The following is a 72,089-nucleotide window of genomic DNA, read 5'->3' as shown; positions in this document are numbered from 1 at the left end:
ACCGAAGAGGAGTCCCACCGAAGAGGAGACCCACCGAAGAGGAGTCCCACCGAAGAAGAGTCCCACCGAAGAGGAGTCCCACCGAAGAGGAGTCCCACCGAAGAGGAGACCCACCGAAGAGGAGACCGAAGAGAAGTCCCACCGAAGAGGAGACCCACCGAAGAGGAGTCCCACCGAAGAGGAGTCCCACCGAAGAGGAGACCCACCGAAGAGGAGACCCACCGAAGAGGAGACCGAAGAGGAGTCCCACCGAAGAGGAGTCCCACCGAAGAGGAGTCCCACCAAAGAGGAGTCCCACCGAAGAGGAGACCCACCGAAGAGGAGTCTCACCGAAGAGGAGTCCCACCGAAGAGGAGACCGAAGAGGAGTCCCACCGAAGAGGAGTCCCACCGAAGAGGAGACCCACCGAAGAGCAGACCCACCGAAGAGGAGTCCCACCGAAGAGGAGACCCACCGAAGAGGAGACCCACCAAAGAGGAGTCCCACCGAAGAGGAGTCCCACCGAAGAGGAGACCGAAGAGGAGTCCCACCGAAGAGGAGTCCCACCGAAGAGGAGACCCACCAAAGAGGAGTCCCACCGAAGAGGAGTCCCACCGAAGAGGAGACCCACCGAAGAGGAGTCCCACCGAAGAGGAGTCCCACCGAAGAGGAGACCAAAGAGGAGTCCCACTGAAGAGGAGTCCCACCGAAGAGGAGACCGAGGAGGAGTCCCACCGAAGAGGAGTCCCACCGAAGAGGAGACCCACCGAAGAGGAGTCCCACCGAAGAGGAGACCCACCGAAGAGGAGTCCCACCGAAGAGGAGACCCACCGAAGAGGAGTCCCACCGAAGAGGAGACCCACCGAAGAGGAGTCCCACCGAAGAGGAGACCCACCGAAGAGGAGACCCACCGAAGAGGAGTCCCACCGAAGAGGAGTCCCACCGAAGAGGAGACCCACCGAAGAGGAGTCCCACCGAAGAGGAGACCCACCGAAGAGGAGTCCCACCGAAGAGGAGACCCACCGAAGAGGAGTCCCACCGAAGAGGAGTCCCACCGAAGAGGAGACCCACCGAAGAGGAGTCCCACCGAAGAAGAGTCCCACCGAAGAGGAGTCCCACCGAAGAGGAGTCCCACCGAAGAGGAGACCCACCGAAGAGGAGACCGAAGAGAAGTCCCACCGAAGAGGAGACCCACCGAAGAGGAGTCCCACCGAAGAGGAGTCCCACCGAAGAGGAGACCCACCGAAGAGGAGACCCACCAAAGAGGAGTCCCACCGAAGAGGAGACCGAAGAGGAGTCCCACCGAAGAGGAGTCCCACCGAAGAGGAGTCCCACCAAAGAGGAGTCCCACCGAAGAGGAGACCCACCGAAGAGGAGTCTCACCGAAGAGGAGTCCCACCGAAGAGGAGACCGAAGAGGAGTCCCACCGAAGAGGAGTCCCACCGAAGAGGAGACCCACCGAAGAGCAGACCCACCGAAGAGGAGTCCCACCGAAGAGGAGACCCACCGAAGAGGAGACCCACCAAAGAGGAGTCCCACCGAAGAGGAGTCCCACCGAAGAGGAGACCGAAGAGGAGTCCCACCGAAGAGGAGTCCCACCGAAGAGGAGACCCACCAAAGAGGAGTCCCACCGAAGAGGAGTCCCACCGAAGAGGAGACCCACCGAAGAGGAGTCCCACCGAAGAGGAGTCCCACCGAAGAGGAGACCGAAGAGGAGTCCCACTGAAGAGGAGTCCCACCGAAGAGGAGACCGAGGAGGAGTCCCACCGAAGAGGAGTCCCACCGAAGAGGAGACCCACCGAAGAGGAGTCCCACCGAAGAGGAGACCCACCGAAGAGGAGTCCCACCGAAGAGGAGACCCACCGAAGAGGAGTCCCACCGAAGAGGAGTCCCACCGAAGAGGAGACCCACCGAAGAGGAGTCCCACCGAAGAGGAGTCCCACCAAAGAGGAGACCCACCGAAGAGGAGACTGAAGAGGAGACCCACCGAAGAGGAGTCCCACCGAAGAGGAGTCCGACCGAAGAGGAGTCCCACCGAAGAGGAGTCCCACCGAAGAGGAGACCCACCGAAGAGGAGACCGAAGAGGAGGCCCACCGAAGAGGAGACCGAAGAGGAGTCCCACCGAAGAGGAGTCCCACCGAAGAGGAGACCCACCGAAGAGGAGACCCACCGAAGAGGAGTCCCACCAAAGAGGAGTCCCACCGAAGAGGAGACCCACCAAAGAGGAGACCGAAGAGGAGTCCCACAGAAGAGGAGACCCACCGAAGAGGAGTCCCACCGAAGAGGAGACCCACCGAAGAGGAGTCCCACCGAAGAGGAGTCCCACCGAAGAGGAGACCCACCGAAGAGGAGTCCCACCGAAGAGGAGTCCCACCGAAGAGGAGACCCACCGAAGAGGAGTCCCACCGAAGAAGAGTCCCACCGAAGAGGAGTCCCACCGAAGAGGAGTCCCACCGAAGAGGAGACCCACCGAAGAGGAGACCGAAGAGAAGTCCCACCGAAGAGGAGACCCACCGAAGAGGAGTCCCACCGAAGAGGAGACCCACCGAAGAGGAGACCCACCAAAGAGGAGTCCCACCGAAGAGGAGACCGAAGAGGAGTCCCACCGAAGAGGAGTCCCACCGAAGAGGAGACCCACCAAAGAGGAGTCCCACCGAAGCGGAGACCCACCGAAGAGGAGTCCCACCGAAGAGGAGTCCCACCGAAGAGGAGACCGAAGAGGAGTCCCACCGAAGAGGAGTCCCACCGAAGAGGAGACCCACCGAAGAGGAGACCCACCGAAGAGGAGTCCCACCGAAGAGGAGACCCACCGAAGAGGAGACCCACCAAAGAGGAGTCCCACCGAAGAGGAGTCCCACCGAAGAGGAGACCGAAGAGGAGTCCCACCGAAGAGGAGTCCCACCGAAGAGGAGTCCCACCAAAGAGGAGTCCCACCGAAGAGGAGTCCCACCGAAGAGGAGACCCACCGAAGAGGAGTCCCACCGAAGAGGAGTCCCACCGAAGAGGAGACCGAAGAGGAGTCCCACCGAAGAGGAGTCCCACCGAAGAGGAGACCGTGGAGGAGTCCCACCGAAGAGGAGTCCCACCGAAGAGGAGACCCACCGAAGAGGAGACCCACCGAAGAGGAGTCCCACCGAAGAGGAGACCCACCGAAGAGGAGACCCACCGAAGAGGAGTCCCACCGAAGAGGAGACCCACCGAAGAGGAGTCCCACCGAAGAGGAGTCCCACCGAAGAGGAGACCCACCGAAGAGGAGTCCCACCGAAGAGGAGTCCCACCGAAGAGGAGACCCACCGAAGAGGAGACTGAAGAGGAGACCCACCGAAGAGGAGTCCCACCGAAGAGGAGTCCGACCGAAGAGGAGTCCCACCGAAGAGGAGTCCCACCGAAGAGGAGACCCACCGAAGAGGAGACCGAAGAGGAGGCCCACCGAAGAGGAGACCGAAGAGGAGTCCCACCGAAGAGGAGTCCCACCGAAGAGGAGACCCACCGAAGAGGAGTCCCACCGAAGAGGAGTCCCACCGAAGAGGAGTCCCACAGAAGAGGAGACCCACCGAAGAGGAGTCCCACCAAAGAGGAGACCCACCGAAGAGGAGTTCCACCGAAGAGGAGTCCCACCGAAGAGGAGACCGAAGAGGAGTCCCACCGAAGAGGAGTCCCACCGAAGAGGAGACCCACCGAAGAGGAGACCAACCAAAGAGGAGACCGAAGAGTAGTCCCACAGAAGAGGAGACCCACCGAAGAGGAGTCCCACCGAAGAGGAGACCCACCGAAGAGGAGTCCCACCGAAGAGGAGTCCCACCGAAGAGGAGTCCCACCGAAGAGGAGTCCCACCGAAGAGGAGACCCACCGAAGAGGAGACCCACCGAAGAGGAGTCCCACCGAAGAGGAGTCCCACCGAAGAGGAGACCCACCGAAGAGGAGACCCACCAAAGAGGAGTCCCACCGAAGAGGAGTCCCACCGAAGAGGAGACCGAAGAGGAGTCCCACCGAAGAGGAGTCCCACCGAAGAGGAGACCCACCAAAGACTAGTCCCACCGAAGAGGAGACCCACCGAAGAGGAGTCCCACCGAAGAGGAGTCCCACCGAAGAGGAGACCGAAGAGGAGTCCCACCGAAGAGGAGTCCCACCGAAGAGGAGACCGAAGAGGAGTCCCACCGAAGAGGAGTCCCACCGAAGAGGAGACCCACCGAAGAGGAGACCCACCGAAGAGGAGTCCCACCGAAGAGGAGACCCACCGAAGAGGAGACCCACCGAAGAGGAGTCCCACCGAAGAGGAGTCCCACCGAAGAGGAGACCCACCGAAGAGGAGTCCCACCGAAGAGGAGTCCCACCGAAGAGGAGACCCACCGAAGAGGAGACTGAAGAGGAGACCCACCGAAGAGGAGTCCCACCGAAGAGGAGACCCACCGAAGAGGAGTCCCACCGAAGAGGAGTCCCACCGAAGAGGAGACCCACCGAAGAGGAGACCCACCGAAGAGGAGACCGAAGAGGAGTCCCACCGAAGAGGAGACCCACCGAAGAGGAGACCGAAGAGGAGGCCCACCGAAGAGGAGACCGAAGAGGAGTCCCACCGAAGAGGAGTCCCACCGAAGAGGAGTCCCACCGAAGAGGAGTCCCACCGAAGAGGAGACCCACCAAAGAGGAGACCGAAGAGGAGTCCCACAGAAGAGGAGACCGAAGAGGAGTCCCACCGAAGAGGAGACCCACCGAAGAGGAGACCCACCGAAGAGGAGTCCCACCGAAGAGGAGTCCCACCGAAGAGGAGACCGAAGAGGAGTCCCACCTAAGAGGAGACCGAAGAGGAGTCCCACCGAAGAGGAGTCCCACCGAAGAGGAGTCCCACCGAAGAGGAGACCCACCGAAGAGGAGTCCCACCGAAGAGGAGTCCCACCGAAGAGGAGACCCACCGAAGAGGAGTCCCACCGAAGAGGAGACCGAAGAGGACAGAACTGCACCTTAAGATCCCTAGGGGGAAAGGGATGGCCAAAGGCCAGAAAAGACAACAATCGATCCTACAACAAAAAGGAAGAAGCAGAACCAGAACAACGTCCGCCATTACATCAACCGGTATTTGAGAGGAAAGAGGAACATCATGTGGACCATCCTGCTGGGACCTCTCTGCCGATAACATCATACGGCAATACCGGCTGGTAAGTATAAATCCACCAAAGTAATAATAGCAGGATAGTAGTTATATAGTGGTAGTATATGAGTATTAGTGTAATTTGAGTAATAATACTAGTGATAATAGTAAGAAAGTAATAAAATAACAATAGTAATAATAGTAGGTAGAATAGCAGTGTGATCCAGGGTTCTAGGACTGATCGCCTTTTCTCGGGGTCAAGAAGGAATTTTTCCGCTGTGACACAAATTGGCTGAAGGTGTCCTGAGGTTTTTGCCTTCTTTTGGATCAACACTCTAGGTATAGGGTAGTATTAGTAGCAATAGGAAAGAAGAATAATACCGTAATAAGACATCAGGTTATTATTATTAATAAATATAAACTAGTTATATCTATAGAAAGAACAAAGAGTAAATAAAAATAATTATAGACGTAGTTCAATCAATACTGTAATATTAAATAGTTATAGAAAAGTTAGAGTAGTACTTTAATAAGAAAGCAGGACATAAGACAAAATATATAAAAAACTATATTAAAAACACCTGTAGTAGTACATTTAGTACAGTAATAGTAATTACATAACTAGTAACATAATTAGGTTTGATCCGGGGTCCTAGGACTGATCGTCTTTTCTCAGGGTCAAGAAGGAAATTTTTCCCTGTGACACAAATTGGCTGAAGGTGTCCTGGGGTTTCTGCCTTCTTCTGGATCAACACTGTAGGTATAGGGCAGTATTAGTAGTGATAGGAAAGAAGAATAATACTGTAATAAGATAGCACAATGTTAATAATAACCATATCAAATAGTTAGATTTATAAAAACAAATTAAAATAACTCCAGTAGTACAATAATTAGTGTAATATATAACTTGTAATAACATTATTAGGTTTGATCCAGGGTCCTAGGACTGATCGCCTTTTCCCGGGGTCAAGAAGGAATTTTTCCCGTGACACAAATTGGCGGTAGGTGTCCTGGGGTTTTTGCCTTCTTCTGGATCAACAGCTTTAGGCATAGGGATTTTAGTAATACCATTATTAGAATCACAAGAATAATAAAAAAAATTGAATTAAATTTTTTAATTAGTTTTATAACAGTTACAATTAATTGGATTAATGCAATAATAATAAATAGTAAAAATGGTGGTAATAACAATAAAAAAAACTAGTCCCAGTTACTAAGTTAGTGTAGTGTTAGTGTAGGGACCCATCTGAAGAGGTCGCCTTGACGTTGGCAGATGGGCTCGCACAATTTGCTCAAAATGTGTGCTAAGAAAAATGTGTGCTAAGAACCTCATATTTCTATGTACAGGAGATCTAGCAGTAATTCCATTCAGGAGATAGATATCTGTGTACACACACACTTTGTTATATACTTTTGTGCAGCACACAGGGCAGGTATACAGGTACAGGGCGAGAGTGTTACAGTGATATTATAACTCGGCCTTAAGGATAAAATGCTGACAACTACAGAACCTGGAAACACATCCGAAACTAGACCTTGTAAGTAACTGGTTCCCAGCTAGTGGTGAATATGTACAGGGCAGTCCGGTACCAGGACCCGCTCTATAGGACACATTATCATCAGGCAGGTCCTGTCAGGGCTCTTACAAGATCTGCGGCAGAAGTGTGGCTGTATAACACATTCCTGCTCCTGCCTCAGCCTCCGACAGTGGAGCCAACCCTGACCCTGGCAGTTTAATCCACTGTATGACACAGTAGGGGGCTTCCACAGCATTTAGGCACTTTAGACAGGAGAGGGAGGCGCGATCATGGTGCCGATGAGTTTCTATGGCAGCCGAGATCTAACAATAGACCCCATGACGGCCATCTTACTGCTCCTATTAGACCCCGGCTGAGCAAAGGTCTATGAGGATGCCGGTGAGACTTATGTCGCCTGCTCTGCACATATTAGAAATGCCTAGGGCTGATTAGTTTTCCATTTGTAAATCTGATCCAGCAGCGCTGGGCTACCACTGACGTGATCAGGGCTATTGAGCTCCTAGATTGGGCAGAGGAGCTCAGTCTTCAGCAGGAGCTGGCCGAGGAGAGCGAAGCAACTTGCATGGGGCAGCTGCACAAGAAGTAACTCAAAAGGTGGAGATTTACCCGGAGAAGTGGTGCCCGGGCTGTGATCTGCTGTGCAGGCTGCATAGTCGATGCCTCCTAGGACCCGAACTTCTGACTCGCCCCCTGGGCCGTGGGGCACGCGGAACCGGGCAATAGGGAGACTCTGGGAGTAGTAGTGGCGGCCCGGTCCCGCGGCTCAGGGTGGTCAGACCAATGGTAGTCTGCTGCTGTACTTTAGATAATGTCCGACTACGCCACCCGTGGATTGCGGTTATTAGGAACTGCCACTGCAAGGCAGTCCGCTGGGGCTGATGTTACTCCCCACGGGAAGAGTGCGGCCCCAGGGCAGTGTAGTGGATGGTGGGAGTAATGGTAGTGAGAGTCCCAGTACCGGTAGTGCTGGAGGAGCGAAAGAGCACACAAACAACGTCCAATGTCTTTTACTCACAGTTCAGGTACTCCGGGTCACTTCTGTGCACGTAGTGACCGCCCAAGCCGTGCTGCGTCCACCAGGTGAGGGGCTCGGTCAACTCCCAGGCAGCTCAGGAATATAGCACAGGACCCCCTTCTTTCCTTTCTCTGGCCTGCCTCACCAGTGACCCACTTCTGTCCAGCTGCCGCGGACTTGTGCGGTTAAACGTGGGCCCCGTCCTCCGCTGTCCTATATGGTGCCTTCCTAGCAGGTTTGATGAGGTGTCGCACCAATAAATGATCACGACGACCGGTCTTTGGCTGAGGGTTGTTTCTCCTCCACCAACTTGGGATCCGGTACCCTTAATCTGCCTGACCCTTCACCCTGGATTCTCATGGGTTCTTAGGGTCCCTTCCACCTTCTTGTTCCTGAGCCATTCTGTTTCTCTGTCTCTCCTCCGTCTTTCCTGTTCCTTCTTCTCCTCCCTTCTCATGGAGCTGGGCTCAGGTGGCACCACAGCTCCCCTTCACTTCCTCCTCGGCCTCTCACTAGGCCCTCCTGGAGTAGAGCTCCTACAGAGCCTATACTCCCTGTCTTCTCCTCTCTGGACAGAACCTAGATCTAAGATGGTGCCCACCTTTTATACCTCCCTCTGACCATGAGCCCAGGTGACCAGCAACCAATGGGCTCCTACCTACACTCAGGAACCAACCCCTATCTGCCCCTATAGCACTGGGTGTTCCACCGCCCTCCCCACTCCAGGCAGGGACATAATCGGTCGTGCCTGCACTACTGTCTAGTGGGAGCACCGTTGAGCTGTCCCTCGGAAATGGGGTGTGTGTGCTGCATGCAGCTAACTGAGCCCTGGTCCACACTCCATCCTTACCCGGGAGTGGAATATCACACCTCTGGCAGAGGTGCAATACCCCTGTAGCGGCCGAACCCTCGGGGTGCTACACTTCACCCCTAACAGGCACAGCAGAGCTCGGACGGCTGCAAGTGAACGGAGAACGGCTGATTAGTAACTGCTGCGTCTCCTGCAGCTCAGATAAGAGCCGTACAGAGCGGGGGCTCAGTAATGATGAATACGGGAAGTGTCCGCCCCTCACATATCCTATATGCGGCCTCCAGAGGTAAAGTCTCCCCTGTAACCAGCGCCTTCTCCCACCTTCTCTGCTGGCATGCTCCATTGCTTAAAGGGGATGTCTGAAGAAAACAAGTTATCACTTATCCACAGGCTCGGTGATCACTTACTGATCGTGGGGGTCTGACCGCTGCGAACCATCGTCTGATCGGGAAGGAGTGGAAAGTCAGGATTCAACTGCAGCTCCATTCATTCTCTATGGGGCTCCAGAAAAGCCGAGCTCAGGGCTTGAATGCCACATAGGGAAGGAATGGAGCGGATCCTGGAGTAATAACATGTCCTCCTCTCCTCAGCTTTCTGTCTGTGTAAGTGGCTCAGCCCTTGTCTCCCCTTCTGCACCGGCTTCTGTACTGGTCCCTGTAGACTTTCTCCTATGAGGAAGAGGAACCCCTCTGCCCTTCTGCTCTCAGTCCTCTGCGGCTTTTCCCCATCGCTTAGTGCAGCCATTATATATAATAAGGATCATTCTTGTCCGGCTTTCATCCCGCCCAGCTGACAAGGTAATAAACATGTGAGGTGGAAGGTTCACAATTATTAGATGTGTTGTGAAAAGTCTCCACAGCAAATTCAGAGAAAACTGCAGGGTGACCGCTTGTGAAACCAGCACAAAATCCAGCGGACAGCGCCTCCCTGCCCCCCGCCGGTCTCTGTATCCTGGCATTCAGCTATTCCATTTGGTGCTTATTCAGGGAGGAAAATAAAAATGTGATGTTCTTACACAGACGCCTGAAGACGCGACGTTTGCTGCGGTGACACCCAGCTGCGCTTGGTATCACAGATCCTAGAAGTGTGCATTGATGGATTCCTCCACAAGAGGCCCTCATAAGCATTCACACACCTCCACCTTCCACCTCAGACCACCAGAGGGAGACCGTTAGGGATATATAAAGGGAAGGTGGAGCCAGGCAGCCCAGAAAGTGATTCAGAAGTTTCCTGCTCAGACACAGAAGGACTCAGTTCAGTCGAGCCAGAGCCTAGCAGTTCCTGCAGAAAGAGTTCAGTACAGTCTGTAGAGTGATTCCAGACTAGAACTCACAGAGCTCAGGATAGAGAGCTAGGAGTGTGCCGACGCTCTGAGAGCGGCGAAGAAGAGCAGTGTCCCAGCTGTAGCGTGTGTAGCCTAGTGAGGGCCCCGAGAGGGGCTGAAGGCGAGTGGAGAGTGAGTACATAGGGGGCAGAGGAGCTTAATTAGCTCACCCTGAAGCATTTACCGGACACTGGGTCCGAAGCTTACCGGGATCTCTACGTCCCAGTAAAGCATAACCGGAATCCCTGGAGAACTACAGGTCCCAGGATCGCTAGAGTGCTGATACGTAACAGAGCCAGGAGACACATAGGCCTCGCAAGCTGAGGAGCGTGTACTCCAAGAAAAGGCCCTACCACAAGGTCAGCCAGCGCAGGACAGAGACAAAGTTAGGCCTAGCTCCAGGCAGGTCAGAAACTTACTACGCAGAGGCAAGAGACAGGAGGCCCTACACCCGCTCATTGGGGAGGATCCTGATATGCACCCTTCACCCTACAGTGCTCCGGGATGTGCCTGACTTTCCATCAGTAAAAGGTACTGAAGTGACTACCGTGTCCGTCCCCGTTCTTGCTCTGACCCGGCTGGGTCTCGCCTGTCCTGCATTCCCCTTGCATACGCTGCCCTGAGGCCTAGCTCCGCCTGTGGGGAGCTATACCATCGAGCTGCCTCATCACCGGCCTCAGTGGACTGCCGCAGCGCTGGTGATTATCATCAGAAACCACAGGTGGCGTCACGAACTTTCATAAAATGAACAAACAACCACCCTTTTAAAGAGTGACCCCAGGGTACGGGCCCAGGAGCCGACCACCGCGACATCCCCAAGGCCAGGCAAAGGCCCGGGTACCGAGTCATCCCCATCCCCTGGGCTGGTCACTGCTTTTCATCATCCATGTTGGGCTGTTGTACGACGTGTGGACTACTCTGCTTGTTGGATTCTTGCATTACCACAAACACTGCCTTTATTTTGTGATTTCTGTGCCGCTTCCCATTTCTATTGGCAGCGTGATATACCAGCACGTGAGGGCTGCCACAATCATGTGTCAATAGGTTATTGATGGAGGCCGTGATACAGAGACCGTCCTGGACCAGGGAGGAGTTGGTACAGAAGCACCTAGAGAGGGGGGTACAGGGGCTTCATTTCAATTTTAAAACTTAGCTGGATTGTGTTTAGCTACAAGAATGGAAAGAAAAATAGAAAAAAAAAATTAAGATTTTATTATTTGGCAAAATCGTCCATCAGAGGTTTGGCCACTACCAAAAAGTTTTTGATGAACTTACAGTAGCAGCTGGCGAAACCCAAAAAACTTTGTAACGCCTTTAAGTCCTGAATATAATACCAATCCAGTACCGTCCGGACTTTTGCCAGATCCATGCAAAAAACAGTGAATGATAAGAAATAACCCTGAAAAGGGACCTCCTGAATGGAGAACATAAATTATTTGTCAAACCAGAGAAATTTATTATCTTTGTGTATCTGTAAGACCTGCCTGACATGTACCTGATGTGATACGAGGTGAATAAATTAGACTGTGGGGACCCCCAACGAAACCCCGACGCTCAGCCCCCCTACCGCCACCCCTTCCTTAACAATACAATAATGTAACTCTTACAACTGGATGGGTGAGGATCGGTCACAGCTTTATTAACTCTTTAACTCATTCCATTAGAAAGGCATTTTATTTCCAAAAATAATTCCGCTTGTTGCAGCATGCCCTGTGTCTCCACACCGGCAAGTTGGCCAACAACAGTAACTTTCCAACATGTCCTTTCTATTTCAGGCCAAGGAGGATCCTGCGTACTCGTATGCAGGACTCAGACCCCCACCCATCATCATTAACGCTTGCTCCACTCCTTCCTGGAGTCCTGACAGGAATATGTCCAGTCCAATATCCGTTAAATGAACACCGTCGGGCCGTATGAGGCCAGCTTTATCTCCTTCCAGTTCTCGGTGTCTTATCACTACACCACCTCTTTCCTTTAAAAATCTTGCCATCCGAATATTTATTAGCCGCCTTGTCCGTTCGATGGCTGCACTGTCTCGCGCACCTCGCCATACCGTTCTCGGCACAATCTCTGACCATATTATAGTTAGTTTACTAAAAAATGCTCTGAAGCACTCAGTGTCTAGCTTCATTATTGCCATTAGTTCTGCGCTCTTGTAATGACCGAAGTCGTTTCCCCCAGCGTGTATAACTAAGATAACCGGACCTGTTGCTTCTCTCTCTATGTTGATTACCTCCATTAGTACCTGTGGCCATCGCAGGCCTCTAATACCTCTCCAGTTGAAATATGTGTCATGAAACCCCATATTCCTCCCGCCTGGGCGGACTGTCGCCCTTTTTTCTGCCCAGTATATGTACGAGTGGCCTATCACCCACACTGTTGGCTTATCGTCACCTATAAAAGAAACAAACCACGTTAGGATAACAAGTCCTGTCTTATGTATCTCGCAAAACACGCGGATCGCCATCTGCCTATCCTCTGCACTTCCGTTTCTGACAGTCCTGCTCTAGCTGCTTCCGTGGCCGCGCCTATGCGGAATGAGTGTGTCCCGTAATCTTTGGGGTGGTTCCCTGCTGATGTTAGGCATTTATTAAATATAAATTGGAACTGGTATCTTGATAATGGCGTTCCATCAATGTGTGATAGGAAGAAATTACTTTGTGGCCTGATGGCTGCATATGTTTTTTCTATTGTTACCGGACACAGTGTACTGTTTGTGGGTTTTAGAAGCACCCAAGTGCCCTTGCCCGCTGGGTCTGTTTTGGATTTGCGTATGCGTAGGCGTATTGCATTATTGGCTATGACTACGTCCTGGTGTAATAAGCCTCCACTGGTGGTGATTTTGGATCGAGGGACTAATTCGCTTATGCGTAGCGCCCCGAAAAAGGCGATCACAAATGCAGTAGACAGTAGTGTTGCTTCAAATTGTGAGTGGCATGTTAATGGTGTTAGGGATATGATTTTTGAGAGGAGATTTAGTGACACAGGACGTCTGCACTCCTGACTTGGCTGACCTCTTTTCCACCCTTTTAAGGCTTGACTGATGATGAATCTTTTTGTCACATCTCCCCAATTCAGTAGTTGGAAATGAAATGCTACTCCGGTCCGCCACCGCTGCGCTGACGCCCCTGATATGCCCCTCATCATTAGCTGGTGGAGAAATTCTATGGTTACATCTAGTCTGGCTTGTTCACATTGGTTAACCCGTCTGCCTGCTACTAGTCGTATCCAGTCTTCCCATGCCTTACCGTATGCTTTCCATGTTGACGGGGCGACTGACGCTCTGATTAATGGCATCAGCTGTTCGCCACTAGATCCCATAGGGAGGGTGGGCAACTGGTGCCCGACGGGTGGGCGTTGGGGAGGAGCTCTCTGAAAACCTGCCAATTGAATTGTGATAAAGCGTTAGCAGCAGCGTTAGATCCCCCCTCCACATTGTGGCTAGCGCGGACCCATACATTGTGTTTTAGGCACAGGAATGCTAGCCGGCGTAGTAGGCCTAGCACTGGGAGAAACGATGATGCCATCTTATTAATGCAGTGCGCTAGGCTGGTGTTATTTGTTATGAAGCGTATATTTTTGTTCGCTAGGTACGTGCCCCATATTTCTATGGCTACCACTATTGGGAAGAGTTCCAGGAGTGTCTGTTTTTTTGTTAACCCTTGTTCAGACCAATACGGAGGCCATAAGCCTGTGCACCACTAGTTATCTAGTATCGCTGCATATCCGCCCGCCTCTGCTGCCCCGGTGAATAATTTTAGTTCAATGTTGGACTGTTCTGCTGACATAAATAACGTGTGACCATTGAATGATTGTAAGAAGGTTTTCCACACCTCTAAGTCCGCCCGAAGCTGCCTGCTGATTCTGATTCTATGACTCGGTTTTAATGCACGTTTTGTTGCAAGGGATAAACGACGAGAGAAAACCCTTCCGACTGGCATCACCCGGCTCGCGAACACGAGGAGACCTAGTAACACTTGCATCTGTTGTAGTGTTACTTTCCGTACTGTGCAAAATCCCTCGATGAGGTGTAGTGTTTTTTGTATTTTTTCTGTTGGGAGGTGGAATAACCTTGCTGTGGTGTCGATTTCGATGCCTAAGAACGATAGCTTTCTTGTGGGGCCTATGTTTTTTGTAGGGCACAATGGGACTCCAAACCGTTGAAAGATGTTTGTGAATTCGTTAAGTAATGATTGGCATTGATTTGAGTCTTTGGGTCCGACGAATAGGAAGTCATCTAGGTAATGTGTGACGGACCTATTGCCGGTTTTGTACCTCAACACCCATTCTAGGAAGGAACTGAATAGTTCGAAGTAATAACAGATATTGAACAACCCATTGGGAGGCAAGTGTCGTAGAAGTATTCATTGTCCACTTGGCATCCCAGCAGGTGGTAGCAATTTGGGTGCACCGGTAGTAGGCGAAAGGCGGATTCTATGTCGGATTTAGCGAGCAGCACTCCGGGCCCTGCATCGCGTACTAACATTACTGCTCTGTCGAAAGACGCGTAGGAGACCGAGGCGTCTTCAGACGAAATACCGTCATTTACAGACTCTCCTTTTGGGTAAGATAAATGATGGATAAGCCGGAATGAACCTGGCTCTTTTTTGGGGATTATTCCCACAGGGGAAACTCTTATGTTACTGAATGGTGGGGTTGGGAAAGGGCCCGCCACTCTGCCTAGAGCTACTTCTTTTTGTATTTTTTGCCTAAGTATTTCTGGGTGCTCTTTTGCAGATTTAAGGTTATTTGCAAAGGTGGGTGATTTATTAAGTTTGAAAGGGAGGAAAAAACTGTTTGTGAAACCAAAACGTAACTGCCCCGCTGCGTCTTTCTTAGGATATTGGTCTAGCCAGGGGCCCATCGCGTTTACGCTCACCGGGGTCCTTGGATTCTGACTGTGGGAGTTTAATTGATAATTTGCTTGCGGGATGAGAACATCTTGCCGCGGGGTGGGCTGCACCCCAGGCTGAGCATTCATGTTTGTATCTGCATAAGGCGTAGAAACGACAGCGTCCCTCATTGTACTGCCAGCAGGCCCCTGGTCTACGTACTACCACTCAATTTTGGCCTGCTGTTGCCTGTTGTCCAGTAGCCGTTGTTGGAAAGGGATGGTGTTTCTGTAACAGCATTAATCGCAACCATATGTCTGTAGCTTTTACCCCCCAGCCTAGCTGTGGTTGCAGGGCCAACCGCCTCCGGAACTCTTCATCGTAGCGCCACCATGCTGAACCGCCGTGGGCTTTGTACGAGTTATACACCGTATCCTGGTATATGAATAGTTCTGAGCAGCGTTCCGGATGCTTTTGGCCCATGATGCAACCCAGCACTGAAAACGCCTGTAACCAGTTACAAATTGTCTTCGCGACCTTTTGTCTATTTCTGTTGAATGGTCTGTCGACTATCCTTTTCTCTTTGTCTATAGTATGTTGGTCAGCGGTTACAAGTGCCCAAATGTCGATGTAGTCATTATTCCATATTTTAATTCTGGTTTCCTTGTCTATGTGTGAGCCCAATGGGCTTATCCTGCAAAAGAATGTGTCCTTGTGTACGCTGGCTAATGGTGGAGTTGTTTTAGTAGAATTATGTATAGCGCCTGGTGGCACGGATAGTTGTTCGACTATGGCCTTAAGGGCCGCTATTAAGTTGGTGTTACTATTTCCCATTTCAGTTATACTTATATTGCACGCACCCATTCCTGCGGCTGGAGGAGGGACTCCGATGTGTGGAGGGACTCTGACACCAGTCTCGCTCGGGGTGAGCGGCGTGCCTCTGCTCTTAGACCTGCGTGTGTTATGTTCTGCTACCAGAGCTAAGGAAAGAGAGGAGATCTGTCCCTACGATAGAACTCAGCTGAATCCCTACGATGTAACAGGGAACCTGATCCTGCGATCAGACCTGCTAAAGTCCTAAGCTAGTCTGTACGGAGACCTATAGATGTGGGGAAGGAAAATGGATTGGGAGGAAAATGGGACACCTCCTAACAGAAATAGTAGCAGACAGACGAACAAACAAAATATATAGAACATAGAGGTCCGTAGACCAAGCAAACTAACAGAGTTAGATACAGAGCACAGGCTAGCTAGAAAGTAGTTATACAATGAAGTCCAGCAAAGCCAGAAGGGCGGAGCAGGATTAAATAGGCCAACAAGGTCATGTGACCAGCAAAGGAAAAAAAACCTAAGAGCAAGGTTCTAACAGCGTGAAATCGTTGTATCGTGCAGACTGTAAGCTCTGGAGGGTGCCATTGTATCGTTTCTGTCCCCCGGAGGACGGGATCGTTGGGGCTCGACATCTCTGATGCAGAGGATGGTGAGCGCCACCTTGAGGACCGCGACCTGTGACCCCTCCTGTGGGATGCCGATCTCCACTTTGCTTGTGACGACCACTTCCTTCGCCGGTGACTTGTGTGCGATGGCGTAGATCTGTCGTCGGAGGAACTACAGCGAGTTCACCTAGAGTGAGTACGCCTGGAGTCTCTGTGTCCCTAAGGGTGTATGGGGGATTCTGCGCAGTTTACATGTGTCCCGCCGGGACATGTCGGTGCTATTTGTGGCCAGGGCGATGCTATAACGGAGTCAAGCACGTGCGTCGCTGCGCTATTATAGGGGTATATGGGGGAGGCGAGGATGGTCGCTGAAGTGTTTAGGCTCCGCATCGTGTCCATCAGGGGGGTATTGATACTGTGACTGGGCGCTGGATGGGCTGCGGTGATTACAGGGGCCGCAATGTCCCCAGGATGTGTAGTGTCACGTGTTCTGTTTTGGGAACTTTTTCTTTTATTTTTAATAGGAGTTTTTCTGTGGGGGATTGTTTGGGGGGGAAGCAGAGCACAGCCCCCGGCAGAGGATTCCTGTCCGGAGCTCTGCTCTGCCACAGCCCCTGCTGTGTGTTGAGGGGGCAGGGAATGGTTACTAAGTGGCCCGCAGCTTCTTCTGTGAGGCTTCGGGGTGCTGTGCCTAAAGCGCTCTGGAGGACGGGAGTGCCTGCTGGACCTCCGCCCTCCAGGGCGCTCCTCGGCAGGATGCGGGACAGGAGTGTTAACGGGGGTGGGGAACAACAGGCTGTGTGCTGTCTCCAGCGCCGGTGGCAGGCAGGAGACCTGAATCCCCTCTGTGCCCGCCACCGACATGGAAGACAGCCCGCACTCATTTATTAGTGCAGAGGAGCCCTGCGCCCACAGTAAGTGAGGCGCAGGGTCCACCGCCGCACTAGCTTCAGCTTCCTGCTCCGCCCCGCAGCATTCTGAACTGGGGGGCGTGACCTGTGGGGTCACGTGGGGCGGACACGCGCCCTGTACATGCGCATCGAGCGCTTCCTGCCCTCCAGCTCCGCCTCCCCCAACATGCCTCTCCAGCCTAGTGGAGTCACGCGCCCGCTTCCCTGCTCCGGCGCGCGACCGCAGAGAGGAACCCCCCAACCCCACGCCGGCGCGCGCCCGCCGCCCTGCTGTCGCTGCGCGCCCTTCCCCACTGGCGTGCGGCCACCGGACCGCCACGGCTGCCCGCTTCCCCGAGTCAGCGAGCGCCCGCAGCACTACCGCAGCCGCCTACCGCCCCGGGTTGAGTGGCCCGATGAACACTGTAAAGTTGTGCGGATGCGGCGATCGGGTGAGGAAGGGGATCGGGACCAAGCCGCGGAAGTAATGCAGCCCCCCGTTCCAGATGACCCGACCGCCGTGGAGGGGACCGTTGTACCGTGGGCAATTGGAGTGGGTGAGTAGGCCCAAGTGGTGAGGGGACTGGGACTGGGGAATATGATGTTCCCATAAGGGGTTGAGGGCCAGGGGCAGGGTGATCTGGGGATTTAGAGCTGGGGCCAGGGGGATGAGCGCTGAGCCCCGACATGAGAGCCTGTAACCAGCGCTCGCCCCCCTGTGCAAACCCAGCCTGGAGGGCCTCAGCAATCTGACCTGATCCTGAAATCTCCATGACGTTCGACTCCGGGACCAGCAAAGAAAGGAAGTAACGTGGGATGTCCCGGTGTTTATGTATCCATGGGACGGCTTGTAGCAGCCGTCCCTTTCGCTTCATTGGATCCTTCTGGGGGCTTCAGGATCACTGGTCAGTAAGGGGCAGCGAAGGGGAGGGGTCACATGGACAAAGAATGCTGAGCGTTGGAAACATGTTGCTATGTTGCATAAATGTTTCACTTGAACCTTGTGGATTAATGGACTTTTAAAGATGAAATAATAAAGATGGATTTTATGGAGCTGGAGTTCCTTTTCTTTTTCCTGTGATTTACACACGTGTGGCCACACGATCTCCAGGCTTCAGCACGCCGAGAGCCGCTGTGGGTGAGCTGGTGTTTTTTTTTCTATAGCATTCTTAAATAGGCTGTGCCAAGATCGCAACTTTTTGGCTATTCTGTGGGGGGGTTGACAAGCGGGACCTCCAATGATCAGAAGAACAGATGTCTCACATCCCCTTTTTTAATGGAGTGGTGCCATTGTCTACGGGACTGATGGAGATAGCTGAGCTCTGAATTCGGCCATCTCCGGCAGCCCATTACACTTTGAGTGGAGCAGCAGTGCACACGCTCATCGGCCAATCCATTGGCGTAATATGGCTCCTGCACCTGATTTCCTGTGATTGGGGTCCCAGAGATGGGTCCCCAGCTATTAGCAAGCAATCTGTTCTGTAGAAAAGCGATAAGTTGTAATCTGAGAGCAAACTCTTTCAATTTTAAAATATTGGATAGCTCTTATGGGCGTCTATAAAAAAAAAACAGTGTTAGATCTACAGGGTCGGCCATTTATATGGATACACCTAAATTAAATGGGAATGGTTGGTGATATCAACCTGAAACAACGGATACTGGAAGCCTGTGCTAGCATTTCTTCTGCGGTGTTGCTATCAGTGTGTCAAGAGTGGGAGAAGAGGGTTGCATTGACAATCCAACACAATGGGCAGCACTTTGAACACATTTTATAAGTGGTCATAAACTTGTAAAAAATTCATGAAAGAAAAAGTTATGTTAAAACCAAACACACCATTGTTTTTCTTATGAAATTCTAAATAAGTTTGATGTGTCACATGACCCTCTTCCAATTGAAAAAATAAAGTTGGATCCAAAATGGCCGCCATGGTCACCACCCATCTGGAAAAGTTTTCCCCCTCCCATATACCAATGTGCCACAAACAGGAAGATGATATCACCAACCATTCCCATTTCATTTAGGTGTATCCATATAAATGGCCCACCCTGTAAAATAATAAATTATTATTATTATTATTGCAGCTGCTGCATTTTGTATAACTCATTCAGTATCTGAACATCTGCAACAAGAGCACAGAGAAACAAATCAAGAAGAAACGTCACACTCACCGGAGTGTGGATCAGGTTCAGGAGATACTTCTTTCCCTCGTAAGTGTAAAACAGAGACGCAGTCTGGGCCTTCACCGTAATCCGGGCTCCCTCTCCACCTGCAGCTTGTCCAGAACTTGCTTATTGGAGGCGGCTTTTGGAATACACCCTGAGGGAAGGAGCGAGACCCCAGAATCCACACTGTTAGCTCGTGGTGGCAGTGTCCCCCTCCATACTAGTCTGTCAAGGTTAGCTTGTTTCTGTGTTTTATATATGTATTTTATGTGTGTAAACCCTCTTCATGTGTACAGCAGCCTGGAATGAACGCTGCTTAAAAAATAAATAATAGAGTAAGGCCTCATTCAGACCACAGTGATTTCTCTTGTAGGTAAAAAAAAAAAAAGACCGATTTTCATCAGCTTTGTTTTGCATCCGAGAAGTTCTAAACTTTGATTTGAATCAAAATCCGACAGGTCAACGTGTTTCGGTGAAAAATACGCGATCCGCAGAAATATGTGAACAGCCCTAGACTATAATAGATATGAGTTCTGTGAAAAACAAGGATCGAGCTCGTACGAGATCCAACATTTCATTCTAGAAATCTACATAAATAATTAATAACGTGCCAAATTGCTTTTTTTTGTGTATGTTTTGCGTGTACGGAGGGAAAGTTCCCAGTGCTAGTGTCTATGGTGCTCCATTAGGCTAGGGCTACCTTGTGACTGTGTGTGGTGCTACTGATTGAGCAATAGCTCCAGTTCAAAGCAATACACTAATTTTAAAAGGAAATCTGTTTGACCTCAGATGTGGGCATGCAGGCCTTTGACATGTAAATCTAAACCAATGGACACTTTTATATCTTCTACCTGTTGCTGCACTCCTAAGTAATTAGAATTTTGGTTCACATGCAAATGAGGAGTTAAGTCTCTGTCTCCTGAGATTATCTCCCACAGCAAGCATCCGTTCTCTTTAGGCTACGTTCCCATCGCTTTTGATGAGTTTTCGATGTTGCAGATTTTCTACAGCATTCCTGCACCTATTAAGTAAAATAGGTTACTTGTTTTTTTTTCTTTAAATCTGTAACATCAGAAGCTCACTGAAAGCTCGTGGTGGGAACTTAGCCTCAGTGTCAATGATAGCTCACAGTTTTTGGGGACGTCAGGCACCAAGCAAGGAAAATCAGAAAGTAAGCTATCAATCAAGATAAAGAGGCTGGTGCTGGGCAGGGAAGCAACCTTGGAAGGCTGAGGCTCGGTAAGTGCTCCGTTACACCCACAGCACTCAGAAATGCAGCAACAGATAAAAGATATAGAGGTGTCTATGGATTTAGCTTTCCAAATCCTGCATGGTCATGAATGGGAATTGGAGGGAGGGGTATATCTGATGGATTCCCTTAAATTATTAAATGGCAATTGCAGTTCACATAGTTGCATACTAGCTAATCATTAGCGCTACAAAAATTTGCACTTCAAGCACCAGTAAAAAAGATTCCTTAGAGGTATCTGGTCACTATTAGTGATGATCGAGTGTGTTCTATCAACCCCTCTGGCGAGCACGCTCGGGTGCTCGCTGAGTATTTTGGCATGCTCGGCCTTTCTTTTAATGTCGCCGTGCCTGCAAGTGTCACGGCTGTTAGACAGCGTGCTCGCCGAAGGGGTTCATAGAACACGCTCGATCATCACCAGTCACTATACATGAGTATACCATAAAAAACAACATATTATATAGTGAATAACACAGACACTATTCAATACAGCAGGGTTGAGGTGTATTTTGTGGTACAAAATTACAGTATTTTTGAATGACACCATTCACTTTACTGTGCAAGATATAGAAAAAAGGGTAATGAACTCCAAATAAAGTGAAATGGTGCAGAAGAGAAAAAAACAAAAACATTTCACTGCTTTTAAAAAATTCTAAACTTTGCAAACAAATTGTTTGGCTCATGTTTCAATTTTCTAAGACCGTTTTTAATACTTACCATTTTGGGGTACAACTTTTTGATTGCTCCATCAAATGAATAGTCATAAGTTACTTACCGGTAACGGGATTTTTCAGAGACCATGACAGCACCACGAGAGAGGGGATCCGCCCACCAAGGAGAGGAAACCTACAGGCTTAAAAGGGCGCCGCCTCTCTCCCGCCTCAGTTTGGATTGCAGAGCACTGAGAGGACCGCCAGGTTAATGAACACAGCAAACAATCACAAAGTTGCCATACCACACGACACCTATTGAGTGTGAGATTATAATTTATAAAAGGGGAGTGCTCCCACAAAGGTGAAGGGAGGGAATGTAAGGGTGCTGTCATGGTCTCCGAAAAATCCCAGTACCGGTAAGTAACTTAAGATTTTATCGGTCGACCATGACAGCACCACGAGAGAATTACAGGGATGAAGTAATCTATTGAAGGACCACAGCCTGGAACACTCTTCTCCCAAAGGTGAGGTCAGCCGATACTATATAGGTTAGATATGGGGGTGTCTATGGAATGTAGAGGGACAGGACCAGGTAGCAGCCTTACATATGTCTTCTAATCAAGACACCTGTCTTCTCAGCCCAGGAGGTCACCACAGCCCGGGTGGACTGAGCCTTCAACCCTCCTGGCACTTCCTTGCCGCTAGATGTATATGCTAGAGAAATGGCCTCCCTATTACATCTAGCTATGGTGGACTTTGTGACATTAGACCGTTTTCTAGCCCCTTGGTAGGATATAAATAAAGAGTTATCTTTAATAGCTTTTGGTAACTGAATGGTACCTAACCACACATCTCCTCACGTCTAACGTATGTAACTCCGCCTCTTTCTGGTTACTAGGATTTGGACAAAAGGAGGGTAGGAGGACTTCCTGAAGACTGAGGCAACGAGTGGCTACCTTAGGGAGAGAGAGAGTGATTTTTAGACTAGATCCTGCCTATCATCCAGAATTTGAGTAAACGGCGAGGCCATAGACAGGGCCTGGTTGTCACTAATGCTCCTGGCTGAGGTTAAAGCTATTAACAAAGCGGTCTTAAGGGAGAGGGAGTTAAGGGTTGCTGACTATTAGCTCAAACGGCGAGCTAGTCAAGGCCTTTAGAACCAAATTTAAATCCCAGGGAACCAAGCTGCTTTTAATAATAGGTCTAGATCTAAAAGCTGCCTTAATGAACCGAGAAACCCAGAAGTTACCCGCTAGATCACAGCTATATAGGGAACCCAAGGCAGAAACCTGAACTTTAAGGGTGCTGGTGGATAACCCTAGTTCAAGACCTTTTTGTAAAAACGCCAAGATTTTTCCTATTGGCGCCTTCCCCTCCCCCATCAACCCCAGGTTTTCAGCTGTGCATCAGGATGGTTACTAGACCTTGGGAAAAACGTTTCCGATTTAGCAGTGTCTTTTCAAGTTCCACACCGTCAAGTGGAGGCCAGTTGCTTGAGGAAATACGGAATCTCTGGAAGAACCCAAGGATCGGAGATGGACATGCTCCTCAGGCATGAGAACCAGGGCCTCCTGGGCCAAAAGGCTGCGATCAGCAGAACCCTGGCCTTGTCCTCCCTGATCTTTCTTATGACTATGAGAAGAAGAGCCAACCAGGGGGAGGCATACGCCAGGCTGAAATCCCAACGTATCAGGAGAGCATCCACAGCTAGGGGATTTAGGGAACACAAGATCTTTGTCTTCCGATTTAGTTTTGTGGCAAACAGATCTACCTGACCGAGGGCCCCCCACCCCCCCATCTTCGGCTATTTGGGTAAAAATTCCTTGATTTAGTTCCCATTCCCCTTGCATCAGAGGATAGCAGCTTAGGAAATCTGTTCTGGTGTTTTCTTTTTCCCTTATATGGAGGGCCATCAGGGAAAGGAGGTGACTTTCTGTAATCTGGAAGAGATGATCTGTCACTCATCAGCAATCTTGACCATGTGTCCCCCTGGTGGTTCACATATGCTATCGCAACTAGATTATCCAAGAGGATCTTTACATTCTGGCCCTGAAGGAAAGGTAAGAAATTATTCACCGCCTTGTCTACCGCCAGAAGTTCTTTTGCATTGGAGGAGAGACCCTTTTCGATATCTGACCAGGTCCCCTGGGCTCCCCACCCTCTGGGACTCGCATCTGTGGTAATTGTGCTAGTGACCCCAAGTACCCAGGGAACCCCTCGAGATTGGTGGCAGGATGAGCCTAACCTCTATAAAGATTTTACTGACCGGGGTGATAAGGACTAGAGATGAGCGGTGTTCGACTAGAACTGTTCGCCAATCTCAAATTCGAGCTGTTTTGGGCGGTGTTCGAGTCGTTCAAAGAACGCGAACGATTTGCAAAAAATTCGGCTGTTCGAGGTTATGTTCGATAACTGTTCATGCACCAAAAGCGTGTCCTGCATGTCTGGTGCTATTTAGAGCACCAATCATGCAGGGACTGTCTGCCACTCACTGTAATGCCACAGCCATGGTGGTTGTGGCATTACAGTGGTTGCCCAAATTGATGGGAACAGTGCTCACAGTGAAACATGAAAAGCCGGCAATTCAGCAGCGGCATACACCGGTACCCGACAATTTAGAACCGAAAGAATAAAGCATCACACATAGATTAGATGGAAACATGTCAGTCACATATATAAGAAGTACAGTGACAGTGTTGGTTACTGTACTTGTCATTTAGTGTTAAAGGATTTATTAAAAAAAATATTGGTGTTTTCATGCACCGTCTCTTTAAAAAAGCCAGCCGGCAATTCAGCAGCGGTACCCGACAATTTATAACAAAAAGAATAGAGCATCACACATAGATTAGATAGATAGAAACATGTCAGTCACATATATATGAAGAACAGTGACAGTGTTGATTACTGTACTTGTCATTTAGTGTCAAAATAAAGGATTTATTAAAAAAAAAATTGGCGTGGAGTTCCCCATAATTTTAGTCACTAGCGGTGGTTAAGCAGACGGCTGGGGCAGATGTTTGAAGCCTGGGAAGGGGGTAATACCCATGGAGCTTCCCAGGCTACTAATATCAGCCCCCAGCTGAATACCTAGCCTTTACTAGCTATTAAAATGGGGGACCCCCTAAAAAATGACGTGGGGTTCCCCCTATTTTAATAGCTAGCAAAGGCTAGGCAGACAGCTGGGGGCTGATATTAATAGCCCAGGAAGGGTGCCATGAATATTGGCCCCCTCCCAGGCTAGAGACAACAGCCGTCAGCCGCCCCAGAAATGGCGCATCCATAGGATGCGCCAATCCTGGCACTTAGCCTCGCTCTTCCCAATGCCCTGTAGCGGTAGCAGTGGGGTAATAGGGTTGGGGTTGATGTCAGCTTATAATGCCAGCTGACATCAAGCCCAGGTTAGTAATGGAGAGGCGTCTATAAGACACCCCCATTACTAACCCCATAGTCAAAGTTTCAAAAAGACACAAACACCCAGAATAAAGTCCTTTAATTGAAATAAACACACAATTCTTTATTGTTCTAAATGAAACCATACTTACCATCATGCCCATTCCAGCTGAAGTCAACGATCTCCTGCAATAAAAGTAAAATAATAAAGCAACATCATCCTTACCTTTCCATGGTTCCCACGACAGCTTCAGCTCTGCTACATTCACATGATAGGCTGGACCGCAGCAGAACGCTGCCATCCAGCTTGCCATGCGGCAGACACTAAGAAGCGCAGGCATGCTTGCGCTCCTCAGTGTCTGGCTGTGACGGCATCCAGATGAGCCCAGTTCATGTCCAATGAACTCAGCTCACCTCATGCACGTCACTGACAGCGTGGGAAAATTCTCCTGCGCATGCGGTGAGTGCAGGAGTATTTTCCCACGCTGTCAGTGACGTGCATGAGGTGAGCTCATGTCCAAAGAACTCAGCTCACCTCATGCACGTCACTGACAGCGTGGGAAAATTCTCAGCGCTCAGCGCTTGAGCAGGAGAATTCTCCCACGCTGGGATGGCATTGAGGTGACAGGCTGGATCACAGGTGAGTGCTGCCATCCAGCATGCCATCCTTCATAGACACTGCAGAGCGCAGGCATGCTTGCGCTCTGCAGTGTCTCTGAAGTACAGTAACCAACACTATCACTGTACTTATATATGTGACTGACATGTTTCTATCTATCTAATCTATGTGTGATGCTCTATTCTTTCTGTTATAAATTGTCGGGTACCGCTGTTGAATTGTCGGCCGGCTTTTTTAAAGAGACGGTGCATGAAAACACTAATATTTTTTTTTAATAAATCCTTTAACACTAAATGACAAGTACAGTAACCAACACTATCACTGTACTTCATATATATGTGACTGACATGTTTCTATCTATCTAATCTATGTGTGATGCTCTATTCCTTCTTGTCTAAATTGTTGGGTACCGGTGTATGCCGCTGCTGAATAGCCGGCCGGCTTTTTTTTTTTAAAAGAGAGTGTCTTCTGAGCAGTTTGTCAGCTTTTGGACACCTTTGAAGGTGTTTTCTATGTGTTTCTATGTGTTTTTGTTTGCCTGCCATTGGTTTTAACGGTGTTCGACGAACAGTTCCACGAACATCCCGGTGTTCGACGAACCGAACCCAAACACTACGGGGTTGGCTCAACACTAATAAGGACATCTTCCCTTCCAAGCGCCCCTTAAGAGAAACTACATTATGTAGCAGATCCCACTGTAAAACCCTGGAATGGTATTGTGCTCACAGAACCCACGATATCAGGGTACCCAACAGGTACATTGCACCTCCAAGGGACATGACCGAATTTGCTATGGCTTTCTTCACCGGGCCCCTCATTTATCGTATTTTAGCTTCCGGGAGGTAGCATTCTTGAGATTCGCAATCCCCAAAAACTGCTGAACTGTCGAGTAATCTGGATCGTGTGCTCGCGATTCCGGACGAAATCCGTGACACAGTGACGGCAGGGTGAGATATTGCGTGATCTCCACGGTGCCGTCTCTGAGGAATCCCTGACGCTGCGCATTAAAAAGAATATTGCACAGTGACAAGATCCTGCTGAGCCACTGAGAGTTAGAATTGACAACCGACACATGCGCAGAGTAGCAGGGACTAGCCCAGCCCCTGAAACAGGCATCACTGATGACGCTTCATTCAGGGTGGGGAAAGAGGCAGCAGCAGGGACCGCAGCCTCTGCTCCCTGATCACGTCCGTCTTCATATCCCAGGATGCACTGGGGATTTTCAAACTAAATGTTATCAAACAGGAAGTTGGTAAAAAAAAACAAAATATATACACACATACAAACACACCCCAGTTAGATAAATTTAGATTAACTTCTAATTAAAGTATATTAGAAAAGCAATTACCATATTTTTCGGACTATAAGACGCACCGGACCATAAGACGCACCTAGGTTTTAGAGGAGGAAAATAAAAAAAAAATTAAGCAAAAAATTGTTCATGATGCACTTTTAAGGGGGAGGGGGGTCTTCTGCTGACACTGGTAAAGGAGTAATACTTTGTTTGTGCTTCGGTAGCACCGAAAAGTGGGACCATGTTCTTCGGTGGCACCCAGATGCTTGTCCGTGTGCTTCGGTGGCAACTAGACACGGGACCATGTGCTTCGGTGGCACCCGGACGAGGGCCATGTGCTTCGGTGGTACTCGTATGTGAAGCCGTGTGCTTCGGTGGCACCTAGACACGGGGTTATGTGCTTCGGTGGCACCCGGACGCGGGTCTGTGTGCTTTGGTGTCACCTAGACATGGGGTTATGTGCTACGGTCGCACTCTTATGCAGGGCTGTGTGCTTCTGTGGCACCTGTTCAGGGGGTCATGTGCTTCGGTGGCATACGGACACGGGGCAGAATACTACGGTGGCACACGAATGTGGGTCTGTGTGCTTCGGTGGTAGACACAAGGCCGTGTGCTTTAGAGGCACTCGTACGTGCAGCCATGTGCTTTGGAGGTACCCGGATGCCGGTCTTTGTGCTTCGGTAGCACCCAAACACGTGGCAGTGTGCTTCGGTGGTACTCGTATGTGAAGCCGTGTGCTTCGGTGGCACCCGGACGCGGGGCAGAGTGCTTCGATGGCATACGGACGCGGGTCTGTGTGCTTCGGTGGCACCCAGACACGAGGCTGTGTGCTTCAGGGGCACTCGTACGTGGAGCTGTGTGCTTCGGTGGTACTCGGACGCCGATCTTTGTGCTTCGGTAGCACCGAGAAGTGGGGCCACGTGCTTCATGGCACCGGGATGCAGGGCCGTGTGCTTCTGTAGCACATGGATGTGGGTCTTTGTGCTTCGGTGGCACCCAGACACGAGTCTGTGTGCTTCAAGTACACCCATACAGGGAGGCCATGTGCTTCGGTGGCACCTAGACGCGGGTTTGTGTGCTTCTGTGGCACCTTAACACAGGGCCGCGTGCTTCGGTGGCACCCAGACACGGGGCATGTGGTTCGGTGGCACTCGTATGTGGGGCTGTGTGCTTCGGTGGCACCCGGAAGCGGGCCTGTGTGCTTCGGTGGCACCCGAATGTGGGTCTGTGTGCTTTGGTCGCACCTAGACTAGGGGCCATGTGCTTCGGTGGCACCCGGATGTGGGACAGAGTGCTTCGGTGGCACACGGATGCGGGTCTGTGTGCTACTGTGGCACCCAGACACCAGGCCATGTGCTTCAGGGGCACTCGTATGTGGAGTTGTGTGCTTCGGTGGTACAAGGACGCCAGTCTTTGTGTTACGATAGCACCGAGAAGCGGGGCCATGTGCTTCGGTAGCACCCGGACGCTGGTCTGTGTGCTTCGTTGGCACCCAGACACGGGTATGTGTGCTTCGGTGGCACTCGTATGTGGGGCCGTGTGCTTCGGTGGCACCTGTACAGGGAGGTCATGTGCTTCGGTGGCACCCGGACGCAGGTTTGTGTGCTTCGGTGGCACCCATTCAACGGGGCTGTGTACTTCGGTGGCACCCAGACACGAAGCCGTGTTCTTCATGAGCAATCGTACGTGGAGCCGTGTGCTTCGGAGGTACCCGGACGCCGGTCTTTGTGCTTCAGTAGCACCGAGAAGCGGGAGCCATGTGCTTCGGTGGCACCAGTATGCAGGTCCCTGTGCTTATTTGGCACATGGACGTGAGTCTGTGTGCTTCCGTGGCACCCAGACACAGGGGCATGTGCTTCAATGGCACTCTTATGTGGGGCTGTGTGCTTCAGTGGCACCCGGACGCGGGGCAGAGAGCTAAAGTGGCAGTCGTACATTGAGCTGTGTGCTTGGGAGGTACCCGGACGCCCGTCTTTGTGCTTCGGTGGCACCGAGAAGCGGGGCTATGTGCTTCGGTGGCACACGGACATGGGTCTGTGTGCTTCGGTGGCACCTAGACACGGGCCATGTGCTTCGGTGGCACCCGAACGAGGAGCCATGTGCTTCGGTGGCACACAGACGCGGATCTGTTTTCTTCGGTGGCACGTAGACGCTGGTTTGTGTGCTTCTGTGGCACCTAGACGCAGGGCCGTGTGCTTCAGGGGCACTTGTACGTGGAGCCGTGTTCTTCAGTGGTACCTTGACACCAACCTTTGTGCTTCGGTAGCACCGAGAAGCGGGGCCGTGTGATTCGGTGTCACCCGGACGCGGGTCTGTGTGTTCGGTAGCACCTAGACACGGGGCCATGTGCTTCGATGGCACCCGGATGTGGGGCAGAGTGCTTTGGTGGCACATGGACGTGGGTCTGTGTGCTTCGGTGGCACCCAGACACGAGGCTGTGTGCTTCAGGGGCACTCGTACTTGGAGCAGTGTACTTCGGAGGTAACCGGACGCGGGTCTTTGTGCTTCGGTAGCACCGAGAAGCTGGGCCATGTGCTTCGGTGGAAACCGGACGCGGGGTCATGTGCTTCAGTGGCACATGGACATTGGTCTATGTGCTTTGGTGGCACCCAGACATGGGTCTGTGTGATACGGTGGCACCTAGACACGGGGCCATGTGCTTCGGTGGCACCCGGACTGGGGTCTGTGTGCTTTGGTGGTACATGGACGCGGGTCTGTCTGCTTAGGTGGCACCCAGACATGAGGCTGTGTGCTTCTTGGTCACTCGTACATGGAGAAGTATTCTTTGGTGGCACCCGAATGCGGGTCTGTGCTTCGGTGGCACCTAGACAGGGGGCATGTGCTTCGGTGGCACCCGGACACAAGGCCATGTGCTTCGGTGGCACACGGATGCGGGTCTGTGTGCTTCGGTGGCACCCAGACACGGGGCCTTGTGCTTTGGTGGCACTCGTATGTGGGGCCGTGTGCTTCGTTGGCACCCGGATGCGGGGCAGAGTGCTACGGTGACACACGGACGTGGGTCTGTGTGCTTCGGTGGCACCCAGACACAAGGCCGTGTGCTTCAGGGGCACTCGCATGTGGAGCCGTGTGCTTCGGAAGTACCCGGATGCCGGTCTTTGTGCTTCGGTAGCACCAAGAAGCGGGGCCATGTGCTTCGGTGGAAACCGGACGTGGGGCCATGTGCTTCGGTGGCACATGGATGTTAGTCTTTGTGGTTCGTTGTCACCCAGACACGGGGCGGAGTGCTTCAGTGGCACATGGACACGTGTCTGTGTGCTTCGGTGGCACCCAGACACGAGGCCGTGTGCTACAGGGTCGCTCGTACATGAAGCTGTATTCTTTGGTGGCACCCGGATGCGGGTCTGTGTGCTTCGGTGGCACCTAGACAGGGGCCATGTGCTTCGTTGGCACCCGTACGCGGGGCAGAGTGCTTCAGTGGCACATGGACACGGGTCTGTGTGCTTTGGTGGCACCCAGACACGAGGCCATGTGCTACAGGGTCACTCGTACATGAAGCTGTATTCTTTGGTGGCACACGGATGCGGGTCTGTGTGCTTCGGTGGCACCTAGACAGGGGGCATGTGCTTCGGTGGCACCCGGACACAAGGCCATGTGCTTCGATGGCACACAGATGCGGGTCTTTGTGCATCGGTGGCACCCAGATATGAGGCCGTGTGCTTTTGTGGCACTTGTATGTGGGGCCGTGTGCTTCGGAAGTACCCGGACGCCGGTCTTTGTGCTTCGGTAGCACCAAGAAGCGGGGCCATGTGCTTCAGTGGAAACCGAACATGGGGCCATGTGGTTCGGTGGCAAATGTACGTTAGTCTGTGTGCTTCAGTGGCACCCAGACACGGGTCTGTGTGCTACGGAGGCACCTAGAGATGGGGCCATGTGCTTCGTTAGCACCCGGACGCGGGGCAGAGTGCTTTGGTGGCACATGGACGCGGGTCTGTGTGCTTTGGTGGCACCCAGACACGAGGCCGTGTACTTCAGGGGCACTCGTACGTGGAGCCGTGTACTTCGGAGGTACCCGGACACCGGTCTTTGGTAACACCGAGAAGCAGGGCCGTGTGCTTCGGTGGAAACCAGACGCGCGGTCATATGCTTTGGTGGCACATAGACGTTGGTCTGTGTGCTTCGCTGGCACGCAGACACGGGTCTGTGCGCTACAATGGCCCCTAGACATGGGGCCATGTGCTTCGGTGGCATCCAGACTGGGGTCTGTGTGCTTCGGTGGTATACACGGACATGGGTCTGTATGCTTCGGTGGCACCTAGACATGAGGCCGTGTGCTTCAGGGGCACTCGTACATGGAGCTGTATTCTTTGGTGGCACCCAGATGCGGGTCTGTGTGCTTCGGTGGCACCTAGACACAGGGCCATGTGCTTCAGTGGCACCCAGATGCAAGGCCATGTGCTTCGGTGGCAAATGGATGCGGGTCTGTGTGCTTCGTCGGCACCCAGACACGGGGCCGTGTGCTTCGGTGTCACTCCTATATGGCGCCGTGTGCTTCGGTGGCACCCGGAGGCGGGGCAGAGTGCTACGGTGGCACACGGACGCAAGTCTGCGTGCTTCGGTGGCACCCAAACACGGGGCCGTGTGCTTTGGTGATACTCGTATGTGAAGCCGTGTGCTTCAGTGGCACCCGGATGCGGGGCCGTGTGCTTAGGTGGATCCTGGACACGGGTCTGTGTGCTTCGGTGGCACCTAGACATGGGGCCATTTGCTTCGCTGGCACATGGATGTGGGTCTGTGTGCTTCGGTGGCACCAAGACACGAGGCCGTGTGCTTCAGGGGCACTCATACGTGGAGCCGAGTACTTCGGTGGTACCCGGAAGGCGGTCTTTGTGCTTCAGTAGCACCGATAAGCGCGGCCATGTGCTTCGGTGGCACACGGACGCAGGGCCATGTGCTTCTGTGGCACAAGGACGGGAGTCTGTGTGCTTCGGTGGCAACCACACACGGGTCTGTGTGTTTCGATGGCACTCGCATGTGGGGCCATGTGCTTCGGTGGCACCCGTACATGTAGGCTTCTAACGCGAGTGATGGCACTCTAACGCAGGTTTGTGTGCTTCGGCGGCACCTAGGCTCGGGACCATGTGCTTCGGGGGCACCCGGACGCTGGGTCACGTGCTTCGGTGGCACACAGAAGCGAGACTGTGTGCTTCGGTGGCATCCAGTCACGAGGGCATGTGCTTCGGTGGCACTCGTATGCTGGGCTGTGTGCTTCGATGGCACCCGTTCAGTGGGTCGTGTGCTTCGGTGGCACCCGGACGCGGGTCTGTGTGCTTCAGTGGCACACAGACACGAGGCCATGTGCTTCATGGGCACTCGTACGTGGAGCTGTGTGATTTGAAGGTACCTGGACGCCGGTCTTTGTGCTTCGGTAGCACTGAGAAGCGGGGCCATGTGCTTCGATGGAAGCCGGACGAGGGGCCATGTGCTTCGGTGGCACATGGACGTTGGTCTGTGTGCTTCGGTGGCACCCAGACACAGGTATGTGTGCTATGGTGGCACCTAGACACCGGATCATGTGCTTCGGTGGCACCCGGACGCGGGGCAGAGTGCTTCGGTGGCACACGGACATAGGTCTGAGTGCTTCGGTGGCACCCACACACGAAGCCGTGTGCTGCAGGGGCACTCGTACGTGGAGCCATGTGTTGCGGAGGTACCCGGACGCCGGCCTTTGTGCCCCGGTAGCACCGAGAAGTGTGGCCATGTGCTTCGGTGGAAACCAGACGAGGGGCAATGTGCTTCGGTGGCACCCAGACACGGGTCTGTGTGCTACGGTGGCACCTAGACACCAGGCCATGTGCTTCGTTGGCACTCATGTGGGGCCGTGTGCTTCGGTGGCACCTGGACGCTGGGCAGAGTGTTATGGTGGCACACGGACGCGGGTCTGTGCTTTGGTGGCACCCAGACATGAGGAGGTATGCGGACGCCGTTCTTTGTGCTTCGGTAGCACTGAGATGCGGGGTCATGTGCTTCGGTGGCACCGACACACCGGGCCGTGTGCTTTTGTGGCACTCGTATGTGGGGCCGTGTGCTTCGGAAGTACCCGGACGCCGGTCTTTGTGCTTCGGTAGCACCAAGAAGCGGGGCCATGTGCTTCGGTGGAAATCGGACGTGGGGCCATGTGCTTCGGTGGCACATGTACGTTAGTTTGTGTGCTTCGGTAGCACCCAGACATGAGTCTGTCTGCTATGGAGGCACCTAGAGACGGGGCCATGTGCTTCGTTGGCACCCGTTTGCGGGGCAGAGTGCTTTGGTGGCACATGGACGCGGGTCTGTGTGATTTGGTGGCACCCAGATGCGGGGCCATGTGCTTCGCTGGCACCCAGACATGGGGCGTGTGTTTCGGTGGCACTCGTATGCGGGGCCGTGTGCTTTGGCGGCACCCGGACGAGGGGCCATGTGATTCGGTGGCACCCGGACGTTGGGCCATGTGCTTCGGTGGCACCCGGACTCGTGTCTGTGTGCTTCGGTGGCACCCGTATGTGGGCTGTATGCTTTGTCGGCATCCGGACGTGGGGCCCTGTGCTTCGGTGGCACCCGGACGCGGGTCTGTGTGCTTCAGTGGCACCTAGACACGGGCCATGTGCTTCGGTGGCACCCAGACACGGGGCAGAGTGCTTTGGTGGCACACGGACGTGGGTTTGTGTGTTTCGGTGGCATGCAGACACAAGGCCTTGTGCTTCAGGGGCACTCATATGCGGAGCCGTGTGCTTTGGTGGTACTCAGACGCCGGTCTGTGTTCTTCGGTAGCACCGAGAAGCGTGACCTTGTGCTACGGTGGCACCCGGATGCAGGTTTGTGTGCCTCAGTGGCACCCTTTCAACGGGGCCCTGTACTTCGGTGGCACCCAGACACGAGGCCGTGTTCTTTATGGGCACTTGTACGTGGAGTCTTGTGCTTTGGAGGTACCCGGACGCCGGTCTTTGTGCTTCGGTAGCACTGAGAAGCGGGGCCATGTGCTTCGATGGAAGCCGGACGAGGGGCCATGTGCTTCGGTGGCACATGGACGTTGGTCTGTGTGCTTTAGTGGCACCCAGACACAGGTATGTGTGCTATGGTGGCACCTAGACACCGGATCATGTGCTTCGGTGGCACCCGGACGCGGGGCAGAGTGCTTCGGTGGCACACGGACATGGGTCTGAGTGCTTCGATGGCACCCACACACGAAGCCGTGTGCTGCAGGGGCACTCGTACGTGGAGCCATGTGTTGCGGAGGTACCCGGACGCCGGCCTTTGTGCTCCGGTAGCACCGAGAAGCGTGACCATGTGCTTCGGTGGAAACCAGACGAGGGGCAATATGCTTCGGTGGCACATGGACATTGGTCTGTGTGCTTCGGTGGCACCCAGACACGGGTCTGTGTGCTACGGTGGAACCTAGACACCAGGCCATGTGCTTCGTTGGCACTCATGTGGGGCCGTGTGCTTCGGTGGCACCTGGACACTGGGCAGAGTGTTATGGTGGCACACGGACGTGGGTCTGTGTGCTTCGGTGGCACCCAGACACGAGGCCATGTGCTTCAAGGGCCCTCGTACGTGGGGCCGTGTACTTCGGAGGTACGCGGACGCCGTTCTTTGTGCTTCGGTAGCACTGAGATGCGGGGTCATGTGCTTCGGTGGAACCCAGACACCGGGCCGTGTGCTTTTGTGGCACTCGTATGTGGGGCCGTGTGCTTCGGAAGTACCCGGACGCCGGTCTTTGTGCTTCGGTAGCACCAAGAAGCGGGGCCATGTGCTTCGGTGGAAATCGGACGTGGGGCCATGTGCTTCGGTGGCACATGTACGTTAGTTTGTGTGCTTCGGTAGCACCCAGACATGAGTCTGTCTGCTATGGAGGCACCTAGAGACGGAGCCATGTGCTTCGTTGGCACCCGTTCGCGGGGCAGAGTGCTTTGGTGGCACATGGACGCGGGTCTGTGTGATTTGGTGGCACCCAGATGCGGGGCCATGTGCTTCGCTGGCACCCAGACATGGGGCGTGTGTTTCGGTGGCACTCGTATGCGGGGCCGTGTGCTTTGGCGGCACCCGGACGAGGGGCCATGTGCTTCGGTGGCACCCGGACGTTGGGCTGTGTGCTTCGGTGGCACCCGGACTCGTGTCTGTGTGCTTCGGTGGCGCCCGTATGTGGGCTGTATGCTTTGTCGGCATCCGGACACGGGTCTGTGTGCTTCAGTGGCACCTAGACATGGGCCATGTGCTTCGGTGGCACCCAGACACGGGGCAGAGTGCTTTGGTGGCACACGGATGCGGGTTTGCAGGTTTCGGTGGCATGCAGACACAAGGCCTTGTGCTTCAGGGGCACTCATATGCGGAGCCGTGTGCTTTGGTGGTACTCAGACGCCGGTCTGTGTGCTTCGGTAGCACCGAGAAGCGTGACCTTGTGCTACGGTGGCACCCGGATGCAGGTTTGTGTGCCTCGGTGGCACCCATTCAACGGGGCCCTGTACTTCGGTGGCACCCAGACACGAGGCCGTGTTCTTTATGGGCACTTGTACGTGGAGTCTTGTGCTTTGGAGGTACCCGGACGCCGGTCTTTGTGCTTCAGTAGCACCGAAAAGCGGGGCCATGTGCTTCGGTGGGACCCGGATGCGGGTCTGTTTGCTTCGGTGGCACCCAGACACGAGGCCGTGTGCTTCGGTGGCACCCGTACAGGAAGGCTATGTGCTTCGGTGGCACCCGGATGCGGGTCTGTTTGCTTCAGTGGCATCTAGACACGGAGCCATGTGCTTCGGTGGCACCCGGACGAAGGGTCATGTGCTTCGGTGGCCCACGTATGCAGGGCTGTGTGCTTCGGTGGCACCCAGACACGTGGCCAAGTGCTTCGGTGACACTCGTATGTGGAGCTTTGTGCATCGGTGGCACCCGTTCAGGGGGTTGTGTGCTTCGGTGGCACCCGGACGCAGGGCAGAGTGCTATAGTGGCACATGGACGCGGATCTATGTGCTTCGGTGGCACCCAGACACGAGGCTGTATGCTTCAGGGCCACTCATACGTGGAGCCATGTGCTTCGGTGGTACCCGGACGCCGGTCTTTGTGCTTCGGTAGCACTGAGAAGCATTGCCATGTGCTTCAGTGGCACCCAGATGCGAGTCTGTGTGCTTCAGTGGCACCTAGACACGAGATCATGTGCTTCGGTGGCACCCGGACGAGGGGCCATGTGCTTTAGTGGCACACGGACGCAGGTCTGTGTGCTTCGGTGGCACCCAGGTACAGGGCCGTGTGCTTCGGTGGTACTCATACGTGCAGCCGTGTGCTTCGGAATTACCCGGACGCCGGTCTTTGTGCTTTGGTAGCACCGAGAAGTGGGACCATGTTCTTCGGTGGCACCCAGATGCGGGTCTGTGTGCTTCGGTGGCACCTAGACAGGGGGCCATGTGCTTCGGTGTCACCCGGACGAGGGGCCATGTGCTTCGGTGGCACATGGACGCAGGTCTGTGTGCTTCGGTGGCACCCAGACACATGGCCATGTGCTTCGGTGGTACTCGTATGTGAAGCCGTGTGCTTCGGTGGCACCTAGACACAAGGTCATGTGCTTCTATGGCACCCGGAAGAGCGGCCATATTCTTCGGTGGCACACGGACGCAGGTCTGTGTGCTTCGGTGGCACCCAGACATTGGGCCGTGTGCTTCGGTGGTACTCATATGTGAAGACGTGTGCTTCGGTGGCACCAGGTTGTGGGGCCGTGTGCTTCGGTGGCACCCGGACTCGGGTCTGTGTGCTTCGGTGTCACCTAGACATGGGGTCATGTGCTATGGTCGCACTCTTATGCAGGGCTGTGTGCTTCGGTGGCACCTGTTCAGGGGGTCATCTGCTTCGGTGGCACACGGACGCGGGTCAGAAAGGTACGGTGGCACATGAACGTGGGTCTGTGTGCTTCGGTGGCACCCAGAAACAAGGCCGTGTGCTTCAGAGGCACTCGTACGTGCAGCTGTGTGCTTCGGAGGTACCCGGACGCAGGTCTTTGTACTTTGGCAGCACCGAGAAGTGGGACCATGTTCTTCAGTGGCACCCAGACACAAGGCCGTGTGCTTTAGGGGCACTCGTACGTGCAGCCGTGTGCTTCGGAGGTACCCGGACGCCGGTCTTTGTGCTTCTGTAGCACCGAGAAGTGGGACCATGTTCTTCGGTGGCACCCAGATGTTGGTCTGTGTGCTTCGGTGGTTCCTGGACGAGGGGCCATGTGCTTCGGTGGCACATGGACGCAAGTCTGTGTGCTTCGGTAGCACCCAAGCACGTGGCCGTGTGCTTCGGTGGTACTCTTATGTGAAGCCGTGTGCTTCGGTGGCACCCGGACGCGGGGCAGAGTGCTTCGATGGCACACGGACGCGGGTCTGTGTGCTTCGGTGGCACCCAGACACGAGGCTGTGGCTGTGTGCTTCAGGGGCACTCGTACGTGGAGCTGTGTGCTTCGGTGGTACTCGGATGCCGATCTTTGTGCTTCGGTAGCACCGAGAAGTGGGGCCACGTGCTTCGTGGCACCCGGATGCAGGGCCGTGTGCTTCTGTAGCGCATGGATGCGGGTCTTTGTGCTACGGTGGCACCCAGACACGAGTCTGTGTGCTTCGATGATACCCGTACAGGGAGGCCATGTGCTTCGGTGGCACCTAGACGCGGGTTTGTGTGCTTCTGTGGCACCTTGACACAGGGCCACATGCTTCGGTGGCACCCAGACACGGGGCATGTGTTTCGGTGGCACACGTATGTGGGGCTGTATGCTTCGGTGGCACCCGGAAGTGGGGCAATGTGCTTCGGTGGCACCCGAATGTGGGTCTGTGTACTTTGGTGGCACCTAGACAGGGACCATGTGCTTCGTTGGCACCCGGACGTGAGACAGAGTGCTTCGGTGGCACACAGATTCGGGTCTGTGTGCTACGGTGTCACCCAGACACCAGATCATGTGCTTCAGGGGCACTCGCATGTTGAGTTGTGTGCTTCGTTGGCACACGGACGCCAGTCTTTGTGCTGCGATAGCACCGAGAAGCAGGGCCATGTGCTTCGGTGGCACCCGGACGTTGGTCTTTGTGCTTCGGTGGCACCCAGACACGGGTCTGTGTGCTTCGGTGGCACTCGCATGTGGGGCCGTGTGCTTCGGTGGCACCTGTACAGGGAGGTCGTGTGCTTCGGTGGCACCCGGACGCAGGTTTGTGTGCTTCGGTGGCACCCATTCAACGGGGCCGTGTGCTTCGGTGGCACCCAGACACGAAGCCGTGTTCTTCATGAGAAATCGTACGTGGAGCCGTGTTCTTCGGAGGTACCCGGACGCCGGTCTTCAGTAGCACCGAGAAGCGGGAGCCATGTGCTTCGGTGGCACCAGTACGCAGGGCCCTGTGCTTATTTGGTACATGGACGTGGGTCTGTGTGCTTCGGTGGTACCCAGACACAGGGGCATGTGCTTCAATGTCACTCTTATGTGGGGCTGTGTGCTTCGGTGGCACCCGTTCAGGGGGTCGTGTGCTTCGGTGGCACCCGGACACGGGGCAGAGAGCTAAAGTGGCAGTCGTACGTTGAGCCGTGTGCTTGGGAGGTACCCGGACGCCGGTCTTTGTGCTTCGGTGGCGCAGAGAAGCAGGGCCATGTGCTTCGGTGGCACACGGACGTGGGTCTGTGTGCTTTGGTGGCACCTAGACACGGGCCATGTGCTTCGGTGGCACCCGGACGAGGAGCCATGTGCTTCGGTGGCACACAGATGCGGGTCTGTGTGCTTAGGTGGCACCTAGAAGCAGGGCCATGTGCTTCAGGGGCACTCGTACGTGGAGCCGTGTACTTCAGAGGTACCCGGACGCCGGTCCTTGTGCTTCGGTAGCACCGAGAAGCTGGGCCATGTGCTTCGGTGGAAACTGGACGCGGGGTCATGTGCTTCGGTGGCACATGGACATTGGTCTATGTGCTTCGGTGGCACCCAGACACGGGTCTGTGTGATACGGTGGCACCTAAACACGGGGCCTTGTGCTTCGGTGGCACCCGGACTGGGGTCTGTGTGCTTTGGTGGTACATGGATGCGGGTCTGTCTCCTTCGGTGGCAACCAGACATGAGGCCGTGTGCTTCTTGGTCACTCGTACATGGAGAAGTATTCTTTGGTGGCACCCGGATGCGGGTCTGTGCTTCGGTGGCACCTAGACAGGGGGCATGTGCTTCGGTGGCACCCGGACACAAGGCCATGTGCTTCGGTGGCACACCGATGCGGGTCTGTGTGCTTCGGTGGCACCCAGACACGGGGCCTTGTGCTTTGGTGGCACTCGTATGTGGGACCGTGTGCTTCGTTGGCACCCGGATGCGGGGCAGAGTGCTACGGTGGCACACAGACGTGGGTCTGTGTGCTTCGGTGGCACCCAGACACAAGGCCGTGTGTTTCAGGGGCACTCGTATGTGGAGCCGTGAACTTCGTACGTACCCGGTTGCCGGTCTTTGTGCTTCGGTAGCACCGAAAAGCTGGGCCATGTGCTTTGGTGGGAATCGGATGTGGGGCCATGTGCTTTGGTGGCACCCAGACACGGGTCTGTTCGCTATGGTGGCACCTAGACACGGGGCCATGTGCATCGGTGGCACCCGGACTGGGGTCTGTGTGCTTCGGTGGTACACGGACGAGGGTCTGTGTGCTTCGGTGGCACCTAGACATGAGGCCATGTGCTTCAGGGTCACTCGTACATGAAGCTGTATTCTTTGGTGACACCCGGATGCGGGTCTGTGTGCTTCAGTGGCACCTAGACAGGGGGCATGTGCTTCGGTGGCACCCGGACACAAGGCCATGTGCTTCAGTGGCACACGGATGCAGGTCTGTGCGCTTCGGTGGCACCCAGACACGGGGCCGTGTGCTTTTGTGGCACTCGTATGTGTGGCCGTGTGATTCGGAAGTACCCGGACGCCGGTCTTTGTGCTTTGATGGCACCAAGAAGCGGGGCCATGTGCTTCGGTGGATTCCAGACGTGGGGCCATGTGCTTCGGTGGCACATGGACGTCTGTCTGTTTGCTTCCGTGGCACCCAGACACGGGTCTGTCTGCTACGGAGGCACCTAGAGACGGGGCCATGTGCTTCGTTGGCACCCGGACGCGGGGCAGAGTGCTTTGGTGGCACATGGACGCGGGTCTGTGTGCTTCGGTGGCACCCAGACACGAGGCCGTGTGCTTCAGGGGCACTAGTACGTGGAGCCGTGTACTTCGGAGGTACCCGGACGCCAGTCTTTGTGCTTCGGTGACACTGAGAAGCCTGGCCGTGTGCTTCGGTAGAAACCGGACTCAGGGCCATATGCTTCGGTGGCACAGAGACGTTGGTCTGTGTGCTTCGCTGGCACCCAGACACGGGTCAGTGCGCTACGGTGGCACCCAGACATAGGGCCATGTGCTTTGGTGGCACCCAGACTGGGGTCTGTGTGCTTCGGTGGTATACACAGACGCGGGTCTGTGTGCTTCGGTGGCACCCAGACATGAGGCCGTGTGCTTCAGGGGCACTCGTACATGGAACTGTATTCTTTCATGGCACCCGGATGCGGGTCTGTGTGCTTCGTTGGCACCTAGACTCAGGGCCATGTGCTTCGGTGGCACCCGGATGCAAGGCCATGTGCTTCGGTGGCACCCAGACACGAGACCGTGTTCTTCATGGTCACTCGAACATGGAGCCGTTTGCTTCGGAGGTACCCAGACGCCGGTCTTTGTGCTTCAATAGCACCGATAAGCGGGGCCATGTGCTTCGTTGGCACACGGACGCAGAGCCATGTGCTTCTGTGGCACATGGACGTGGGTCTGTGTGCTTCGGTGGCAACCAGACATGGGTCTGTGTTCTTCGGTGGCACTCGCTTGTCGGGCTATGTGCTTCAGTGGCACCCATACAGGTAGGCTGTGTGCTTTGATGGCACCCTAATGTGGGTTTGTGTGCTTTGGTGGCACCTAGACAAGGGATTATGTGCTTCGGGGGCACCCGGACGTGGGGTCACGTGCTTCGGTGGCACACGGACGCGAGTCTATGTGCTTCGGTGGCACCCATATTCTGGGCTATGTGCTTCGGTGGCACCCGTTCAGTGGGTCGTGTGCTTCGGTGGCATCCAGACACGGGAAAGAGTGCTTCGGTGGCACCTAGACACCAGGCCATGTGCTTCAGTGGCACCCGGACACGGGGCAGAGTGCTTCGGTGGCACACGGACATGTGTCTGTGTGCTTCGGTGGCACCCAGACATGAGGCAGTGTGCTTCAGGGGCACTCGTCCATGGAGCCATGTTCTTCAATGGTACAGGGACGCCAGTCTTTGCTTCGGTGGCACCCGGACGAGGGGCCATGTGCTTTGGTGGCACTCGTATGTGGGACCATGTGCTTCGTTGGCACCCGGATGCGGGGCAGAGTGCTACGGTGGCACACAGACGTGGGTCTGTGTGCTTCAGTGGCACCCAGACACAAGGCCGTGTGCTTCAGGGGCACTCATATGTGGAGCCGTGAACTTCGTACGTACCCGGTTGCCGGTCTTTGTGCTTCGGTAGCACCGAAAAGCTGGGCCATGTGCTTTGGTGGGAATCGGATGTGGGGCCATGTGCTTTGGTGGCACCCAGACACGGGTCTGTTCGCTATGATGGCACCTAGACACGGGGCCATGTGCATCGGTGGCACCCGGACTGGGGTCTGTGTGCTTCGGTGGTACACGGATGCGGGTCTGTGTGCTTTGGTGGCACCTAGACATGAGGCCATGTGCTTCAGGGTCACTCGTACATGAAGCTGTATTCTTTGGTGACACCCGGATGCGGGTCTGTGTGCTTCAGTGGCACCTAGACAGGGGGCATGTGCTTCGGTGGCACCCGGACACAAGGCCATGTGCTTCGGTGGCACACGGATGCGGGTCTGTGCGCTTCGGTGGCACCCAGACATGGGTCCGTGTGCTTTTGTGGCACTCGTATGTGTGGCCGTGTGATTCGGAAGTACCCGGACGCCGGTCTTTGTGCTTTGATAGCACCAAGAAGCGGGGCCATGTGCTTCGGTGGATTCCAGACGTGGGGCCATGTGCTTCAGTGGCACATGGACGTCAGTCAGTTTGATTCCGTGGCACCCAGACACGGGTCCGTCTGCTACGGAGGCACCTAGAGACGGGGCCATGTGCTTCGTTGGCACCCAGACGCGGGGCAGAGTGCTTTGGTGGCACATGGACGCGGGTCTGTGTGCTTCGGTGGCACCCAGACACGAGGCCGTGTGCTTCAGGGGCACTAGTACGTGGAGCCGTGTACTTCGGAGGTACCCGGACGCCAGTCTTTGTGCTTCGGTAACACCGAGAAGCCTGGCCGTGTGCTTCGGTAGAAACCGGACTCGGGGCCATGTGCTTCGGTGGCACAGAGACGTTGGTCTGTGTACTTCGCTGGCACCCAGACACGGGTCAGTGCGCTACGGTGGCACCCAGACATGGGGCCATGTGCTTTAGTGGCACCCAGACTGGGGTCTGTGTGCTTCGGTGGTATACACAGACGCGGGTCTGTGTGCTTCGGTGGCACCCAGACATGAGGCTGTGTGCTTCAGGGGCACTCGTACATGGAACTGTATTCTTTCGTGGCACCCGGATGCGGGTCTGTGTGCTTCGTTGGCACCTAGACACAGGGCCATGTGCTTCGGTGGCACCCGGATGCAAGGCCATGTGCTTCGGTGGCACCCAGACACGAGACCGTGTTCTTCATGGTCACTCGAACATGGAGCCGTGTGCTTCGGAGGTACCCAGACGCCGGTCTTTGTGCTTCAATAGCACCGATAAGCGGGGCCATGTGCTTCGTTGGCACACGGACGCAGAGCCATGTGCTTCTGTGGCACATGGACGTGGGTCTGTGTGCTTCGGTGGCAACCAGACATGGGTCTGTGTTCTTCGGTGGCACTCGCTTGTCGGGCTATGTGCTTCAGTGGCACCCGTACAGGTAGGCTGTGTGCTTTGATGGCACCCTAATGTGGGTTTGTGTGCTTTGGTGGCACCTAGACAAGGGATTATGTGCTTCGGGGGCACCCGAACGTGGGGTCACGTGCTTCGGTGGCACACAGACGCGAGTCTATGTGCTTCGGTGGCACCCATATTCTGGGCTATGTGCTTCGGTGGCACCCGTTCAGTGGGTCGTGTGCTTCGGTGGCATCCAGACACGGGAAAGAGTGCTTCGGTGGCACCTAGACACCGGGCCATGTGTCTGTGTGCTTCGGTGGCACCCAGACATGAGGCAGTGTGCTTCAGGGGCACTCGTCCATGGAGCCGTGTTCTTCAATGGTACAGGGACGCCAGTCTTTGCTTTGGTGGCACCCGGACGAGGGGCCATGTGCTTCGGTGGCACACGGACACAGGTCTTTGTGCTTCGGTTGCACCCAGACACGGGGCCGCGTGCTTCGGTGGTACTGGTATATGCAGCTGTGTGCTTCGGAGTTACCCGGATGCCGGTCTCTGTGCTTCCGTAGCACCGAGAAGTGGGACAATGTTCTTCGGTGGCACCCAGATGTGGGTGTGTGTGCTTCGGTGGCACCTAGACACGGGGCCATGTGCATCGGTGGCACCCGGACGAGGGGCCATGTGCTTCGGTGGCACATGGACGCAGGTCTGTGTGCTTCGGTGGCACCCAGACACATGGCCATGTGCTTCGGTGGTACTCGTATGTGAAGCTGTGTGCTTCGGTAGCACCTAGACACAAGGTCATGTGCTTCTGTGGCACCCGGACGAGGGGCCATATTCTTCGGTGGCACACGGACGCAGATCTGTGTGCTTCGGTGGCACCCAGACATGGGGCCGTGTGCTTCGGTGGTACTCATATGTGAAGCCATGTGGTTCGGTTGCACCAGGTTGTGGGGCAGAGTGCTTCTGTGGCACCCGGACGCGGGTCTGTGTGCTTCGGTGTCACCTAGACATGGGGTCATGTGCTATGGTCGCACTCTTATGCAGGGCTGTGTGCTTCAGTGGCACCTATTCAGGGGGTCATGTGCTTCAGTGGCACACGGACGCGGGTCAGAAATCTACGGTGGCACACGAACGTGGGTCTGTGTGCTTCGGTGGCACCCAAACACAAGGCCGTGTGCTTCAGAGGCACTCGTACGTGCAGCTGTGTGCTTCGGAGGTACCCGGATGCAGGTCTTTGTACTTCGTCAGCACCGAGAAGTAGGACCATGTTCTTCAGTGGCACCCAGACACAAGGCCATGTGCTTTAGGGGCACTCGTACGTGCAGCCGTGTGCCTCGGAGGTACCCGGACGCCGGTCTTTGTGCTTCGGTAGCACCGAGAAGTGGGACCATGTTCTTCGGTGACACCCAGATGTTGGTCTGTGTGCTTCGGTGGTTCCTGGATGAGGAGCCATGTGCTTCGGTGGCACATGGATGCAAGTCTGTGTGCTTCGGTAGCACCCAAACACGTGGCCGTGTGCTTCGGTGGTACTCGTATGTGAAGCCGTGTGCTTCGGTGGCACCCAGACGCGGGGCTGTGTGCTTTGGTGGCACCCAGACGCGGAGCTGTGTGCTTCGGTGGTACTCGGACGCCGATCTTTGTTGCTTCGGTAGCACCAAGAAGTGGGGCCACGTGCTTCGTGGCACCCGGATGCAGGGCCGTGTGCTTCTGTAGCACATGGATGCGGGTATTTGTGCTTCGGTGGCACCCAGACATGAGTCTGTGTGCTTCAATGACACCCGTACAGGGAGGCCATGTGCTTCGGTGGCACCTAGACGCGGGCTTGTGTGCTGTGGTACCTTGACACAGGGCCACGTGCTTCGGTGGCACCCAGACACGGGGCATGTGTTTCGGTGGCACTCGTATGTGGGGCTGTGTGCTTAGGTGGCACCCGGAAGCGGGGCCGTGTGCTTCGGTGGCACCCGAATGTGGGTCTGTGTGCTTTGGTGGCACCTATACAAGGGGCCATGTGCTTCGGTGGCACCCGGACGTGGGACAGAGTGCTTCGTGGCACACGGACGCGGGTCTGTGTGCTACGGTGGCACCCAGACACCAGGCCATGTTCTTCACGGGCACTCGTATGTGGAGTTTTGTGCTTCGTTGGTACACGGACGCCAGTCTTTGTGCTGCGATAGCACCGAGAAGCAGGGCCATGTGCATCGGTGGCACCTGGACGCCGGTCTTTGTGCTTCGGTAGCACCGAGAAGCGGGGCCATGTGCTTCAGTGGATACCGGACGAGGGGCCATGTGCTTCGGTGGCACATGGACGTTGGTCTGTGTGCTTCGGTGGCACCCAGACACAGGTATGTGTGCTACGGTGGCACCTAGACAACGGACCATGTGCTTCGGTGGCACCCGGACGCGGGGCAGAGTGCTTCGGTGGCATATGAACATGGATCTGAGTGCTTCGGTGGCACCCACACACGAAGCCGTGTGCTTCAGGGGCACTCGTACGTGGAGCCATGTGTTGCGGAGGTACCCGGATGCCAGCCTTTGTGCTCCGGTAGCACCGAGAAGCGTGGCCATGTGCTTCGGTGGATACCGGACGAGGGGCCATGTGCTTCGGTGGCACATGGACGTTGGTCTGTGTGCTTCGGTGGCACCCAGACACGGGTCTGTGTGCTACGGTGGCACCTAGACACCAGGCCATGTGCTTCGGTGGCACACGGACATGGGTCTGTGTGCTTCGGTGGCACCCAGACACGAGGCCGTGTGCTTCGGTGGCACCCAGACACGAGGCCGTGTGCTTCGGTGGCACTCGTATGTGGGGCCGTGTGCTTCGATGACACCCGGAAGCGGGGCCGTGTGCTTCGGTGGCACCTGATTGCGGGTCTGTGTGCTTTGGTGGCACCTAGACAAGGGGCTATGTGCTTCGGTGGCACCCGGACGCGGGGCAGAGTGCTTCGGTGGCACCTAGATGCGGGGCCGTGTGCTTTGGCGGCACCCAGACGTGGGGCCGTGTGCTTCGGTTGCACCCGGACTCGGGTCTATGTGCTTCGGTGGCACCCGTATGTGGGCTGTGTGCTTTGGCGGCATCCGGACGTGGGGCCGTGCACTTTGGTGGCACCCGGACGCGGGTCTGTGTGCTTCGTTGGCACCTAGACATGGGCCATGTGCTTCGGTGGCACCCAGACGCGGGGCAGAGTGCGTTGGTGGCACACGGACGCGGGTCTGTGTGTTTCGGTGGCATCCAGACACAAGGCCTTGTGCTTCAGGGGCACTCGTATGCGGAGCCGTGTGCTTCGGCTGTATCCAGACGCCGGTCTGTGTGCTTCGGTAGCACCAAGAAGCGGGGCCTTGTGCTACGGTGGCACCTGGATGCTGATCTGTGTGCTTCGGTGGCACCTGTACAGTGAGGTTGTGTGCTTCGGGGGCACCCGGATGCAGGTTTGTGTGCTTCGGTGGCACCCATTCAACGGGGCCCTGTACTTCGGTGGCACCCAGACACGAGGCCGTGTTCATCATGGGCACTCGTACATGGAGTCTTGTGCTTTGGAGGTACCCGGACGCCGGTCTTTGTGCTTCCGTAGCACCAAGAAACGGGGCCATGTGCTTTGTTGGAAACCGGGTGAGGAGCCATGTGCTTTGGTGGCACATGAACCTTGGTCTGTGTGCTTCAGTGGCACCTAGACACGGGTCTGTGTGTTACAGTGGCACCTAGACACCGGGCCATGTGCTTCGGTGGCACCCGGACGCGGGTCTGTGTGCTACGGTTGCACCGAGACACCAGGCCATGTGCTTCAGGGGCACTCGTATGTGGAGTTGTGTGCTTCGGTGGTACACGGACGCTAGTCATTGTGCTGCGATAGCACCGGGAAGCAGGGCCATGTGCTTCGGTGGTACCCGGACGCTGGTCTGTGTACTTCGGTGGCACTCGCATGTGGGGCCGTGTGCTTCTATGGCACCTGTACAGGGAGGTCGTGTGCTTCGGTGGCACCCAGATGCAGGTTTGTGTGCTTCGGTGGCACCCATTCAACGGGGCCGTGTGCTTCGGTGGCACCCAGACATGAAGCCGTGTTCTTCATGAGCAATCGTACGTGGAGCCGTGTTCTTCGGAGGTACCTGGACGCTGGTCTTTGTGCTTCAGTAGCACCGAGAAGCGGGAGCCATGTGCTTCGGTGACACCAGTACGTAGGGCCCTGTGCTTATTTGGCACATGGACGTGGGTCTGTGTGCTTCGGTGGTACCCAGACACAGGGGCATGTGCTTCAATGGCACTTTTATGTGGGGCTGTGTGCTTCAGTGGCACCCGTTCAGGGGGTCGTGTGCTTCGGTGGCACCCAGACTCGGTGCAGAGAGCTAAAGTGGCAGTCGTACGTTGAGGCGTGTGCTTGGGAGGTACCCGGACGCCGGTCTTTGTGTTTCGGTGGCGCCGAGAAGCGGGGCCAAGTGCTTCGGTGGCACACGGACGTGGGTCTGTGTGCTTTGGTGGCACCTAGACACGGGCAATGTGCTTCGGTGGCACCCGGACGAGGAGCCATGTGCTTCGGTGGCACACGGACGTGGGTCTGTGTTCTTAGGTGGTACCTAGACGCAGGGCCGTGTGCTTCAGGGGCACTCGTACGTGAAGCCGTGTTCTTCGGTGGTACCTGGACGCCAAGCTTTGTGCTTCGGTAGCACCGAGAAGCGGGGCCGTGTGATTCGGTGGCACCCGGACGCGGGTCTGTGTGTTCGGTAGCACCTAGACACGGGGCCATGTGCTTCGATGGCACCCGGAGGCGGGGCAGAGTGCTTCGGTGGCACACGGACGCGGGTCTGTGTGCTTCGGTGGGATCTAGACAGGGGGCATGTGCTTCAGTGGCACCCGGACACAAGGCCATGTGCTTCGGTGGCAAACGGATGCTGGTCTGTGTGCTTCGGTGGCACCCAGACACGGGGCCGTGTGCTTCGGTGGCACCCAGACACGAGGCCGTTGGTTCAGGGGCACTCGTACGTGGAGCCATGTACTTCGGAGGTACCCGGACGCCGGTCTTTGTGCTTCGGTAGCACCGAGAAGCTGGGCCATGTGTTTCGGTGGAAACCGGACGCGGGGGTCATGTGCTTCGATGGCACATGGACGTTGGTCTATGTGCTTTGGTGGCACCCAGACACGGGTCTGTGTGATACGGTGGCACCTAGACACGGGGCCATGTGCTTCGGTTGCACCCGGACTGGGGTCTGTGTGCTTTGGTGGCACATGGACGCGGGTCTGTCTGCTTTGGTGGCACCCAGACATGAGGCCGTGTGCTTCTTGGTCACTCGTACATGGAGAAGTATTCTTTGGTGGCACCCGGATACGGGTCTGTGCTTCGGTGGGACCTAGACAGGGGGCATGTGCTTCGGTGGCACCCGGACACAAGGCCATGTGCTTCGGTGGCAAACGGATGCTGGTCTGTGTGCTTCGGTGGCACCCAGACACGGGGCCGTGTGCTTTGGTGGCACTCGTATGTGGGGCCTTGTGCTTCCTTGGCACCCGGATGCGGGGCAGGGTGCTACGGTGGCACACGGACGTGGGTCTGTGTGCTTCGGTGGCACCCAGATACAAGGCCGTGTGCTTCAGGGGCACTCGTATGTGGAGCCGTGTACTTCGGAAGTACCCGGACGCCGGTCTTTGTGCTTCGGTAGCACCAAGAAGCGGGGCCATGTGCTTCAGTGGAAACCAGACGTGGGGCCATGTGCTTTGATGGCACATGGACGTTAGTCTGTGTGCTTCGGTGGCACCCAGACACGGGTCTGTGTGCTACGGTGGCACCTAGAGATGGGGACATGTGCTCCGTTGGCACCCGGACGGGGGGCAGAGTGCTTCTGTGGTACATGGACTCTGGTCTATGTGCTTCGGATGGACCCAGGCACGGGGCTGTGTGCTTCAGGGGCACTCGTACGTGGAGCCGTGTGCTTCGGTGGTACCCGGATGCCAATATTTGTGCTTCGGTAGCACTGAGAAGCGGGGCCACATGCTTCGGTGGCACCCGGATGCGGGGCAGAGTGCTTCGATGGCACATGGATGCGTGTCTGTGTGCTTTGGTGGCACCCAGACACGAGGCTGTGTGTTTTAGGGGCACTCGTACGTGGAGCCATGTGCTTTGGTGGTACCCACACGCCGATCTTTGTGCTTCTGTAGCACCGAGAAGCGGGGCCACATGCTTCGGTGGCACTCGGACGCAGGGCCGTGTGCTTCTGTAGCACATGGACGCGGGTCTGTGTGCTTCGGTGGCACCCAGACACGGGTCTGTGTGCTTCGATGGCACCTGTACAGTGAGGCCATGTGCTTCGGTGGCACCTGGACACGGGTTTGTGTGATTCTGTGGCACATTGACATTGGGCCATGTGCTTCGGTGGCACCCAGACACGGGGCGTGTGTTTTGGTGGCACTCGTATGTGGGGCTGTGTGCTTCGATGGCACCCGGAAGCGGGGCCGTGTCCTTCCGTGGCAACCAAATGCGGGTCTGTGTGCTTTGGTGGCACCAAGACAAGGGGCCATGTGCTTCTATGGTACCCGGACGCGGGTCTGTGTGCTTCGGTGGCAACCAGATGCACGTATGTGTGCTTTGGTGGCATTCGCATGTGGGGCCATGTGCTTCGGTTGCACCCATACAGGTAGGCCGTATGCTTCGGTGGCACCCTGATGCAGGTGTGTATGCTTCGGTGGTACCCAGACACGGGCTGTGTGCTTCGGTGACTCCCATACACGGAGGCCATGTGCTTCGGTGGCACCCGGACACGGGATTGTGTGCTTCTGTGGCACCCAGACGCAGGGTCATGTGCTTCGGTGGCACCCGGAGGCGGGGCCATGTGCTTCGGTGGCATACGGACATGGGGCGTGTGTTTCGGTGGCACTCAGACATGGGGCGTGTGTTTCGGTGGCACTCGTATGTGGGGCCGTGTGCTTCAGTTGCACCCGAATGCAGATCTGTGTGCTTCTGTGGCACCTAGACAAGGGGCCATGTGCTTCGGTGGCATCCGGACGCGGGGCAGAGTGCTTTGGTGGCACACGGATGCGGGTCTGCATGCTTAGGTGGCACCTAGATGCGCGGCCATGAGCTTTGGTGGCACCCGGACCCGGGGCAGAGTGCTTCAGTGGCACCCAGACACGAGGCCTTGTGCTTCAGGGTCACTCGTACATGGAACTGTGTGCTTCGATGGTATCGAGACGCCGATCTTAGTGCTTCGGTAACACTGAGAAGCGGGGCCATGTGCTTCTGTGGCACTCGTATGTGGGGCAGTGTTCTTCGGTAGCACCCGTAAAAGGTAGGCCGTGTGCCTCGGTGGCACCTGGATGCGGGTTTGTGTGCTTCGGTGGCACCCAGACACGAGACCGTGTTCTTCATAGGCACTCGTACATGGAGCCGTGTGCTTCGGAGGTACCCGAACGTCGGTCTTTGTGATTCAGTAGCACCGAAAAGCGGGGCTATGTGCTTCGGTGGCACCCGGACGCAGGGCCATGTGCTTCTATGGCACATGGACGTGGATCTGTGTGCTTCGGTGGCACCCACACACGTGTCTGCGTGCGTCGGTGGCACTAGTACGTGGGGCCGTGTGATTCGGTTGCACCCGAATGTGGGTCTGTGTGCTTCGGTGGCACCTACACAAGGGGCCATGTGCTTCGGTGGCATCCGGACGTGGGTCTGTGTGCTTAGGTGGCACCTAGACGCGGGACCGTGTGCTTCAGGGGCACTCGTACGTGGAGCCGTGTTCTTTGGTGATACCCGGACGCTGGTCTTTGTGCTTCTGTAGCACTGAGAAGCGGGGCCATGTGCTTCGGTGGCACACAGACATGAGTCTCTGTGCTTCGGTGGCACACAGACACGGGTCTGTGTGCTTCGGTGGCACCCGTACAGGGAGGCTGTGTGCTTAAGTGGCACCCAAACCTGAAGCCGTGTGCTTCCTTGGCACCGTGAGGTGGGGCCGTGTGCTTCAGTGGTACCCCGACGCAGGGCCATGTGCTTCAATGGCACCCATATGCAGGGCAGTGTGCTTCGGTGACACCCAGATGCCGGGATATGTGCTTCAATGGCACCTCTAAGCAGAACCGTGTGTTTCGGTGGCACCCGTTGTTATGATCTGCTACAAGCACTAAGGAAAGAAAGGAGATCTGTCCCTACAATAGAACTAAGCTAGATCCCTACGATGTAACGGGGAACCTGATCCTGCGATCAGACCCGCTAAAGTCCTCGGCTAGTCTGTACGAAGACCTATAGATGCAAGGAAGCGATCCCTACAAGAACTAGGGACTGGGATAAAGTTGGACACCTCCTAGCAGAAATTGTAGCAGTAAAAGACAAACACACAACATAGAACAAAGGTCCGAAGACCTAGGAAAACTGACTGAGAAAGGTAACTAAGCACCAAGCTAGCTTAAGAGTAGAAATTACAATGAAGTCCAGCAAGGCCAGGAGGGCGGAGCAGGACAAAATAGGCAAAAAAGGTCATGTGACCAGCAAGATAGAAAAAACCTAACAGGAGTGTTCTAACACCCGTACGCGGTGCCTTGTGCTTCAATGGCACAAGTACGCGGGGCCATGCACCTTAGTGGCAACCAGATGCCGGGCCGTGTTCTTCGGTGGCACCTGTACACGGGATTGTGTGCTTCGGTGGTACCTGGACGTGGGGCCGTGTGCTTCGGTGGCACCCGGATGCCGAGCCCTGTGCTTCAGTGGGACTCAAACTCGAGGACCTTGTGCTTCTATGGCACATGTACGCGGGGCCGTGCACCTTGGTGGCAACCAGATGCCGGGCCGTGTTCTTCGGTGGCACCCGTACACGGGATTGTGTGCTTCGGTGGTACCTGGACGTGGGGCCGTGTGCTTCGGTGGCACCCGGATGCCGAGCCCTGTGCTTCAGTGGGACTCAAACTCGAGGACCTTGTGCTTCTGTGGCACGTGGACGCTGTTCTTTGTGCTTCGGTGGCCCGCAGACGTCGGACTTTGTGCTTCAATAGCACATGGACTTTGGGCAGTGTGCTTTGTTTGTACTCGGATGTCAGGCCTTGTGCTTTGGTGGAAAAAAAAATCAGAGGCAGACCAATTGCCAATGAGTGTGACCTGAAGGGTAAGCTCTCCAGTAATTCATTTTCAGATAACATACTGTATGTTAGCGGTTGTATTATTATCTACAGTTTGGTTGTAATTTCATATTTTGATAGCTTGTCATATTCTTATATGCGTACATAGATGACCCATAGCATGACATTATATTCTCTACCAGTGGATTTAACTGTGCTGCAAACATTTAGCCATGTGCTTCGGTGTCAGGTAGATGTCGGTCAATGTGCTTCGGTGGCACGTGAATGTTGGTCCATGTACTTTGGTGGCACATGGACTCGGGGCCATATGTTTCAGTGACATTCGATTACGTGGCCGTATGCTTCAGTGGCATACGGATGCTGGGTCATATGCTTTGGTGACAAGCGGAAACCAGGCTACGTGTTTTGTTGGCACGTGGGTGTTGAGCCGTGTGCTCTGGTGGCACGCGATGCCAGGCCGTGTGTTTTGGTGGCAAAGAGACGCCGGGCCGCATGCTTCAGCAGCATGTGGACATCAGACCATGTGCTTCTGTGGCATCTGTTCGGGCCATGTGCTTCAGTGGCACACAGAAGTCGGGTCATTGCACAGTACACAGCAGGGGCACATTATAAGATTATCTTAGCACAGGAACATTTTATTTAAACACATCCAATTGTGGAAATTATTATTATTCCAAGATGTATTGATTAAAATGAACTTTTGTTCATTGGAAAACCCCTTTAAGTACCAGATGTGGAGCTGTAAGCAGAGTGACGGATAACTAGGACACAGCAAAGAGCTGCATCCAGGATCATGGCACCAGGGACACAGCCGGGATCAGGTTCATGACCACAAGCTATAACTAGAAATAGGCCTTGGACATAACCAGTATATAGCGGGAGCAGATCATGGACTCAGAACTAGGAGATGTAAGGAACAGAGGCCAGGACAAATTTAGGTTGGGAAGCATGGACAGCATCCAGGATTAGGTGAGTAGTCACAGCACAGGCCACGTACTGGGAGTAATTGGCGTGGGCAGGAATTTGTTGCATCCTCAGTGAAATCACATGTGAACGCATACTCGCACGGTGTCTGTTGTTGCAGAGATCGAAGCAGCAACAAGGTGCAACAAGATGTGGACACTAGACGATAAGAGGTGGCCGGGGCATGGAGGTCTCACGCAGCAAACAGCGGCCAACCAAGAGCAAGTCACAGCAAGGACACAATCCAAGCAGCACCGCAGTAGCCAAGTAAGTCTTATTCTAATTCACTGGATGGGGCTGTATGGTCAGATGAAGATGCATGCAGTAAGGAAGGAAATATGTTTAACATGTTAATAAAGTGTTTGAAAGCTGTGAAGTGTTATAAGAAAGAGGTGATCACTACATGGCTGAAAGCTCAGAACAGTGAGATACTAGTCACAGCGCAGGGTATGTTCATTGTCATCCACTTATACATTTGTAGTAAGAGCATCAGGGAAGGAAAGTACGTGGATGTTTTTTGTTTTTTTTTAACCTAAGTCTTGGCAGCGAAGACAGACTTAGACAGGTAGTGAGGAAGCAGAGGAGAAATTATTAATGGAATTCACGAAAAAAATATTTTCCATTTTCAAGACTGTCCTATATAGGAACACAAGTGGACTCGCTAAAAGGGCAGTGTAGGCTGCCGGCTGTCAAGTTGATTACCGGAAGATGGAAAGGTGAATGCGGTGTGATGTGATGGTGATGGTCAGAAATTTTTAGCCATTGTTGGATTCCCTGAAGTTTATATGTAGGGTGATTCTGATGGGGAAGATCTCTTTCAGCCATATGCCATTAAGCTCAATTGGGATGAAGAAAAGGTTTCATAAGATCGGGGTTATGGACTAATTGAACAAAGATTTGGCGGTGTGCAAAAAAATTCTAACAGCTTTTAATGAACCTAGGCGGCACTGAAAATTGGGGTAGAAGGTGGTCAGTAAGTATTGTAACACGATAATACTACATAGCATACATACAGTGAAGGAAGTAATTATTTGATCCCTTGCTGTTTTTGTACGTTTGCCCACTGACAAAGACATGAACAGTCTATAATTTTAAGGGTAGGTTAATTTTAACATTGAGAGATAGAATATCCCCCAAAAAAATCAAGAAAATCACATTGTATATATTAGATAAATGTATTTGCATTTTGCAGTGAGAAATAAGTATTTGATTCCTCTGGAAAACAACACTTAATATTTGGTGGCAAAACCTTTGTTGGCAAGCACAGAAGTCAGACTTTTTTCGTAGTTGATGATGAGGGTTGCGCACATGTCAGGAGGAATTTTGGTCCACTCCTCTTTGCAGATCATCTCTAAATCATTCAGATTTTGAGGCTGTCAATTGGCAACTCGGAGTTTCAACTCCCTCCACTCCTTTGTTGCCTTGGCTGTATGTTTTGGGTCATTGTCTTGCTGGAAGACCCTGCCCCGACCCATTTTTAATGTCCTGGTGGAGGGAAGGAGGTTGTCACTCAGGATTTTACGGTACATGGCTCCATCCATTCTCCCATTGATGCGGTGAAGTAGTCCTGTGCCCTTAGCAAAGAAACACCCCCAAAACATAATGTTTCCACCTCCATGCTTGACAGTGGGGATGGTGTTCTTTGGGTCATAGGCAGCATTTCTCTTCCTCCAAAAACAGCGAGTTGAGTTAATGCCAAAGAGCTCAATTTTTGTCTCATCTGACCACAGCACCTTCTCCCAATAACTCACAGAATCATACAGTTGTTCATTGGCAAACTTCAGATGGGCCTGCACTTGTGATGAGCGAGTATGTTCAGTTAACCCTTTCGACGAGTATGCCCGGGCGAGTACCAAGTATCTTCAGTGTGCTTGTTTGACAGTTTTAATACAGCAAAAAAAAAGGCGAACAACCAGCAGAAGAGGATGTATGGTTGTTCGCCTTTTTTTTGTTGTTCTGGGAGACATCCGTCTTTTGGGTCATTCTCCAAATTGGTATCGGCTGTGCCTGAGGAGGAGAGTTTTTCCGGTGATTTGGAGAGAGTTTGGACAGATGTGCGTGGTAATCTTCAGGAGGCTAACAAAAAATCTAAGAGCTACTTTGATAGGAAACGGCAAGAGGTTTTGTTTGCTATTGGTGACATGGTTTGGTTGTCCTCTAAGAATCTGCGGTTGAGGATTCCTTCTAAAAAATTGGGTCCCAAGTTTGTAGGGCCCTTTAAGGTGCTTCAGGTAGTTAACCAATCTGCTGTTAGGTTGGAGGTTCCTACCTCCTGGAAGATTAATCCGGTGTTTCATGTTTCTCTGTTGAAAAGAGCTTGTGTGTCGGATGGTGACGCCTCTGCCACTGTTCCTCCGGTGGTGGAGGACGGGGAATACGAAATTTCCCGCATCCTAAATTCTAGACGGTATAGAGGGAGTTTGCAGTATCTCGTCGCTTGGAAGGGTTTTCGGACCCGAGGATAACTCATGGGTGAGGGCGGATGATGTTTCTGCTTCCAGACTTGTCAGAGCGTTTCACAAGAGGTTTCCTGATAAGCCTGGGCCTAGGGGATCCGGAGGATCCTCATAGAAGAGGGGGTACTGTTAGAACTCTCCTGTTAGGTTTTTTCTATCTTGCTGGTCACATGACCTTTTTTTTTTCTTTGTTCATACGCAGCACACAGTTCTTAATAAAATGGTCAGATTTCCCGCAATAAAAGCACAAACCTTCAGAATACCTGCGGTCTTTTTCCTGAGAGCGGGGTGCCATCGCCCCAATCTCCATCGGCTCTCCAATGTCAGTACAGACCCTCTCAAGACTCGGAGCTGACATGGCAGAGGATTTACTCTCATTAACCCTTGCACGCAGTCTCCTGTCCACCTGTATAGCTAATTGCATTGCCTCCTGCAAGTTTCCAGGTGTGGGATAAGCAATCAGCAAATCCTTAACCCTTTCACCTAGCCCCGCAAGAAACAAACTTTTCAAAGCTGAATCGTTCCACCCCACCTGGGCAGACCACCGACGGAAGTGAGAACAATATTTTTCCACATTACCTGATCCCTGCCTCAAACGTCTCAATTCAGTCTCAGCTGATGAGACACGATCAGGATCATCATACAACAAACCCAAAGCAGAAAAAAAACTATCCACTGATCTAAAGCATGGATCACTAGGTTGGAGAGAAAAGGCCCATCCCTGAGGCTCCTTGCGCAAAAGTGACATTATGAACCCTATGCGCTGTGATTCATCACCAGAGGATCTGGGTCTCAAATGAAAATACAACAAACAAGCATTTTTAAAGGAAAAAAATTCGTGTTGATCACCAAAAAATAAATCAGGCAAACGTACCTTTGGCTCCACAAAATGTGCTCCAGAACAGCTACTCACGTGTTGTTGGAGCTCGGCCACCTCCAGAGAGAGTCCCTGCAGGCGTTGAGCCAAATCCTGAACCGACACCATGATGGAAACTGGAAGTCTTTCCTTAGAGATATTTTGGGCTGGACTTACTGTTATGATCTGCTACAAGCACTAAGGAAAGAAAGGAGATCTGTCCCTACAATAGAAATAAGCTAGATCCCTACGATGTAACGGGGAACCTGATCCTGCGATCAGACCCGCTAAAGTCCTCGCTAGTCTGTACGAAGACCTATAGATGCAAGAAAGGGATCACTACAAGAACTAGGGACTGGGATAAAGTTGGACACCTCCTAGCAGAAATTGTAGCAGTAAAAGACAAACACACAACATAGAACAAAGGTCCAAAGACCTAGGAAAACTGACTGAGAAAGGTTACTAAGCACCAAGCTAGCTTAAGAGTAGAAATTACAATGAAGTCCAGCAAGGCCAGGAGGGCGGAGCAGGACTAAATAGGCAAAAAAGGTCATGTGACCAGCAAGATAGAAAAAACCTAACAGGAGAGTTCTAACACCCGTACGCGGTGCCTTGTGCTTCAATGGCACATGTACGCGGGGCCATGCACCTTGGTGGCAACCAGATGCCGGGCCGTGTTCTTCGGTGACACCCGTACACCGGATTGTGTGCTTCGGTGGTACCTGGACGTGGGGCCGTGTGCTTCGGTGGCACCCGGATGCCGAGCCCTGTGCTTCAGTGGGACTCAAACTCGAGGACCTTGTGCTTCTATGGCACATGGACGCTGTTCTTTGTGCTTCGGTGGCCCGCGGACGTCGGACTTTGTGCTTCAATAGCACATGGACTTTGGGCAGTGTACTTCGTTTGTACTGGGATGTCAGGCCTTGTGCTTTGGTGGAAAAAAAAAATCAGAGGCAGACCAATTGCCAATGAGTGTGACCTGGAGGGTAAGCTCTCCAGTAATTCATTTTCTGATAACATACTGTATGTTAGCGGTTGTATTATTATCTACAGTTTGGTTATAATTTCATATTTTGATAGCTTGTCATATTCTTATATACGTACATAGATGACCCATAGCATGACATTATATTCTCTACCAGTGGATTTAACTGTGCTGCAAACATTTAGCCATGTGCTTCGGTGTCAGGCAGATGTCGGTCAATGAGCTTCGGTGGCATGTGGATGTTGGTCCATGTACTTTGGTGGCACATGGACACGGGGTCATATGTTTCAGTGACATTCGATTATGTGGCCATATGCTTCAGTGGCATACGGATGCTGGGTCATATGCTTCGGTGACAAGCGGAAACCAGGCTACGTGTTTTGTTGGCACGTGGGAGTTGAGCCGTGTGCTCTGGTGGCACGCAATGCCAGGCCGTGTGTTTTGGTGGCAAAGAGACGCCGGGCCGCATGTATGTTAATTTTAACATTGAGAGATAGAATATCCCCCAAAAAAATCAAGAAAATCACATTGTATAAATTAGATAAATTTATTTCCATTTTGCAGTGAGAAATAAGTATTTGATTTCTCTGGAAAACAACACTTAATACTTGGTGGCAAAACCTTTGTTGGCAAGCACAGAAGTCAGACTTTTTTTGTAGTTGATGATGAGGGTTGCGCACATGTCAGGAGGAATTTTGGTCCACTCCTCTTTGCAGATCATCTCTAAATCATTCAGATTTTGAGGCTGTCGATTGGCAACTCGGAGTTTCAACTCCCTCCACTCCTTTGTTGCCTTGGCTGTATGTTTTGGGTCATTGTCTTGCTGGAAGACCCTGCCCCGACCCATTTTTAATGTCCTGGTGGAGGGAAGGAGGTTGTCACTCAGGATTTTACGGTACATGGCTCCATCCATTGTCCCATTGATGCGGTGAAGTAGTCCTGTGCCCTTAGCAAAGAAACACCCCCAAAACATAATGTTTCCACCTCCATGCTTGACAGTGGGGATGGTGTTCTTTGGGTCATAGGCAGCATTTCTCTTCCTCCAAAAACAGCGAGTTGAGTTAATGCCAAAGAGCTCAATTTTTGTCTCATCTGACCACAGCACCTTCTCCCAATAACTCGCAGAATCATACAGTTGTTCATTGGCAAACTTCAGATGGGCCTGCACTTGTGATGAGCGAGTATGTTCAGTTAACCCTTTCGACGAGTATGCTCGGGCGAGTACCAAGTATCTTCAGCGTGCTTCTTTGACAGTTTTAATACATGTGAGGAATGCTTAAGAAATTAGCATTCTTCACATATATTAAAGCTGTCAGTCGCAAATCATGCACATGGGAGTGATTCAAACATATCACCGAGCACGCTGAAGATACTCTGTACTCGCTTGACCAATGGTTTTCTTGGTGACTGTGGTCCCAGCTACCTTGAGATCATTAACAAGTTCCCCCTCTGTAGTTTTATGCTGATCTCTCACCTTCCTCATGATGAAGGCTACCCCACGAGGTGAGATTTTGCATGGTGCCCCAGATCGATGTCGATTGACAGTCATTTTGTACTTCTTCCATTTTCTTACTATTGCACCAACAGTTGTCTTCTTCTTACCCAGCGTCTTACTTTTGTTTTTTTAGCCCATTCCAGCTTTGTGCAGGTCTATGATCTTGTCCCTGACATCCTTAGAAAGCTCTTTGGTCTTGCCCATGTTGTAGAGCTTAGAGTCTGACGGATTAATTGAGTCTGTGGACAGGAGTCTTTTATACATGTGACTATGTAAGACAGCTGTCTTTAATGCAGGTAACAAGTGGATTAGGAGCGTCTAACTAGTCTGTAGGAGCCAGAACTCATAATGGTTTGTAGGGGATCAAATACTTATTTCTCACTGCAAAATGCAAATAAATGTATCTAATTTATACAATGTGATTTTCTTGATTTTTTGGGGGGATATTCTATCTCTCAGTGTTAAAATTAACCTACCCTTAAAATTATAGACTGTTCATGTCTTTGTCAGTGGGCAAACTTACAAAAACAGCAATTGATCAAATAATTATTTCCTTCCCTGTATCTAGAAAGGTTTACAAGATAATATGTTTGTCGGGAGTTCTTCTTTAAAGAGGATCTGTCACTTGCCATAAATATGGAGATATTTTACCTGGTCTAAATGATTTTGTTTCCCTGAAGTTGTTTTGGAAAAAAAAAATCTTATTAATGGCACATGACAGTTTCTCTTTAAAACATGCATTTTGTAAGCTCTTTAATGCTACTGCACTTTGGTCATTGTGGCCCAGTTTTTGTGCAACTTGCAACGTCACATATTATTTCATACATATTGTTTTTTTAGCTCTGTCTTGTCAGTACATCACATTCATCTTATTCCCCTCTTGCTTTCCTAAACTGAAGGCTATATATCTCCATGGCATTCTGACCTCATGACTGGTCAACAAAAGCCTGACCCCGAGGAGCAATCCTGGTCTTCAGAATTTGCACGATGGGGAAGACCAAGAACAAGCAGGGCCTTTGACAGCAGAACAACTTGACCACAAAGGAGTTTCAGAAGAAAAACTGTTGCCCCTGCAGCTTTTTTTACATTTAAAATAGAGTTTATACTTTAATGATTTTAATTAAAAAGTCAATGCTAAATAAAGTTTTGGAAAATGACATTTATCCGGACTTGTGTTTTATTTACATTATTATTTTAAAATAACTGTTACATGACTTCTTTTACGTGAGGTTTAGCTGAGGCTCTAACAGCCTTTACCTATCCTCCATTTTTATGGTAGGTTGGAGAATGGCTTTCCGGATGCTAAGGTGGCCATAGACATGAGTTGGCTATTGACAAGACACTTGTCCTGCCCACACTTATCTTTTCCGACTTCCCATTATAATAGAATGATCAGTATGACTGAGGGTTTACGTGTAGTCAATAGGGACAGCCACTGCTAGACACTAGAGATGAGCAGATTGATGTGCGAGATTTCGGTACAGCATCTAGGTCAGTGGTACCTGGCAGTTACACAGAAGGCCCAAAAATCAATTATCTGCCTGTCAACTGAAAATGCTGACAGGCTGACTCTTATAAAAATGAACAAGGGCTGGATTGGGCCAGGCTTCTCAACAACACCGAATGATAGCAGCATGAGAAACTCAAATCCAGTGTCTTTTCTTGGGAGGTGTATTCCCATGCACCTTTTCACACCCATACATGGGTATACGCTTCCTGATTTTGGCTATTTGCTCTTGTCCTCCTCATCCTCCACCACCATATCACCATGATGACCGTGGTCTGTGATGCAACACCCACATAATTTTTTTAAAGGGTGTTTATGATGCCCGTTAAAAAATTATTTTATACAGTATGTTCATGTATACCCCCCAGGGGTAAATGTTTGTCAGCCCATACTCTTAGTGCATGCGCATTACAAGTATAGGAGGCCCGCTCCTTTCTAATGGGAACATTTTTTTTTTTTATGAGGCCCTCCTCCACGTCTCTTCCAAGGGGCATTGAAGTGCCTCCAAATTTTTGGCAGCCCTTGCATTCACTGTATAGGCCAACACTATGGGAGACTCTCTCTTTTCTAATGGGAATTTGTCGTTCCTGTGGCCCTGCTCTATGTGTCTTTAAATTCTTAGTGAGGTTTTTCCTAAAATTGGTCAGCCGTTGGACTCACTGTATACCCTATAACTGTATAGCAGACCCTGTCCTTTCTAATGGGAACATGTCGTACCTTGTTACTGTGGCCCTGCTCCGTGTATCTTTAAATTCTTAGTGGGTTTTTTCCTAAAATTGGTCAGCCGTTGGACTCACTGCATACCCTATAACTGTATAGCAGACCCTCTCCTTTCTAATGGGAACATGTCGTACCTTGTTACTGTGGCCCTGCTCTATGTGTCTTTAAATTCTTAGTGGGGTTTTTCCCAAATTTTGGCAGCCCTTGCAGTCACAGCATGGGCATTACCACTATAGGAGACCCGCTCCTTTCTAATGGGAACATTTTTTTTACTGAGACCCTCCTCTATGTCTCTTCAAAGGGGTATTGGGTTGCGTCCAAATTTTTGGCAGCCCTTGCAGTCACTGGATACGCAATAACAGTATAGGAGACCCACTTGTTAATAATGGGAACAACAAAGCATAGCCGGCTAATGGCTCTCTAACAATAGCTAGGGCCGACTGCTGGCCTTTTAAGAATAGTAAGGGCCATCTGATGTCCCTATAAAAATAGGCTTTATGACTTTCAGAGTCCCTCCATCATAAATAAAAAAGGATGTGTCTGATGATGTGTCACACACCACATTGCCAGATAAGGTTGTAAAATGTTAAAATGACATTTCCCGGTGAATGCATTTGTCTTAAAAAATAACGTAAAAAAACAAAACAATAGGATCTTTCTTTAGTATAAAAAAACAGCGCCACCAATTTAACCTCAATATAATCACATTGTTCAGCTCATGCCCCTCCTCCTCCATCTCCAAAATGACCACATCAGTCACAAGCTGACAGCACTGCAGCACTGCCTTGGCCAAGCGGCAACAGGCTGTACTGAAGATAACATGCTTAATGCTTAATTGACAAACCGCCCAGCACTGCAGAGTTGTTGAAAGCTGTAACACAGCAGCCTGATCTGTGGCTCGCACCGCTGAACATACAGCCAGGCATGGTCGTGTGTGACAATGGACGGAACCTGGTGACGGAGAAATGACACCCAGAGTAGATACGGTTTCACTCTATGCCAGTCCTTTCACCGAGCTAAATACAACTCTCAGCAAAAAAAAGCTGTGGACTGGCTTCGTACCTTCCCTGGCCACATTCACCTGTCCACGTGTTTGTGGTTAGGCAGTCCTTCCCAGTAAGTGCACTGGGGAGGGCACAGGTAATGTTGTGGGAACCGTGCTTCTGGAAGGAGGAGACAACACCGGGAGAAACAGTGGCGGCTGGGGACAGGAGTATGGACACCCGGCCGCCTCCTGCATGAGGTTATCAAAAGCTTCCGCCTCCACGAGCCTAAAAGGCCACATTTTCAAGTGCAAGCAGCTGTCAAAAATTTGTCAGTGTAGTATTGCAGCCTGTGGGTGGGTGGGTGGGTGGCTGCATACTTGCGCTTGCATTCCAAGGAATGGGGTAGGGACAACTGAACGCTGCACTGGGACAAAGACGTGGACAGTGATTGTTGCAAGTCTGCAACGACACGTGCATGGCGGGAGGCATCTTCGCATGCGCCAAGGATCACTTATGATGGGCACACTTTTAGGCAGTGACCTGGGAGTCAGAAATGCTTCCAGGGGTCTTCCCCATGCTGTTCCCATGTCTTTTCAGCACTGATGATGTGTCACACACCACATAGCCAGATAAGGTTGTAAAATGTTAAAATGACATTTCCCGGTGAATGCATTTGTCTTTGTTGAAAGCAATGCAAAAGTGCAAAAACGCTACGTGTGAACATAGCCCAAGGTGTGGAGGAGTATTTTTGTTTTTGGTTATTTATTTTGCCTTATATACAAGTCATTACCCTGGAAAGGATGTTTCTTAATATATTTCCCAGGAAAATCCATTTTGGTTTTGTATGTTTTATTGTGAGTCCGTAAAAGTGGTGTAATACTCTGACAACGTTGTTGACAGCAGTGACCTGGGAGTCAGAAATGCTTCCAGGGGTCTTCCCCATGCTTTTCCCATGTCATTTGAGCACTGTTCCCATCGATTTGGGCAATTTTTAGGCCCTCTGCAGACCGCCGGGGGGAGCCGCCTGAAAAATGCACGAGTTTCCCATAGACTTACATTGGACTCGTTGCTCGGGTTGAGCACCCGAGTATTCCAATAGCTCGACCCGAGCAACGAGTACCCGAGCATTTTTGTGCTCGCTCATCACTAATCCTAACCCATATCACTAAAGGAGTTACATGTGCTGTCAGGGTTAGGCCTCAACTAGCCCAGTACTCAGTCCTGTAGGCAAGCAGCAAAGTCACAGCAGGAATTTCAGTAAGCAACAAGGGTTTGTTTGTTTTTTTTAAATGGCCTAAAAAGAGTGAAGAAGCCAAGTTGTAGTTTCAGCAATAAGACAAAAAAAAGAAAATTGGAAAATCATACAATGACATGCCTCCACATAAACCATGAAGATCCCAGCAATGCAAATCTCATAAAACAGCAGCACAATGTAAAAGTGGAATTTACCTATAACCAGACAACATGCAAGTAACTTAACCCTTGCACCCGCCAGAGCCCTTCCACTTACCCTGGTCATCACAGCTGCCATCTTTACACCCTCTCATAAAGGCCCTCATCACAGCACACAATCTGCTGACTGCTTCCTCTCTGTGGTTTAAATCCTGGAAGCTGGCAGGAGATTGGCCAGGAGACCATCAGTAAGCAGCTGCTGCAATTCATGTCTGATTTCTAGCCAGGATTGGGGCTCATTCACATGATCGTATTTTTGGTCCGGGTGCTGTCTGTTGAAATAACGGACCACACTCGGACCATTGTTATTCAGTGACACAGTGCAGATGAGACATTTTTTTTTCACTGAATTTGTGTGAGAAAAATAGTGCAGCGTGCTCTGGTTTCTTCTATAAATCAGATGAGACTCGCACATTCAAGTCTGGGTGCGTAAAAAAAAATCAGATGCCATACAGAGCCATAGTATAGCTTTCGATTTTTACAGATACATTGCAAAGGCATTACACATTAATCTAACTCTCTACCTAAACAGCGCATAACAAATACTGCTTGACACATTGACTTGGTGGATAAAAGATTGGCCACAGCCTTTATTAAAATATTAAAACATATCATATAAATATAACCATATTAACATAATGACTTCTTAAAAGGTTCAAACCATTTTTCCAACACCGCAGCTCGGCCATGAGGCTTAAGCCCGTTAATCAACTACCTGTCCATCCAGATACCTGGACGACTAACGCTAGGCCGTGCCAAAAATTCATGGAGGGAGGGCAGGGCAGCACTTCAGGTACGACAGTGCCGGAGGACAGACATGAACCTCCGGCACTGCTCCCTTATATCCCCCAGCTGATACCCGCTCCAATCACGGTCCATCTCCAGGGCAGAAAACATATCTCCCCTGTTACGGTGCCCTGAATGGCCGGGCCTTAGATCCAATCAATTCCCTAACTTCTCCTAGCTACATGACCATCTGAAAGCGGCGGGAAAGCCATTCTCCCGCCATTTAACCCTTAACTAAGCAGAACACATAGCATTCCTGGTAATGCCATGTGTTCCCCTCCTAGGGGCCGGGATCACCAATATATAATATACCATGGCTACAGACACCAGATGGTATATAACAATATGTACACTGGATGTGTTATACTGTCCACAGATATATAAAGTTATATGCACTGACTGAATTGGCTCCTGGCTACAGGATCTCTCATCCTATATTATATGGTTATATATATACATACATATATATATACATACATATATATATATATATATATATATATATATATATATATATACACTGTTCAAAAAAATAAAGGGAACACTTAAACAACAGAATATAACTCCAAGTAAATCAAACTTCTGTGAAATCAAACTGTCCACTTAGGAAGAAACACTGATTGACAATCAATTTCACATGCTGTTGTGCAAATGGAATAGACAATAGATGGAAATTATTGGCAATTATCAAGACACACTCAATAAAAGGAGTGGCTCTGCAAGTGGGGACCACAGACCACATCTCAGTAGCAATGCTTTCTGTCAGATGTTTTGGTCACTTTTGAATGTTGTTTGTGCTTTCACACTCATGGTAGCATGAGACGGACTCTACAACCCACAGAAGTTGCTCAGGTAGTGCAGCTCATCCAGGATGGCACATCAATGCGATCTGTGGCAAGAAGGTTTGCTTTGTCTGTCAGCGTAGTGTCCAGAGGCTGGAGGCACTACCAGGAGACAGGCCAGTACACCAGGAGACGTGGAGGGGGCCGTAGGAGGGCAACAACCCAGCAGCAAGACCGCTACCTCCGCTTTTGTGCAAGGAGGAACAGGAGGAGCACTGCCAGAGCCCTGCGAAATGACCTCCAGCAGGCCACAAATGTGCATGTGTCTGCACAAACGGTTAGAAACCGACTCCATGAGGGTGGTATGAGGGCCCGACGTCCACAGATAGGGGTTGTGCTCACAGCCCAAGACCGTGCAGGATGCTTGGCATTTGCCACAGAACACCAGGATTGGCAAAGTCGCCACTGGCGCCCTGTGCTCTTCACAGATGAAAGCAGGTTCACACTGAGCACATGTGACAGCCTGCAACATCCTTCAGCATGATCGGTTTGGCACTGGGTCAGTAATGGTGTGGGGTGGCATTTCTTTGGAGGGCCACACATCCCTCCATGTGCTCGCCAGAGGTAGCTTGACTGCCATTAGGTACCTAGATGAGATCCTCAGACCCCTTGTGAGACCATATGCTGGTGCGGTTGGCCCTGGGTTCCTCCTAATGCAGGACAATGCCAGACCTCATGTGGCTGGAGTGTGTCAGCAGTTCCTGCAAGATAATGGCATTGAAGCTGTGGACTGGCCCGCCCGTTCTCCAGACCTGAATCCAATTGAGCACATCTGGGACATCATGTCTCGCACCATCCACCAACGTCACGTTGCACCACAGGCTGTCCAGGAGTTGGCAGATGCTTTAGTCTAGGTCTGGGCGGAGATCTCACAGGAGACCATCCGCAACCTCATCACGAGCATGCCCAGGCGTTGTAGGGAGGTCATACAGGCACGTGGAGGCCACACACAATACTGAGCTTCATTTTGACTTGTTTTAAGGACATTACATCTAAGTTGAATCAGCCTGTAGTGTGTTTTTCCACTTTAATTTTGGGGGTGACTCCAAATCCAGGCCTCCATTGGTTAATAAATTTGATTTCCATTGATGATTTTTGAATGATTTTGTTGTCAGCACATTCAACTTTGTACAGAACAAAGTATTTAATGAGAATATTTCATTCATTCAGATCTAGGATGTGTTGTTTGAGTGTTCCCTTTATTTTTTGAGCAGTGTATATATATATATATATATATATATATATATATATATATACACACAGGGTTGTCCAAAAGTAGGCGGACAGAAAGTGAATAAGGTTATGAAGGGGGAGATTTATCAAACACTAAATTGCAGCCGCCTGTCTGGATCATCCTCCAATAAACCATGAATTAGACGTGGACGATAAGCTTTCCACCCAATAGATTTCAGGATTCGCATGATAGAAGCTCGTGAAATTCCCAATTCCAAAGAGGCTCTTCTGGTGGACTTTTTTGGACTCTGAACAAATGTTTCAGCAACAAGTTGTTTATTATCTTCTGTACAGACTGTTTTGGGTCGACCAGTTTTTGGAGCATTAAGGATTGAGCCAGTGGCATTGAATTTGTCACGAATGCGGTAAACGGTTTGTCTCTTTGGGGCTTGAGTACCAAATGTTTCAACCCAATTTGCTGTAACGGTTTCAGCATTTTGAGATTTCCAATACTCTGTTAAAATCCATTTTCTTTGATCTGTATTTAAATTATTTGCCATTATGTGTTATCTGAAAAGAAAACAGATTTGGGGGAGATCTATCTTTGAAAACTAGATATGTGAAAATGGCTCAGTTGCCCTTAGCAACCAATCAGATTCCACCTTTCATTTTCCAAAGAGTCTGTGAGGAATGCAAAGTGGAATCTGACTGGTTGCTAAGGGCAAATGAGCCAGTTTCACTTTACACCATGTTTGTTAAATCTGTCCCTTCATAACCTTATTACACTTTCTGTCCACCTACTTTTGGACCACCCTGTATACAGTACACACCAAAGGTTTGGACACACCTTCTCATTTAAAGATTTTTCAGTATTTTCTTGACTATGAAAATTGTACATTCACACTGAAGGCATCAAAACTATGAATTAACACATGTAGAATTATATACTTAACAAAAAAGTGTGAAACAACTGAAAATATGTCTTATATTCTAGGTTCTTCAAAGTAGCCACCTTTTGCTTTGATGACTGCTTTGCACACTCTTGGCATTCTCTTGATGAGCTTCAAGAGGTAGTCAACGGAAATGGTCTTCACTTCACAGGTGTGCCCTGTCAGGTTTAGTAAGTGGGATTTCTTGCCTTATAAATGGGGTTGGGACCATCAGTTATGTTGTGCAGAAGTCAGGTGGATACACAGCTGATAGTCCTACTGAATAGACTGTTAGAATTTGTATTATGGCAAGAAAAAAGCAGCTAAGTAAAGAAAAACGAGTGGCCATCATTACTTTAAGAAATGAAGGTCAGTCAGTGCGAAAAATTGGGAAAACTTTGAAAGTGTCCCTAAGTGCAGCTGCAAAAACCATCAAGCGCTACAAAGAAACTGGCTCACATAAGGACCGCCCCAGGAAAGGAAGACCAAGAGTCACCTCTGCTTCTGAGGATAAGTTTATCTGAGTCACCAGCCTCAGAAATCGCAGGTTAATAGCAGCTCAGATTAGAGACCAGGTCAATGCCACACAGAGTTCTAGCAGCAGACACATCTCTACAACAACTGTTAAGAGGTAGACTTTGTGCAGCAGGCCTTCATGGTAAAATAGCTGCTAGATAACCACTGCTAAGGACAGGCAACAAGCAGAAGAGACTTGTTTGGGCTAAAGAACACAAGGAATGGACATTAGACCAGTGGAAATCTGTGCTTTGGTCTGATGAGTCCAAATTTGAGATCTTTGGTTCCAACCACCGTGTCTTTGTGCGACGCAGAAAAGGTGAACGGATGGACTCTACGTGTCTGGTTCCCACCGTGAAGCATGGAGGAGGAGGTGTGATGGTGTGGGGGTGCTTTGCTGGTGACACTGTTGGGGATTTATTCAAAATTGAAGGCATACTGAACCAGCATGGCTACCACAGCATCTTGCAGCGGCATGCTATTCCATCCGGTTTGCTTTTAGTTGGACCATCATTTATTTTTCAACAGGACAATGACCCCAAACACACCTCCAGGCTGTGTAAGGGCTATTTGACCAAGAAGGAGAGTGATGGGGTGCTACGCCAGATGACCTGGCCTCCACAGTCACCTGACCTGAACCCAATCGAGATGGTTTGGGGTGAGCTGGACCGCAAAGTGAAGGCAAAAGGGCCAACAAGTGCTAAGCATCTCTGGGAACTCCTTCAAGATTGTTGGAATACCATTTCCGGTGACTACCTCTTGAAGCTCATCAAGAGAATGCCAAGAGTGTGCAAAGCAGTCATCAAAGCAAAAGGTGGCTACTTTGAAGAACCTAGAATATAAGACATATTTTCAGTTGCTTCACACTTTTTTGTTAAGTATATAATTCCACATGTGTTAATTCATAGCTTTGATGCCTTCAGTGTGAATGTACAATTTTCATAGTCATGAAAATACAGAAAAATCTTTAAATGAGGTGTGTCCAAACTTTTGGTCTGTACTGTATATGTGAGCTGGGGTTCAATGGGTACTGTTAATGTGTGATTGGTGAAGACGTGGTGCAGAAAGTAGAGTTTTTCCAAGAGTGGGCGGTGGGACTGTGGAACGTTCGAGGGGTTGAGGCGGAGCTGGGGTGGAGCCTGGGCAGAGTCTCAAGGGGGCCCAAAAATGTAGCCAGTATGGGGCCCTGTAATTCCTAGTGGCAGCCCTGTGTGGGTACCATCATGCTGTGTGGAGGGCTAGTGCGGGCCATTATACAGTGTGGAGAGGTGTGGGGCCATCATACTGTATGTAGGTCCATTATACTGCATGAAGGGCTGTATGGGGGTCACAGCTGGGGGATCATACTGTGTCGGGGTCACCATACATTGCCTTGGGAGTTGAGGTGGGGTACAATAGAGTAATTATACTGTGCATGTGGAGGTTAATGTAGAGGAATTCACCATGGGGGTATCATTCTGTGTTTGGGGGGGTACTTTTATTTTGTTGGCATCATACTTTATGGGGGTAATGCAAAATGAATCTAGGACTTCAGCAGGAGGAAATTACTATGTAAAGGCTGGAAAGTTATGAGATATGCTCCCCTGTGACCCCAACAATTTTTTTTTTTGGGAAGGGGGGGAGCCCAATTAGAACTTCTGCTATGGGGCCCCATGATTTCTATGTACACCCCTGGATAGCATATGAGGTTTACTGCCTCCTGGTGGGTTTTCCGTGCCCTGACAAACAGAGGCTGTGTGCAGGGGCTTGTACCTTGGGTAATGCAGAACTGAGGGGCAGGAGCTGTGTGAAGGGGGCTTATACCAGTGGATAATACAGACCTGGAGGCAGGGGTGTGTACCTAGGGTAATGCAGACCTGGGGTGCAGGAGCTGTGTGCAAGGGTGCTGTACCTTGGGTAATGCAGAACTAGGGGGCAGGCAATGTGTGCAGGGGACTTGTATCTTAGGTAATGCAGTCCTGGGGTGCAGGGGTTTTTCGCACGGAGCTTGTACCCGTGGGTTATGCAGAATTGGGGGGCAGGGGCTGTGTGCAGGGGGCTTGTATCTTAGGTAATTCAGACCTGGGGGCAGGGGCTGTGTGCAGGGGCCTTGTACCTGTGGGTAATGCGGAACTGGGGGGAGGCAGGGGCTGTGTGCAGGGGCTTGTATCTTGGGTAATGCAGAACTGGGGGGCAGGGAATGTGTTCAGGGGACTTGTATCTTAGGTAATGCAGATCTGGGGGCAGGGGCTGTGTGCAGGGGGCTTGTACCTGTGGGTAATGCAGAACTGGGGGCAGTGGCTGTGTGCAGGGGGCTTGTAGTTTGGGTAATGCAGAACTGAGGGGCAGGGGCTGTGTGCAGGGGGCTTGTACCTTCGGTAATACAGAACTGGCAAGCAGGGACTGTGTGTAGGGGGCTTGCTTGTGACGCGCCCCTGGGCCTGTGTCGCGCTGCGGTGCGCACGCGGGAGCTTACCCGGAGCCGGAACCGTGGAGGGTTGTAGTCTCGTGGCGGTGACCCGGTCCGTGCCCAGGGAGTCAAACTGGACGGCAGTCTACTAGTAGTAAATAGTTGATGACTACGCCACCCGTTGAGTGCAGCCAGGGAGCTGCTGCTGCGGGGCAGACCGCTGAGGCCGATGGTAGGATTATGCAGCGTGATAGTATAACCCCCAACGGGAGGGGTATGGTCTCAGGGCAGCCGACGTGGATGATGGGGGTAGCAGGAACCACTCAAAGACGGTACGGTGTAGTTCAGGGTCTTTACTGGTGACAATGATAGACCCTCCCGGAGTACTTGCTAGCGAACGGGGCCTGGTCAGTCCTTGAGCAGATGGGATCTCCCCTGGCCAGGCGTAGTTGTAGGCCTCCCAAACTGACTGTACTCTTCTGGCTACCTTGCTAGAAGCTGATGTAAGTAGCCCACGTCCCTGAGTGTACCGTGTGGTGCTCACCCGTATGGCCGGTGACTCGGGGCCTTCTAATGGCTTCCGCTCCACGATGGCGGTGCTGGTCCCACGCGTGTGACCGTGCCTTCGGGCTTCTGGGCCAGAGGACCTGAAATCCCCTGCCTGACGGATTCTGCTGCTGGGTAGGAGTTAGTCCCCACAGCCTCGGACTCCGGGTCCGGAAAGAAGTCTTCTTAGTCAGGGCGAGCTCTGCGGCTGCCAGCCCCTGACTCCTTGTAACTCTGCTGTTTCCTATGCTGCTTCTTGTCTCTACTCCACTTGTCTGACTCACCCTGCCTCAGCCCCGGGTTTATACAGGGGAAGTTCTTCCCCTCCCAAGACTGGGCAGGAGGTGTGGCATGCACAGGATCCCTGACCAAAGGACCTCCCACCTGCTCTCAGACATAACATTACATTACTGTGGAAAACCAGACCCCTGGGGTGCCACATTCCCCCCTAGTGAAATTTAGTACTCCGGGACTAAACACATTTAGAAAAACATAACAAGGCAAAAACATTAATAATACAATAAGAAAACATATAAAGATGGTTACGGCGTGTCCGCAACCGGGTGCAGTCTCTGAAGAGAGCAAGGTGTCCATTTCACCAACACAGGGAGACGTAACCAGGTAGGGGTCTGTCCTACCCCGAGTCCTTAACAGTCTCTAGTCCATCCTGGGTTACGCTCCAACTATGTACAAGGATTCCCGGTAAATCCACCAAGGATTCCTAAAAATAACTAGAAACACAACATTATACACAAGCAACAAGACACAGAAAAACATAAATAAAACAATTTATACACTTTAAATTCTCCAGCGTGCGGGTAACTGGCCTCTAGTGGCCCGAGTGGACCTACGGAGCTGACTGTCTGGCCCTGAACTACAGGGTGTAGGAGCTGTCAAGGGTAAACTGGGCAGCTGTCTACCGGCTCTTTGTCTCACTAGGGGTATGGCAGGCTCACTATAAGCAGAGGGTTGATTCTCCTGTTCTGCTTGTGTGGAGTCTTCTGCCTCCTGGACCGGCTGTTCTTCCAGCTCTACCCGTTGCTCCGTAGGTTCTTGGGATGATGGTTGGAGGAAGGTGAGTACGGGTACCACAACTGCACCATTGACTTGAGTCCAAGACTGAGGGAAGTCCCCGAGCACGGTACTAACCATATCTTCCCTTTCTTCCACGGGTCGATGGTCTTCTTGTTCCTCTTCAGGGTTCCTCAGTTGTTCGGGACACTTCTTCAGGTGGTCCCGGGATACAATGGCTGTGGTTTCCCCTCCGTCCTTACTGACGGTACAGACCTTCGGGTTCTCGTGGCTTGAGGGCAGTACGGTGTACGGGTCCTTCTCCCACTGGTCGTCCAACTTGTGGAGCCGTCTCTTCCTCTTCAAGACCTGCTCTCCGGGTACCAGGGGAACAGCGGGAGCATACTGGTTGTAAGTTTTCTCTTGTCTTTCCCTAGCCTGACAGAGACTTCGCTCCACGCTCTCCTGTACTCTCCGGTACTGCTGCTGCCTCTCTGTGTCCCAGTCTGTTTCTGGTGAAGTGTCCTCGGGGGTCAGGACTCCCATTTCCAGGTCAACAGGTAACTTACCAGGTCTTGCCCTCATTAGGTAAGCCGGGGTACAGTTGGTGGAACCTACCGGGATGTGGTTGTATAGGTCCACCAGATCGGGCAACTTTTCAGGCCACAGACTGCGTTCTTCCAGGGGCAACGTTTTTAGAAGATCCATTACCACCTGGTTCATTTTTTCACAAAGTCCATTAGTCTGCGGATGGTAGGGTGTCGTCCTTATCTTCCGGCAGCCATACAGATTGCAGAATTCCTGAAAGACCTCCGCTTCAAAGGCAGGTCCCTGGTCCGTCAGCACTTGGTCCGGGTACCCGTGTGGACGGCAGAAGTGCTGCTGGAAGGCTCTAGCTGCTGTTTGAGCCGTTAAGTCCTTGACGGGGACGACAACCAAGAACCGGGAGTAATGATCCACGATGGTTAACGCGTAGACGTAGCCACTTCTGCTTGGGGTCAGTTTTACATGATCCAAGGCTACCAGTTCCAACGGTTGCCGGGTGACGATGGACTGCAGGGGAGTCTTCTGGCTGGCTCGGTCCTTCCTTCTCAGGTTGCACGGGCCACAATCTCTGCACCACTTCTCGATGGTTCCCCTCATGCCTACCCAGTGGAACCGCTCGCGCAGCAGGAACTCCAGCTTTTTCCACCCAAAGTGTCCAGCTCCGTCGTGGTATGCCTCCATCACCATGGCTGCGTCTCTTCGTGGCACCACTACTTGCCAGAGTAATTCATGCGTCCGGGAGTTAACCATTCTGCGGCACAACTTCCCT

General features: G+C 52.4%; 1 long non-coding RNA gene across 2 annotated transcripts; it reads left to right on the top strand.

The window, feature by feature from the left end:
* Nucleotides 1-17,093: 17,093 nt before the first annotated feature.
* On the top strand, nt 17,094-58,956 carry LOC141191729 (uncharacterized). Of its 2 annotated transcripts, none has more exons than XR_012265448.1 (3): nt 17,094-17,469; nt 52,247-52,392; nt 58,817-58,956. It is a non-coding gene; the product is annotated as an uncharacterized lncRNA (long non-coding RNA). The 2 variants fall into 2 exon arrangements; XR_012265449.1 differs by lacking the exon at nt 17,094-17,469 and adding an exon at nt 19,057-19,308.
* The last annotated feature ends 13,133 nt before the right edge of the window (nt 58,957-72,089 follow it).

This window comes from Phyllobates terribilis, unplaced genomic scaffold, assembly GCF_046119375.1.
Source record: "Phyllobates terribilis strain yellow unplaced genomic scaffold, ASM4611937v1 Scaffold_51__1_contigs__length_9155689, whole genome shotgun sequence".
Lineage (NCBI taxonomy): Eukaryota > Metazoa > Chordata > Amphibia > Anura > Dendrobatidae > Phyllobates > Phyllobates terribilis.
This window is presented reverse-complemented; position numbering and strand designations above follow the sequence as displayed.